General features: G+C 51.6%; 1 protein-coding gene across 1 annotated transcript; it reads left to right on the forward strand.

Annotated features, from left to right (window-relative positions):
- Positions 1-11,395: 11,395 nt before the first annotated feature.
- MPZL1 (myelin protein zero like 1) lies at positions 11,396-45,125 on the forward strand. Its single transcript, XM_038758183.1, has 6 exons — positions 11,396-11,473; positions 31,922-32,088; positions 35,031-35,244; positions 36,642-36,786; positions 39,340-39,445; positions 44,816-45,125. Exons 1-6 carry the CDS (start codon positions 11,401-11,403, stop codon positions 44,915-44,917), a joined length of 807 nt encoding a protein of 268 aa, XP_038614111.1. The 5' UTR covers positions 11,396-11,400; the 3' UTR covers positions 44,918-45,125.
- Positions 45,126-53,327: the final 8,202 nt, after the last annotated feature.

A 53,327-nucleotide genomic window follows, 5' to 3' on the forward strand; every position in this document is an offset into this window, starting at 1 on the left:
ATAGAATAGTAAATACGTAAAAGTAAAATAAATAGAGTAATAAATCTGGACAAATATATACAGGTGCAGTCACAGGCAGCTTGAACACTTCTTCCTCCCGTGGACGCCAGGGCTTTCTGTCCATGGTCACACAGCAGACAAGTGGTTGAGCCGGGAATAAAACCTCTTATTATACGCCAAGTCCTGACGGCTCCTGTCAGGAGTCTCCCAGACTCCCAGAGACTCCCAGAGTCTCCCAGAGTCTCCCAGACTCTCCACCTCCTGCCTTTGTTAGTATGTTTGGTTTTGTTCTCCGTCTCCCCCTTTGAGACTGTGAGCCCACTGTTGGGTCGGGACTGTCTCTATATGTTGCCAACTTGTACTTCCCAACCGCTTAGTACAGTGCTCTGCACACAGTAAGCGCTTAATAAATACGATTGATTGATTGACTGATCTTGAGCTGCCCGCTGAGGTGGCTCAAAGCCATTGGCACAGAGTGGGACAGGTGCCCAGTTTGGGCAGGGAGGATGTGTGGGAGCTCAGAGGGCTTCTCTCCATCGTGGCCACCCATCACCCAGTCTCTCTTTAGTACATCACCTCTGACCCTCAGCTTCCTCCCTGCCCCTGGTCCCCCCTCTGCAGCTATAACCAGGAGAGGCAGGGAACATGGGTGGGAAGAGGCAGTGTGAGCGAACTGGGAGAGACGGCAAGTCTGAGAGAGTAGGGAGGAAAATGTGTCGGGAGCGGTATTGGAACTGGGATAGATGCGACCATTCCTGCGACTCCCAGATTCCCCCCGTTCCACCGCATGTCTATTCTATTTATTTATTTTATTTTGTTAGTATGTTTGGTTTTGTTCTCTGTCTCCCCCTTTTAGACTGTGAGCCCACTGTTGGGTAGGGACTGTCTCTATATGTTGCCAACTTGTACTTCCCAAGTGCTTAGTACAGTGCTCTGCACACAGTAAGCGCTCAATAAATACGATTGATGATGATGATGATGATGTCTTTACAAACGTCTCCATCCTGCTCTCCACCTTGTGATGAAGAAGAGGTGAAACTCAGCTTATCTCGGCACCTTGCGTGAAGGTTTAGGGGTTACCCATAGCTCCAGGGTCCAATGCTGGGTCCCCCTCCCCCACCACCTACCGGGCCATCGCCTCCTCCCACAGGGTAACTTTGACCAAGTGGGGCGAGTTGGTGGATGTGTCTCTGAGTACGAGGTGGTACTGTGCCTCAGTCTCCCCCACGTCAGTCCACCCGGGCTGGGGTGATGACAGCCTCAAATTCACATTTGCCCACCTCAACGGTCACCCCTGCAGGCAGGGGCTTCCGGACCAGAATGCTCCAGGCCAACACTTCTGGTCCGGGAAGGGGAATTCCGTGAGGGACCCATTAACGGGAGGTGCCAGAGACCGAATCTCGGCCAGGAGAAGGGAGCTGACCTCGCAGTTCCACCCTCCCCAAACCACCCCCACCCACCCTCTACCAGATCCAGCCACAGCCAGAGCAGTTCAGCTTTTACCTGCCGACCCCAGAGGAAAAAGCTGGTGAGAAGGGGCAGTCTCTAAGAGGAAACCGTTCTCTCTCTTGAGGAGGGGGCTCTAGCCATGTTTCAGTGGACCGCCCGGAAGGGGTGGAGTTAATTCAGCTCGTCAGGATGCTGAAAGCTTCTGATGTTTCGGGAAAGGGAATTCTTGGGCTGTGTTAGTCCCTGGGGGACTTCCAGGCTGGCTAAGCTGGGGTTTGTGGGTGTGTTGGGGACTCAGGGTGCAGTATATGTGCCGCCATGCAGAACTGCATCCCAGAAAAAGGGCAGACTCCGGGGACGTAATGGTGTCTCTCCTCAGAGGGTGGGTAGAACCTAGGAGCCCTGCTGCTTCTGCAACCTGAGAGCAAGGATGGATCTTGCCTACTGACTTCATTGTACTGTACTTTCCCCAGCGCTTAGTCCAGTCCTCTGACACAGCAAGCGCTCAATAGATACCACTGACTGACTGATTGAACGACCAGGAAGGAGCAGACAAGGTCCTCCCATCCACCCCTAAACACCTCATCGGCAATCAGGGGCAGGACCACGGAGAGGATGAGAACCTTTTATTTCCAGGAGGGAGGTTGAGATGGAACCTGGCGCTTTTCCCCGTCTTTGGAAAGTGGCTCCTGATAGCTTCCCTCCGCATCAAGGGGACGGCTGGTTCAGCCGGGACAGAGACTGGGAGGTGAAAGAGACAAGAGCCATGCGTTCCTGGAAGTGACTCCACACCTGGGGGAAAGGAGAGAGCCAGCCTCAGTTTTCCACTCCATCTGCCCAAGCAGATGACCACCAGGGAGGGAGCCGGGAGTTAGAATAATAATAATAATAATGAGGGTATTTGTTAAGCACTTACTATGTGCCAAGCACTGTTATAAGCACTGGGGGAAATATAAGGTAATCAGGTTGTCCCACCTGGGGCTCACAGTCTTCATCCCCATTTTACAGATGAGGTAACTGAGGCACAGAGAAGTTAAGTGACTTGCCCAAGTCGCAGAGCTGATAAGTGGCGGAGTCGGGATTAGAACCCACGACCTCTGACTCCCAAGCCCGGGCTCTTTCCACTGAGCCACGCCGCTTTTCTAGAAAACCTGGGTTCTAATCCCAGCTCTGCCACGGCCCTGCTGTGCAACTTTGTGGAGATCACAACCTCTCTGGGGTTGAGTTCCCTCATGTGGAGCAGCATGGTCCAGTGGGAAGAGCACAGGCTTGGGAGACAGAGGACCTGGGTTCTAATCCCAGTTTGCTATTCACCTGCTGACTTCTCTGTGACCGTTTCCTCATCTGTAAAATAGGGGCTTAATATCTGTCCTCTCAGACTGTGAACTTCATGCAGGACCCAGACTATGCCTGACCCAATTTCTCTGCATCTACCCCAGAGTTTAGTACAGTGCTTGGCACATAGTACACATTTAACAAATACCACAATCTGTAAACTGGGCATAAGGCACCCGTTTTCTCAACCACATCTACAAAATGGTAAAAAGACACTTGCTCTCCCTACCTGTCCCCATGAGGGGCAAGGACTGTGTCCAACCCGATTACCTCATGCTTGGTACTTATTATATATAAGTATATATATATGTTTGTACATATTTATTACTCTATTTATGTATTTATTTTACTTGTACATATCTATTCTATTTATTTTATCTTGTTAGTATGTTTGGTTTTGTTCTCTGTCTCCCCCTTTTAGACTGTGAGCCCACTGTTGGGTAGGGACTGTCTCTATATGTTGCCAACTTGTACTTCCCAAGCGCTTAGTACAGTGCTCTGCACACAGTAAGCGCTCAATAAATACGATTGATTGATTATTACTATTATCAAGTGCAGTCGAGTCATTTCCGATTCAGAACGACTCTATGATTTTCTCGAGTGTCCCGTCTTCTTAGTACAGTGCTCTGCACACAGTAAGCGCTCAATAAATACGATTGATTGATTGATTGATTCTGCCATAATCCGTAACCTAACGGTTCTTCCGTAATCATCGTTATGGTCTCCGTCCATCTAGCTGCCAATCTGCCTCTTCCACATTTTCCCTGGACTTTCCCTACCATTAGCATCTTCTTCGGTCCTTCCTAGTTACGTGTCCAAAATGTGCTAATCTAAGTCATTTGGTCTTCCAAAGACCACTTTGGTTTAATTGGCTCTAAAACCCATTTGCTTGTTTTTCGGGCTTGGTACTTGGTAGGTTCTTAATAAACGCTTTGGTAAGCCCTTAACGCAGTGCTCTGCACACAGCAAACACTCAGAAAGACCACTGACTGATGATACTAATCGGCCTCGGTTTTATTTATTTATTTTACTTGTACATATCTGTTTTATTTTGTTAGTTTGGTTTTGTTCTCTGTCTCCCCCTTTTAGACTGTGAGCCCGCTGTTGGGTAGGGACGGTCTCTATATGTTGCCAATTTGTACTTCCCAAGCGCTTAGTACAGTGCTCTGCACATAGTAAGCGCTCAATAAATACGATTGATGATGATGATAAAATGGGGATTAAGACTGTGAGCCCCACGTGGGACAACCTGATCATCTTGTAACCTCCCCGGCACTTAGAACAGTGCTTTGCACATAGTAAGCGCTTAATAAATGCCATCGTTATTATATTATAAAGGTACCAGAGAGGGAGAAGTGGGGAAAGGTTGCCCTTGGGTGAGGGGAAGGAAGATGGGGCGCCTCCTGAACGGGGCCTCACCTGGGCCAGTTTCTCCGGCTGTCCCGTCCTCTCGGCCCAAACGGCCAGATTCCGGTTCACCTGCTGCATCAGTCTCTCCGCCTCCTCCAAGTCCTACAGGGGGAAAATGAGTCGTCACTGCCCACGGGAAAGCCGGCCCACCCTTCCTCCCCAAGCATGGAAGCAGCGTGGCTCAGTGGAAAAAGCCCGGGCTTGGGAGCCAGAGGTCCTGGGTTCTAATCCCGGCTCCGCCACTTGACAGCTGTGTGACTTTGGGCAAGTCGCTTCACTTCTCTGGGCCTCAGTTACTTCATCTGGTCCCGGCTCTGCCACATGTCTGCTGTGTGACTTTGGGCACGTCACTTAGCTTCTCTGAGCCTCAGTTACCTCATCTGTAAAATGGGGATTAGGACTGTGAACCCCACGTGGGACAACCTGATCGCTTTGTATCCCCCCCAGCGCTCAGAACAGTGCTTTGCACATAGTAAGCGCTGAACAAAATGCCAACATTATTATTATTAAAATGGGGATTAAGACTGTGAGCCCCACGAGGGACAACCTGATCACCCTTGCCAACATTATTATTATTAAAATGGGGATTAAGACCGTGAGCCCCACGAGGGACAACCTGATCACCCTGTATCCCCCCCAGAGCTTAGAACAGTGCTTTGCACATAGTAAGTGCTTAACAGATGCCATCATCACCATCATCTCCTCACCCTGGGCTTCAAGGCTGTCCATCCCCTCGCCCCCTCCTCCCTCACCTCCCTTCTCTCCTTCTCCAGCCCAGCCCACACCCTCCGCTCCTCCGCCACTAATCTCCTCACCGTACCTCGTTCTCGCCTGTCCCGCCATCGACCCCCGGCCCACGTCCTCCCCCGGGCCCGGAATGCCCTCCCTCTGCCCCTCCGCCAAGCTAGCTCTCTTCCTCCCTTCAAGGCCCTGCTGAGAGCTCACCTCCTCCAGGAGGCCTTCCCAAACTGAGCCCCTTCCTTCCTCTCCCCCTCATCCCCCTCTCCGTCCCCCCCATCTTACCTCCTTCCCTTCCCCACAGCGCCTGTATATATGTATATATGTTTGTACATATTTATTACTCTATTTATTTATTTATTTTACTTGTACATATCTATTCTATTTATTTTATTTTGTTAGCATGTTTGGTTTGGTTTTTTTTTTTCTCTGTCTCCCCCTTTTAGACTGTGAGCCCAATGTTGGGTAGGGACTGTCTCTATATGTTGCCAATTTGTACTTCCCAAGGGCTTAGTACAGTGCTCTGCACATAGTAAGCGCTCAATAAATATGATTGATTGATCATCAGAGACCCCAGACGGCAGGAGCACCTCAAAGGGTGCCCATCAGCACCTCTGCAGCAAACAGAAAGGACTCACCATCGGCTTGAAAGCAGTTAATCCCCTTACCCTCTACCTCACTTCACTCCTCTAATGCCAACCTCCTAACTGCCCCTCCATCTCGTCTCTCTCGCTGCCAACCTCTCACCCATGTCCTGCCTCTGGCCTGGGACGCCCTCCCTCCTCATATTGGACAAACCACCACTCTGCTCCTCCCTTCAAAGCCTTATTGAAAGCACATCTCCTCCAGGAGGCCTTCCCTGACTAAGCCCTCTTTTCCTTTTCTTCCACTCCCTTTTGCGTCGCCCTGGCTTGCTCCCATTATCCATCCCCTTGTTGGGTAGGGACTGTCTCTATCTATTGCCGAATTGTACTTTCCAAGCGCTTAGTACAGTGCTCTGCACACAGTAGGCACTCAGTAAATCATCATCACCATCAATCGTATTGAGTGCTTACTGTGTGCAGAGCACTGTACTAAGCGCTTGGGAAGTACAAGTTGGCAACATATAGAGACAGTCCCTACCCAGCAGTGGGCTCAGTCTAAAAAGGGGAGACAGAGAACAAAACCAAATATACGGACAAAATAAAATAAATAGAATAGATATGTACAAGTAAAATAAATAGAGTAATAGCATTGAATGAATGAATCCCCCTTCCCCAGCCCCACAAAACATCTACCCATATCTGTCATTTATTTATTTCTACTGCCTGTCTCCCCCTCTAGACTATAAGTTCATAATAATAATGATGATGGTGTTTGTTAAGTGCTTACTATGTACTATTCTAAGCGCTTTGTGGGGGGGGGGGAGGGTACAGTATGGCTCAGTGGAAAGAGCACGGGTTTTGGAGCCAGAGGTCAGGGGTTCAAATCCCAGCTCCGCCAATTGTCAGCTGTGTGACTTTGGGCAAGTTGCTTCACTTCTCTGTGCCTCAGTTACCTCATCTGTCAAATGGGGATTAAGACTGTGAGCCCCACGTGGGACAACCTGATTGCCTTGTATCCCCCCCAGCGCTTAGAACAAAGCTTTGCCCATAGTAAGCACTTAACAAATACCATTATTATTATTATTGAAGTAGCATGGCTCAGTGGAAAGAGCATGGGCTTTGGAGTCAGAGGTCATGGGTTCAAATCCCAGCTCCACCACTTATCAGCTGTGTGACTTTGGGCAAGTCACTTAACTTCTCTGGGCCTCAGTGACCTCATCTGTAAAATGGGAATGAAGACTGTGAGCCCCCCTTGGGACAACCTGATCACCTTGTTAACTTCCCCAGCGCTTAAAACAGTGCTTTGCACATAGTAATAATAATAATAATAATGGCATTTGTTAAGCACTTACTATGTGCAAAGCACTGTTCTAAGCGCTGGGGACGGGAAACAAGGTAATGAGGTTGTCCCATGTGGGGCTCCGAGTCTTCACCCCCATTTTACAGATGAGGGAACTGAGGCTCAGAGAAGTGAAGTGACTTACCCAAGGTCACACAGCAGACATGTGGCAGAGCCGGGATTCGAACCTAGGATCTCTGGCTCCAAAGCCCGGGCTCTTTCCACTGAGTCACGATTAGTAAGCGCTTAATGAATCATCATCATCATCATCATCAATCGTATTTATTGAGCGTTTACTATGTGCACAGCACTGTACTAAGCGCTTGGGAAGTCCAAGTTGGCGACATCTAGAGACAGTCCCTACCCAACAGTGGGCTCACAGTCTAAAAGGGGGAGACAGGGAACAAAACCAAACATACTAACAAAATAAAATGAATAGAATAGATATGTACAAGTAAAATAAATAGAGTAATAAATCTGTACAAACATATATACATATATAACAGGTGCTGTGGGGAAGGGAAGGAGGTAAGATGGGGGGATGGAGAGGGGGACGAGGGGGAGAGGAAGGAAGGGGCTCAGTCTGGGAAGGCCTCCTGGAGGAGGTGAGCTCTCAGCAGGGCCTTGAAGGGAGGAAGAGAGCTATTTTCATGAATGCTGTCATGATTACAGGGTGATCAGGTGGTCCGCCGTGGGGCTCCCGGTCTTCACCCCCATTTTACAGATGAGGGAACTGAGGCTCAGAGAAGTGAAGTGTCTTGCCCAAAGTCACACAGCTGCCTTGGATGGTGGGCAAGGGAATGTGTCTGTTAGACTGTAGTCTCCCAAGCGCTCAGTACAGTGCTCGACACACAGGAGGCGCTCAATGAGTAGCACTGGACGGACTGACCCTTGTTATAACGTCCAAAACGCTCTGCTTCTGCAGCTCGAAGGCGGCCGCCGTCAGACGCCCCTCAGCCATTCCGACGTCCCGCCAAAACGGAGGCCACTCAACGCGCATGCGCGCCCGCCCCCCCCGCCAAAACGGAGGCCACTCAACGCGCATGCGCGCTCGCCCCCCCGCCAAAACGGAGTTCACTCGACGCGCATGCGCGCCCGCCCCCCCAAAACGGAGGCCACTCAACGCGCATGCGCACCTGCCCCCCACCCAGGCCGCTGGACGAATCGCACTGCGCCTGCGCGTCACCTGCAGGCCCACAAGTCTGCTGTGCGACCTTGGGCGAGCCGCTCGACTTCTCTGGGCTTCAGTCAATCAATCAATCGTATTTATTGAGCGCTTACTGCGTGCAGAGCACCGTGCTAACCGCTTGGGAAGTACAAGAGAAGCAGCGTGGCTCAGTGGAACGAGCACAGGCTTTGGAGTCAGAGGTCATGGGTTCACATCCCAGCTCTGCCAATTGTCAGCTGTTTGACTTTGGGCAAGTCACTTCACTTCTCTGTGCCTCAGTTCCCTCATCTGTAAAATGGGGATTAAGACTGTGAGCCCCCCGGGGGACAACCTGATCATCTTGTAACCTCCCCAGCGCTTCGAACAGTGCTTTGCACATAGTAAGTGCTTAATAAATGCCATTGTTATTATTATTGTTATTACAAGTTGGCAACATACAGAGACAGTCCCTACCCAACAACGGGCTCACAGTCTAGAAGGGGGAGACAGACAGCAAAACAAAACCTGTAGACAGGTGTCAAAACCGTTGGAATAAATAGAATCCATCATTCATTCCTTCAATCGTATTTATTGAGCGCTTACTGTGTGCAGAGCACTGTAATCAATCAATCAATCAAATTTATTGAGTGCTTACTGTGTGCAGAGCACTGTACTAAGCGCTTAGGAAGTACAAGTTGGCAACATATAGAGACAGTCCCTACCCAACCGTGGGCTCACAGTCTAGAAAGGGGAGACAGAGAACAAAACCAAACAGATTAACAGAATGAAATAAATAGAATAGATATGTACAAGTAATATAAATAGAGTAATAGATATGTACAAACGTATATACATATATACAGGTGCTGTGGGGAGGGGAAGGAGGTAAGGTGGGGGGTTAGGGTTACCACTTCTCAGCTGTGTGACTTTGGGCAAGTCGTTTCACTTCTCTGGGCCTCAGTTCCCTCATCCAAACTAGCTCTCTTCCTCCCTTCAAAGCCCTACTGAGAGCTCATCTCCTCCAGGAGGCCTTCCCAGACCAAGCCCACTTTATCCTCTCCTCCTCCCCACCCATCTCCCCGTCCTACCCCCTTCCCCTCCCCACAGCACTTGTAAATGTTTGTACAGATTTATGACTCTATTTATTTTACTGTACATATTTACTACTCTATTTTGTTAATGATGTGCATACAGCTGTAATTTTACTTATTCTGACGGTTTTGACACCTTTCTACACATTTTGTTTTGTTGTCTGTCTCCCCCTTCTAGACTGCGAGCCCGTTGGTGGGTAGGGACCGTCTCTATATGTTGCCAACTTGAACTTCCCAAGCGCTTAGTACAGTGCTCTGCGCACAGTAAGCACTCAATAAATACGATTGAATGAATGAATCTGTAAAATGGAGATTAAGACTGAGCCCCACGTGGGACAACCTGATCACTTTGTATCCCCCCGAGGGTTTAGAACAGTGCGTTGCACATAGTAAGGGCTTAACAAATGCCATCATTATTATTATAACTATTATCTGCCTGGGCGTTTATTCAATCGTATTTATTGAGCGCTTACTGTGTGCAGAGCACTGGACTAAGCGCTTGGGAAGTACAAATCGGCAACAGATGGAGAGTCCCTACCCAACGACGGGCTCACAGTCTAGAAGAAGTACTGTGTAATTTTATTGTAGCGCTCTGTCCACTGCAGGCACTCAAAATAGCCGCTTGATCGACTGTGAGACGCAGATGGATTTAAATGGAAGGCCCATGACAACCTTACCACGTGCCTGAAAAATCCCGTTGTAAATGAAAGCCCTTATTTATTTGATGAAAGCGGTGACTGAACCCCAATTACCAGAGCGCCGCCCAAATACTAACGGGGAGACTCGTTGACTCTCGGCCCTGCCCATTGAAAAAAAAGGGCAGTTTGACCGACAGCTCCGTTCGTTCATTCATTCAATCGTATTTATTGAGCGCTTCCCGTGTGCAGAGCACTGGACTAAGCGCTTGGCAAGTTGGCAACATCCAGAGACGGTCCCTACCCAACAGTGGGCTCACAGTCTAGAAGAGGGAGACAGAGAACAAAGCCAAACATATTAACAAAATAAAATGAATAGAATAGATATGTACAAGTAAAATAAATAAGTAGAGTAATAAATCTGTACAAACATATATACATATATACAGGTGCTGTGGGGAAGGGAAGGAGGTAAGGCGGGGGGGATGGAGAGGGGGAGGAGGGGGAGAGGAAGGAGGGGGCTGAGTGTGGGAAGGCCTCCTGGAGGAGGTGAGCTCTCAGTAGGGCCTTGAAGGGAGGAAGATCGAGAGGCTAATTTGAGTGCCTGCAGTGGACAGAGCGCTACAATAAAATTGCAACGTACTAAACGCCGGGGTAGAGAGGAAGGGATCAGGCCGGGGACAGTCCCCAGCCCCGCTGGGCCTCGACAGGGGGCGGGCGGTTGAGTAACGGGCAGATGGTCCTGGCCAATCAGAGCGTCGCTTTTCGCCTGGCGGGGAGGGGGGAGGAGGAAAGGGGCGGGGCTCGGAGGCCGGAGGTGTGAGGGGAGGATGATGGACGGCCGTCCGGACCAATCGGATGGCGGGAAGGAGGAGGGTTGGCCAATGAGGCGCGCGCTGGCGGTATGGGGCGGGTGTGAATGGAGGGGCGGGGCCAGGGGCTGGAGGTGTGAGGGGAGGATGATGGACGGCCGTCTGGACCAATAGGATGGGGGAAGGGGGAGGGTTGGCCAATGAGGCGCGCGCTGGCCGTGTCAGGGGGCGGGGGGGTGTGAATGGATGGGCGGGGCCGGGGGCTGGAGGTGTGAGGGGAGGATGATGGACGGCCATCCGGACCAATCGGGTGGCGGGAAAGGGGAGGGTTGGCCAATGAGGCGCACGCTGGCAGTATGGGAGGGGGTGTGAATGGCGGGACGGGGCCGGGGGCTGGAGGTGTGAGGGGTGGATGATGGACGGCCGTCTGAACCAATCGGGTGGCGGGAAGGGGGAGGGTTGACCAATGAGGCGCGCCCTGGCCGTGTCAGGGGGCGTGTGTGTATACGTGTGTGTGTGTGTGTGTGTGTGTGAATGGAGGGGCGGGGCCGGGGGCTGGAGGTGTGAGGGGAGGATGATGGACGACCGTCTGAACCAATCGGGTGGCGGGAAGGGGGAGGGTTGGCCAATGAGGCGCGCTCTGGCTGTATCGGAGGGTACGGGGGTGTGTGTGATGGAGGGGCGGGGCCGGGGGCTGGAGGTGTGAGGGGAGGGTGATGGACGACCGTCAGAACCAATCGGGTGGCGCGAAAGGGGAGGGTTGGCCAATGAGGCGCGCGCTGGTGGTATCAGGGGGCGGGGGGGGTGTGAATGGCGGGGCGGTGAAGGGGCCGGGCCGCTCAGTGGTGGAGTGTGCGGCCATGGCGGTGTCGGCAGCGGCCCGGCGTCGATGGCGGTGGCTTCGAGGCGTCCTGGCGGCGGCGCTGGGGCTCGGTGAGAGCGGGGGACGCCGGCCCGGCCCGGCCCGACCCCCAAGGCCGGACGGGGACGGGGGCGCGGGAGTGAGGGGGGGCGGGGGGGATCAAGCGCGTGCGTGTCCGTGCGTGTGCGCATGCGTGGGGGGGGGGGCCCTCCAGTCAGTCAGTCCACACTATCGACTGAGCGCCCACTGCGCGCAGAGCACTGCGCTAAGCGCCCCTTCAAACAATTTGTTTTGTTGTCTGCCCCCCCACACACACCTTCTAATGATAGTGATCATCCATTCATTCATTCAATCGTGTGATGATGATGATGGTGGTAGCATTTATTAAGCGCTTACTACGTGCAAAGCACTGTTCTGAGCGCTGGGGAGAGTCAGAGGTCATCCATTCATTCAGTCGTATTTATTGGTGATGATGATGATGGCATTTATGAAGCGCTTACTACGTGCAGAGCACTGTTCTAAGCGCTGGGGAGAGTCAGAGGTCATCCATTCATTCATTCAATCGTATTTAGTGATCATTTATTAGGCGCTTACTACGTGCAAAGCACTGTTCTAAGCACAGGGGCAGATAGAAGGCAATCAAGTTGCCCCACGGGGGGCTCACAGACTTAATCCCCATTTTCCAGATGAGGGAACTGAGGCCCAGAGAAGTGAAGTGACTGAGGCCCAGAGAAGTGAAGTGACTTGCCCAAAGTCACCCAGCTGACAAGTGGCGGAGCCGGGATTCGAACCCATGACCTCCGACTCCAAAGCCCGGGCTCTTTCCACTGAGCCACGCTGCTTCTCATTTATTTATTGAGCGCTTACTGTGTGCAGAGCACTGTACTAAGCGCTTGGGAAGTCCAAGTTGGCACCATCTAGAGACGGTCCCTACCCAACAGTGGGCTCACAGTCTAGAAGAATTCCGTTTTTATCTGACTAGCCTCGATTAGGCATGGCACACGGTTGTGGGTTCTAATCCCGGCCTCGCCACATGTCTGCTGGGTGACTTTGGGCAAGTCACTTCACTTCTCTGGGCCTCAGTTCCCTCATCTGTCAAATGGGGACAAAGACTGTGAACCCCACGTGGGGCAACCTGATCACCTTGCATCCCCCCCAGCGCTTAGAACAGTGCTTTGCACATAGTAAGTGCTTAACAAATACCGTCATTATTATTGTTAGAGCTTATTACTTATTATTAGTTATTACTGTTATTATTATTTTTAGAGAAGCAGCATGGCTCAGTGGAAAGAGCACGGGCTTGGGGGTCAGAGGTCAGGGGTTCAAATCCCGGCTCCGCCAATTGTCAGCTGTGTGACTTTGGGCAAGTCACTTCACTTCTCTGTGCCTCAGTTCCCTCATCTGTAAAATGGGGATGAAGACTGTGAGCCCCCTGTGGGACAACCTGATCACCTTGTATCCCCCCAGCGCTTAGAACAGTGCTTTGCACGTAGTAAGCGCTTAATAAATGCCATCATTATTATTATTACTAAGCGCTTGGAAAGATTGTCCCTATCTGTTGCCAAATTGTACTTTCCAAGCGCTTAGTACAGTGCTCTGCATACAGTCAGTGATCAGTTAATACGATTGAATGAATTAATACAATTCGGGTTCTAATCCCACCCCCTCCACTTGTCTGATAGGTGACCTTGGACAAGTCACTTCGCTTTCCTGGGCCTCAGGGACCTCATCTGTAAAATGGGGAGAAGATTGTCATTAGGGGAGGTGGGTTGGGTCGCGGTAGGAGAGTAAACCAGGTGAGGTAGGAGGAGGCAAGGGGATTGAGGAATTTAATTCCTCAATTAATTCCAAGGGTGAGGGGTTTCTGCTTGATGCAGAGGCTGTCGAGGAACGAGAAGATGTAGCCTGAACGTTTATGTTGAAAAATGATCCGGGCAGCAGAGTGAAGTATGGACTGGACGGGACACAGGGAGGTCAGCAAGGAGGCTCATCCAGTAATCAAGGCAAGAGAGAAGTGATTGGATTAACGCGGTAGCAGTTGGGATGGAGAGGAAAGGGCGGATTTTAGCGATGTTGTGAAGGTGGGACCGACAGGCTTTACTGATGGATTGACCGTGTGGGTTGAATGAGAGAGGAGTCAAGGATAACGCCGAGGTTCATTATTTCCCCCTTTTAGACACTGAGCCCACTGTTGGGTAGGGACCGTCTCTATATGTTGCCAACTTGTACTTCCCAAGCGCTCAGTACAGTGCTCTGCACACAGTAAGCGCTCAATAAATATGATTGATAAATACGATTGATGATGAGGTTGTGGGCTTGTGAGACAGGAGGGATAGTGGTGTCGTCTACAGTGATTGGAAAGTCAGGGGGAGGATAGGGTTCTGGAGGGAAGGTCAAGATTTCTATTTTAGACAAGTTAAGTTTGAGGTGACGGCGGGACATCCTAGTAGAGATGGCTTGAAGGCAGGGGGAAATGCGAGACTGCAGAGAGGGAGAGAAATCAGGGCTGGGGAAGTGGATTGCAGAATCATCTGCATAGAGATGGTTTTTGAAGCCATGGGAGCGAATAATAATAATAATGGCATCTATTAAGCAATTACTATGTGCAAAGCACTATTGGCATTTATTAAGCACTTACCATGTGCAAAGCACTGTGCTAAGCGCTGGGGAGGTTACAAGGTGATCAGGTTGCCCCACGTGGGGCTCACAGTCTTAATCCCCATTTTCCAGATGAGGGAACTGAGGCACAGAGAAGTGAAATGACTTGCCCAAAGTCACACAGCTGACAGTTGGCGGAGCTGGGATTTGAACCCATAACCTCTGACTCCAAAGCCCGGGCTCTTTCCACTGAACAACGCTGCTTTTCCCCAAGGGACCCCCACAGTCGGGGGGTGGGAGGCCGAAGCGGAGCCTGTGAAGAAGACAGAGAATGAGCTGCCGGGGAAAAGGGAGGAAAACCAGGAGAGGACAGAGTCAGTGAAGCCAAGGTTGGATAATGTTTCCAGGAGAAGGGGATGGTCCACAGTGTCGAAGACAGCTGAGGGGTCGAGGAGGGTTAGGATGGAGTAGAGGCCACCCAAGTGTGGGGGACTAAAGACCCCTTCTCCCCAAGGCCCCACCTCATTTTGGGGGGGTGCTGAGAACCCTGTTACTGGTGAGCTTTTCCCCAATCAATCAATCAATCGTATTTATTGAGCGCTTACTGTGTGCAAGAGCACTGGACTAAGCTCTTGGGAAGTACAAATTGGCAACATCTAGAGACAGTCCCTACGCAACAGTGGGCTCACAGTCTAAAAGGGGGAGACAGAGAATAAAACCAAACATAGTAACAAAATAAAATAAATAGATTCACCGTTATAAAATCCCCAGCCTTGTGATGGTCTCCAGTGTCCCAGCGGGGTGTTTTGTTGTTTAGGTGTTTCCTCCTTTGCCCCCAGGAAAACGTTTGAGGTGTTCAGTCAGTCGGGGTGGGGGGGTTTGTGTGTGATTTGCCATGCTGGATGGGCACCGGGGCACCTCTCCCCCAAGACATTCACCCCGTTGAGGGCCGTCGCTGCTGGAAAAAATATGTCTGTTGGGGGGCAGGCAGAGGCAAAATCAGATTATTTGCACCCTTTATTCATCCCTCCCATCAGCACCATAGCACATACATGTATATCCGTAATTGAAATTGAGGTTGATGTCTGTCTGGACTTTGTCTCTCTGGTTGTGGGCAGGGAAGGCGCCCGCCAATTTTGTTGTATCGTAATAATAATAATGATGATGGCATTTGTTAAGCGCTTACTATGTGCAAAGCACTGTTCTAAGCGCTGGGGGGATACAAGGTGATCAGGTTGTCCCACCGTCTTAATCCTCATTTTACAGATGAGGTAACTGAGGCTCAGAGAAGTGAAGTGACTTGCCCAAGGTCACACAGCAGACATGTGGCGGAGCGGGGATTCGAACCCATGACCTCTGAGTCCAAAGCTCGTGCCCTTTCCACTGAGCCACGCTGCTTCGGACTCTCCCCAGCGCTTAGTACAGTGCTCTGCCCATAGTAAGCTCCCAATAAGTACCACTGATTAGATTGTGCTCTCCCATGCGCTTAGTATAGTGTTCTGCGGTGGGGCAGGGTGGGACGCCTCCAGGGAAGCTGGGCTGGGATTTTAGACTGTGAGCCCACTGTTGGGTAGGGACTGTCTCTATATGTTGCCAACTTGGACTTCCCAAGCGCTTAGTACAGTGCTCTGCACACAGTAAGCGCTCAATAAATACGATTGATGATGATAATAGCACAATCTTTTCCCTGGATATTCAGCCGTCCGGGAGCTGTGGGTGGGGCCACCAACGGATCCGGCGGAGTCGTTAACTTATGATGGGATAATTAGCTCCCCAGTGGTTTGTCTGTGGTTTCAGGCGTGTTGGGAAATGGAATCAGAGTCCCTGCATCATCTGCAGCAGCATCGTAACAGTGACTCTTTGTTAATAATGATAATTATTGTATGGGTTCAGCGTTTAATGTGTGCCAGGCACTGTACTGTGCGCCGGGGTGATGCAAGCAAATCGGGTTGGACACCGTCCCTGTCCCATGTGGGGCTCGCAAGCATCAATCTCCGTTTTTACAGATGAAGTAACGGAGGCACCGCGAAGTAAAATGACTCGCCCAAGATCACCCAGCAGACAAGTTGTGGAGCTATTAGAACCCATGCCCTTCCGACTCCTAGGCCCGTTTTTTATTCACTAAGGGCATCACTTAACTTCTCTGTGCCTCAGTATTAATAATAATAATAATAATGATGGGCTTTTAGACTGTGAGCCCACTGTTGGGTAGGGACTGTCTCTATATGTTGCCAACTTGGACTTCCCAAGCGCTTTAGTCCAGTGCTCTGCACACAGTAAGCGCTCAATAAATACAATGGATGATGATGCTGATTTATTAAGCACTTACTATGTGCAAAGCACCTTTCTAAATGCTGGGGGGATACAGGGTGATCAGGTTGTCCCATGGGGGGCTCACATTCAATCCCCATCTTACAGATGAGGTAACTGAGGCACAGAGAAGTTAAGTGACTTGCCCAAGGTCACACAGCTGACAATTGGCGGAGCCGGGATTTGAACCCATGACCACGGACTCCAAAGCCTGTGCTCTTTCCACTGAGCCACGCTGCTTCTCCTTAAGACTATGAGTCCCACGTGGGTCAACCTGATTACCTTTGTCTACCCCCAAGGTTAGGCATAGTGCTTGGCACATATTAAGCGCTTAACAAATACTATCATTATTATTACTGTGCCAAACAGTGTAGCTAGCACTGGGGTGATACAAGATAATCAGGTCAGGACACAGTCCCTGGTTTCACTAGGGTGTGCATGCAGGAGGGAAAATAGGTATCGAATCCCTATATTACAGATGAGGAAACTGAGGCCCAGGAAAGTGAAAAGCAAGATCTCAGAGCAAATGAGTGGGCTGGGTTAGAACCCAGAGAAGCAGCGTGGCCCAGTGGAAAGAGCCCGGGCTTTGGAGTCAGAGGTCGTGGGTTCAAATCCCACCTCCGCCATTTCATCAATCGTATTTATGGAGCGCTTACTATGTGCAGAGCACTGTACTAAGCGCTTGGGAAGTACAAATTGGCAACATATAGAGACAGTCCCTACCCAACAGTGGGCTCACAGTCTAAAAGGGGGAGACAGAGAACAAAACCAAACATACTAACAAAATAAAATAAATAGGATACCCACTTGTCAGCTGTGTGACTTTGGGCAAGTCACTTAACTTATCTGGGCCTCAGTTACCTCACCTGTAAAATGGGGGTGAAGACTGTGAGCCCCCTGTGGGATGACCCGATCACCTTGTAACCTCCCCAGCGCTTCGAACAGTGCTTTGCACATAGTAAGCGCTTAATAGATGCCATTATTATTATTATTATTCATTCAGTCGTATTTATTGAGCGCTTACTGTGCGCAAGGACTGTCCCTTGGAAGGGTACAATATAGCAACAGACACATTCCTGCCCACAATGAGCTCACTGTCTAGAGGGAGAGACAGACAGTAAGTCTCTCAGGCCGAAGATTTACTCTGAAGAAAAATGGAAATTGGTCCTGATTATAGAGTAATAGAAATCACTTGTTTTTCAGTGACCCTTGCATCACAATATCGGATTATCGGGTAGAATTTTGTTTCTCTCCATACTGTTAGTTTCTCGTAGGCAGGGAACACGTCTACCTACTCTGTTGTTCCGATCTTTCCCAAGTGCTTCATGAGTGCTCTGCCCGCAGGGCTCAATAATTTATTTAGTGATAATTGTTAATTGAGAAATACAGCCGTATATTGTATAAGCACAGTCAATAGATTGATTCCCAAAATGAACTGGGGCTTGGAAGATATCCCTCGAGGAAGCCTCGAAGTTGCGATTAGGAAGTGAAAATGTCCTAATCATGGTTCTGATTTCACCCCTCTACAAACATTTTGTGGTTAGAGTGATTTCTTAAGAGCAGATTGTACACAATACCAGCCCTGTGGGAGTGTTCCTCTAAAGAGGGAGACAGAACAGGTGACCTGTCGTTCATGGGAATGCCGCACACGGAGTCATATAGCATTCACAGCAGCACATAAAGTGAAAAATGGCAATTCCTGCAGCTTTTTGCCTTGAATGATTTTTTTTTTGCTTTTCATGGGGCCTTCTGGCTGCCATTGAAATGCTGGGGCTATTAGAAGTCTGTGCCTGTGTGTGGGCAGTGATAAGGTTATCATATCATAAGGTTTGTACATATTTGTTACTCTATTTTACTTGTACATATCTATTCTATTTATTTTATTTTGTTAGTATGTTTGGTTTTGTTCTCCGTCTCCCCCTTTTAGACTGTGAGCCCACTGTTGGGTAGGGACTGTCTCTATATGTTGCCAACTTGTACTTCCCAAGCGCTTAGTCCAGTGCTTTGCACACAGTAAGCGCTCAATAAATACGATTGATGATGATGATGATGATAAAACAGGATTCTCTTCCAACTATTGCGGTTCTGGAAGATCACGTGCTGAAACTGGGTTCTGAGAGATGTAAGGGAAACTGTACCCAAACAAGTGGACGTGGAAGACGTTTCTTCCACTTGAATCAATCGTGTTTATCGAGCGCTTACTGTGTGCAGAGCACTGTACTAAGCGCTGGGGAGAATGTAATACAACAGAGTTGGTAATAATAATAATAATAATATTTGTTAAGCGTCTGCTATATGCCAAGCACTGTTCTAAGCACTGAGGTAAATACAGGGTAATCAGTAATAATAATAATAATTATTATAGTATTTGTTAAGCATCTTGCTATATGCCAAGCACTGTTCTAAGCACTGGGGTAATTAGGTTGTCCCACGTGGGGCTCCCAGTCTTAATTTCCTTTTACAGATGAGGTAACTGAGGCACAGAGAAGTTAAATGGCTTGCCTAAGGTCACGCAGCAGGCAAGTGGTGGAGCCAGCATTAGAACCCATGTCCTTTGACTCCCAAGCCCGGGCTCTTTCCACTAAGCCACGCTGCTTCTTCCCGGCCCCCAAAGAGCTCTGTCTAGAGTCTAGATCATCGTACCTGTGATGCCAATTTGCACACATCGTGTGCACCCGAGGCATTCAAAAAAAGTGCTAAAGTGGGGCGTCAACAGTGTTTAATTTTGCGGAGGAAAAAGTTAGCAACAGTGGAAAGCGCCATTGACTAGCATCGAGCGCTTACTGTGTGCAGAGCACTGTACTAAGGGCTTGGAAGAACAGAACAAGTATAGTCCTTGGACTATTTATTTTATTTTGTTAGTATGTTTGGTTTTGTTCTCTGTCTCCCCCTTTGAGACTGTGAGCCCACTGTTGGGTAGGGACTGTCTCTATATGTTGCCAATTTGTACTGCCCAAGCGCTTAGTACAGTGCTCTGCACACAGTAAGCGCTCAATAAATACGATTGTTGTTGTTGTTGGAGAAGTTTCTTCTCATTCATCCATTCCCTCTGAGCTGTTTTGTTTTTAGGCCTGTTTGATCGTCTCCTAACTGCCTCATTTAGGTGAACAAGAGTAAGTCCGGTGACCAGAGATCCTAGGAGGGGTGGAATATCACAAGGAGGAACGTCACGGGCCTTTAGGACTCCATTTTGTGTGGCCAAGCCGCCATTTACTCCGAAGGGTCACATCCCGTATCCTCCTCTCTCCTTTGTTTCGTTTTATCTGCCTTATCAGGAAGTTTGGTTTGTTAAGGTCTTGAGACAGGATGAAGCCAGATCAGGATTTCCAACCTGCTGCTTCAGCAGCTTTTGCCCACCAGATCCTTCTAATGGAGAGAACCAGGCAGGGCCTAATAATTGCCCCAAGTAGAATTTACTGCCATTCGTATTATCATCAATCGTATTTATTGAGCGCTTACTATGTGCAGAGCACTGTATTATGGTATAGCGAGTGATCTGTGCTCTTCGATCACGTGTAGAAACTGTATCGCTTGAAGTTGAGCTATTCTTTAGTAAAGGAAACTCTTCCCGTCAACCACCACTCCCTACTAGGGCTAGAAGAAACTCCAGTAGTGATAAACTTTTCTCTGCCACATCCTTACAAACACAACGCAGGGTCCGTGAAGTTTTCTTCCAACGTCATTCGGTGCCGCGACTTGGATGACAACGCTTGACGGTGGTCCGGAGGAGTCTGTCCTCTCAGTGCCCTCCGTCCCCACCCCCGGGCGCGCAACCGAAAGATGAGGCCTTTTAATAATAATGGCATTAAGCGCTTAATATGTGCCGGCCCTGTACTAAGTGCTGGAGCACTGTACTAAGCGTCAGTCTCTATTGGGGCTCGGAGAGAGACGGACTGTGGCCGTCTGACTAAATGAGCTGATGCCATTCGACCGCTCAGCAGAAGGTGTGTTAGACGCAAGTGAGTCATTTGGTCCATTTAATGACGTAGACAGGATTTGGCATTTTCTGGTGACGAATGCCAGGGATTGTCATTAAGCTTAAGATTGTCATTAAGCGCTTAGTACAGTGCTCTGCACACAGTAAGCGCTCAATAAATACGATTGAGGATGATGATTGGCACGGGGCATCGGACTTTTGGGGTGCCCGGTTAAAGTGTGGCTGAGCTTGGCCCCAATTTTAATACTTATAAATTGCTGCACCAGTCATGGAACTTAGACCAAGTCTGAACACGTGGCAGTCATTCATTCATTCATTCAGTCGTATTTATTGAGTGCTTACTGTGCGCAAAGCGCTGTACTAAGCACTTGGGAGAGTACAATATAACAACAGACACATTCCCAGTCCACAACCAGTGTACAGTCTTGAGGGGGGCACATTGTGAGCGCTTAACAAATACCATTATTATTATTTCGGATTTATTAGCTGGGGAAGTATTTTTGTCATTTCTCTGTGCCTTGTCTACTTTTCCACCTCTGTCCTTTAGATCGGCAAGTAAGCGCTTAACAAATACCTTAATTATTATTAGTATTATTTAGGATTTATTAGTTGGGAAAGTATTTTTGTCATTTCCCTGTGCCTTGTCTATCTCTGTGCTTTAGATAGGCAATCACCTTGGGCAACCTACCATCCGTTTTGGATGGCCGTGGGGGCAAGACCCTCCCGCAAAAACGTGCCAAAACGACTCTGCCTCAGACTTCTTTTTCATTTCTCATTGTGTGTGTCTGTATATATGTATATATGTTTGTACATATTTATTACTCTATTTATTTTACTTGTACATATCTATTCTATTTATTTTATTTTGTTAGTATGTTTGGTTGGTTTTTTTTTTTTCTCTGTCTCCCCCTTTTAGACTGTGAGCCCACTGTTGGGTAGGGACTGTCTCTATATGTTGCCAGTTTGTACTTCGCAAGCGCTTAGTACAGTGCTCTGCACATAGTAAGCGCTCAATAAATATGATTGATTGATTGATTGAAGGAAACTCTTTGCTCAGGATAAAGCCTAAAGCAGTGCTAGGTGTCGGGAAGAAAGGGACCCAGTGAGACCTTGAAGCAAAACAGCGACCAGAATCGCGAGGGAATCGTCCTTCGTATGTGCCCCGCCTGGATTTCAGTGCTCCCGGAGTCTAAGTAATGAAAGCTGTAAAATGGCATCAAATCCAGGGCTCTTCGGCGTTCATTCAGTCGTATTTATTGAGAGCTTACTGTGTGCAGAGCATTGTACTAAGGGCTTGGGAGGATACAATAGAACAAGTAATGCCCACTGTTGGGTAGGGACTGTCTCTATATGTTGCCAATTTGTACTTCCCAAGTACTTAGTACAGTGCTCTGCACACAGTAAGCGCTCAATAAATACGATTGATGATGATGATGATGATGAAGTAATGTACAGTGCAACTATATGTTGAAACTAGCACTTACCACGTTTAAGTTGCGGGCACCAAACCAGCGTCACATGATAGAAAAGTGTTTATCTGAGAGAGTTCCGTGTTGAAACCTGATACATAAGTCCCGTGAATCAATCAATCGTATTTATTAAGCGCTTACTGTGTGCAGAGCACTGTACTAAGCGCTTGGGAAGTCCAAGTTGCCAACATATAGAGACAGTCCCTACCCAACAGTGGGCTCACAGTCGTGAATGAGAGTGTTAGCGGCTCCCGTAGCCTCGACCGAATGATGAGAAGCCCCTGAAGCTGATGTGAGAACGTCCCTGTTCTGTTTTAAACTGAAGGACTGTGTTGGGATTGAGGTCCCCTTCATGTTTGAGGGAATGTATGTGTGGAATGGATGCACAGGATGTTTTGGGAACACCGTAGAGATTTGAGATGATGCCTACTGAAAGATTATGTATATGGATGTGGAATGAGGGTAAGTTGTAAAAGAGTGAAAGGCTGGAAGAGTCATCATTATAATAATAATAATAGTAATAATAATAATAATGGCATTTAAGTGCTTTCTATGTGTAAAGCACTGTTCTAAGCGCTGGGAGGGGGATACAAGGTGATCAGGTTGTCCCACGTGGGGCTCACAGTCTTAATCCCCATTTTACAGATGAGGTGACTGAGGCTCAGAGAAGTTAAGTGACTTGCCCAAGGTCACACAGCAGACGTGGCAGAGCTGGGATTCAAACCTATGACTTCTGACTCCAAAGCCCGGGCTCTTTCCACTGAGCCAGGCTGCTTATAGTTGGGGGAGTGAATATGGAGAAAGGGGGAATCTATACCTAGCCGAAAGGAATGAGAACACGGAATAAGGATTTCAGCATTCGCTCTGGGGGGATGGAAATTGACACCTTGGTTCGTCCTCTGCCACAGGGCAGCCAGACAAAGAGCTGCCCACCTGCCACCCTGGGAATCCTTTATACACATCCAAGGTGACTTTATTCGTATGTCACCGATGCCGTCACCGATCCTTTTTCCAAGGACGGAGGCATACCCGCACGCTAATGCCCCTTCTGAAGTTAAACCCCTCTTCAAGGCGGATGGTTTGCCGTTAGATGATCTTAGGTCACTAATAGAGAAGCAGCGTGGCTCAGTGGAAAGAGCACGGGCTTTGGAGTCCGAGGTCATGGGTTTGAATCCCGGCTCCACCAACTGTCAGCTGTGTGACTTTGGGCGAGCCACTTAACTTCTCTGGGCCTCAGTTACCTCGTCTGTAAAATGGGGATTAAGACTGTGAGCCCCATGCGGGAAAACCTGATCACCTTGTAACCTCCCCAGCGCTTAGAACAGTGCTTTGCACATAGTAAGCGCTTCATAAATGCTGTTGTTATTATTATTAATTAAGTGCATTTGGAATTATCACATTGAGGTCCACCCGCCCAGAGGAACCCGACACACCCCGCAGGTCGGTCTCTACAACCAGGGGATTGGGTGCAAGTCATGGTCCACTCGGGCACCTCAGTGGACGGGGCCATTTCAAACCCGAGTGACCCCAAGGGCCCCAGCGGGAACTTCTGGATCCAAACCTCCCACTGCAAGGAAACCGCTTCCCATCCCGAGATCGGGACGGCGGAAGTGTGTGGAAGGACCCAAACGCCTTCCCGACTAAGCCCTTTCCTCTTCTGCGCCACCTTGACTTTCCCCCTTTATTCATCTCCCCTCTCCCAGCCCCACAGCACTTTGACCATATCTGTAGTTGTATTTATTTGTATCGACTTGGGTCTCACCCTCTAAACTGCAAGCTCGTTGTGGGCAGGGACTGTGTCTGTTATATTGTTCTAGCGTATGCTCCCCAGCGCTTACTACAGTGCTCTGCACACAGTAAGTGCTCAATAAATACAATTGATTGATCGACTGACTACCTGAAACCTGGAACAGTTTGTCTAATTTTGATTTTCTTAGTATTTTCGCTAGAAAATGTAACGGTTAAGCTTCTGTTAAACTTACTGCAATTGAAGTATATTGATTGCAAACTTGTACTTCCCAAGCGTTTAGTACAGTGCTCTGCATGCAGTAAGCACTCCTCTGTAAATACGATTGATTGAATGAATTAATTCATATGACACATACCTTTCATTACTATTACTATTATTATTAATAATAAGGATACCTACATGGAGTCTTCAGTTCATCATCATCATCATCAATCGTATTTATTGAGCACTTACTATGTGCAGAGCACTGTACTAAGCGCTTGGGAAGTACAAATTGGCAACATCTAGAGACAGTCCCTACCCAACAGTGGGCTCACAGTCTAAAAGGGGGAGACAGAGAACAAAACCAAACATACTAACAAAATAAAATAAATAGAATAGATATGTACAAGTAAAATAAATAAATAAATAGAGTAATAAATATGTACGTACATATATACATTCAGTTGTCTGAGTGAATCAGGAATCAGAGGCGTTTCAGCCCTTGGGGAGGGGTGGACCAGCTCCAAGACATTCTCGTTCATTCAGTCGCATTTTTTGAGCGCTTACCATGAGCAGAGCACTGTACTAGGTTCTTCTTCTTTTTCATGCTAGAATGCCACGTAAGGAAGGTGCTTCCCCTGGCTTAAACATGTCAGAGAGTTAATCATATTCACTGAGTGCTTACTATGTGCCGAGCACTGTCCTAAGCACTTGGTAGAGAACGATAGAGCAATAAACAAGACACATTCCCCTCCCACAGTGAGCTGTCGGTCTAGAGAGGGAGATAGACGTTAATAGAAATTTAAAAAATGACGGCTATGGGCATAAGTGGTGTGGGGCTGGGAGCGGGGGGATGAATAAAGGGAGCAAGTCAGGGCGATGCAGGAGGGAGTGGGAGAAGAGGAAAGGAGGGATTAGTCAGGGAAGGCCACTCCCGGCCCCGAAGCAAGCATCTCCTCCGTCCCAGCCCAGACACCCCGCTTCCAGCTGCAAGAGGGATCCCCTTCTGCAAGTCCACCACTCCCTTTTAAAGAAGAATTTTCATCCCTAGAGCCACCTCTTCTGTGTCTCCTGCCCATTTCGATCTCTGCAGAAGATAGTAAAGATCCCCTTCTGCAAGTCCACCACTCCCTTTTAAAGAAGAATTTTCATCGCTAGAGCCACCTCTTCTGTGTCTCCTGCCCACTTCGATCTCTGCAGAAGACGGCAAAAAGCCCCTTTTTCTAGCCCTCTCCGTAGGGGCGGTGATGAGAAGGAAGGGAACCTGGGCCATTTTGGGAGGTCAAGTGACGGGTTCGCCCTAAATCTTTAATTGTGGTTTAAAGCCCATCTCTTCCTGGTGTGCGGCGACTGGGCTTCTCCAGCGGGTTGGGCACGCAGGTTTAGCAACCGACTTGTCAGGGCAGAGAAACCCCGGCCCTGAACTGACGAACTTCGAGGTTCGGCCTTCAAGCGAGGGCATGAGCTCGGAGGCTTCCGAGACCTGAGTTCTGTGCCTGTTTGGTTGCTCTGTTGTCCTCTCCCAAGCGCGTAGTACAGTGCTCTGCACGCAGTAAGCGCTCAATAAATACCATTGATTGACTAGGGAAGGCCCATCCCTCCAGAGGCCTTCTCCCGCTCCCTTCCGCATCGCCCTGACTCATTCCCTTTATTCATTCCGCCCCCCCCCCCCCCAGCCCCACAGCACTTATGTCCATAACCGTCATTTATTTATTTCTTTTAACGTCTCTCTTTCTCTCTAGACTGTAAGCTCATTGTGGGCGGGGACTGTGTCTGTTCTGTTGTTCTGCTGTCCTCTACTACAGGTAGAGGTGGCTCAGTGGAAAGAGCACGGGCTTGGGCGTCAGAGGTCATGGGCTCGAATCCCGGCTCCACCACTTGTCAGCTATGTGACCTTGGGCAAGCCACTTCACTTCTCCGGGCCTCAGTTACCTCGTCTGTCAAATGGGGATTAAGACGGTGAGCCCCACGTGGGACAACCTGATCACCTTGTATCCCCCCAGCGCTTAGAACAGGTGCTTTGCACATTATAAGCGCTTAACAAATACCATCATTATTATTATTATTATTACCAAACACTTAGCACAGTGCCCTGCACACAGTAAGCGCTCAATAAGTACCATCGACTGGCCTGTGCTTCCTCCTTCTCTGCAAGCAACCTCCATCAGTGTAGGTTGAAGTCAGCGTTGTTAGGTAGGGACCGTCTCTAGATGTTGCCAACTTGGACTTCCCAAGCGCTTAGTCCAGTGCTCTGCACACAGCAAGTGCTCAATAAATACGATTGAATGAATGAATGAACAGGAATCTAGTCCTGACCTCCCAGAAAACTGGCTGGTCATTTGAGATTCCTGAAGCCAAGTTGATTTTTTTTTTTAAAAGTCAAGGATTTCCTTTCCTGCTTCCGATAGGAAACAGGAAACTGGAAGGGAAGGGAACTGGAGGTTTTACCTACCTAAGCTCTTCTTAGAGTGCAGCTGTGGTCTTTGGGGATTTGGAATTTGTGGTGATAGGCAAGTGCTACATGAGGGAGGGCTCGCCGTAATTTATTTAGTGTCATGGAATTTATTTCCGTTAAAATATGTCTCCCCCTCTAGACTGTAAGCTAGCTGTGGGCAGGGAATGTGTCTGTTATATTACTACCTTGTACTGTCTCAAGAAGCAGTGTGGCCTAGTGGCTAGAGCCCGGGCCTGAAAGTCAGAAGGCCCTGGGTTCTAATCCTGGCTCCCCCACTTGTCTGCTGTGTGACTTTGGGCAAGTCACTTCACTTCTCTGGGCCTCAGTTACCTCATCTGGAAAATGGGGATTAAGACTGTGAGCCCCATGTGGGGTCAACCTGATTAGCTTGTATCTACTCCAGCACTTACAACAGTGCTTGACACACAGTCAGCACTTAATACCGTTATTATTATCGCTCTTTCAAGTGCTTAGTACAGTGCTCTGCACACAGTAAGCACTCAATAAATACAATTGACTACCCCCTCCTCCCCCTCCCCATCTCCCCGCCTTACCTCCTTCCCTTCCCCACAGCACCTGTATATGTCAATCAATCAATCGTATTTATTGAGCGCTTACTGTGTGCAGCGCACTGTACTAAGCGCTTGGGAAGCACAAGTTGGCAGCGTATAGAGACAGTCCCTACCCAACAGCGGGCTCACAGTCTAAAAGGGGGAGACAGAGAACAAAACCAAACATACTAAGAAAATAAAATAAATAGAATAGAATACATATTTATTACTCTATTTTATTTGTACATATTTATTCTATTTATTTTATTTTGTTAATATGTTTGGTTTTGTTGTCTGTCTCCCCCTTCTAGACTGTGAGCCCGCTGTTGGGTAGGGACTGTCTCTCTATGTTGCCAACTTGGACTTCCCAAGCGCTTAGTCCAGTGCTCTGCACACAGTAAGCGCTCAATAAATACGATTGATTGATTGATTGATTGAATAAATACGATTGAGTGAATGAATGAATAGTGTAGGTGCTGCTGTAAGCTAGTTGTGGGCAGGTAATGTGTCCGTTTATTGATGTATTGTGCTCTCCCAAGCGTGTAGTACAGTGCTCTTCACACGGTAAGTGCTTAATAAATGCGACTGAATGCGTGAGAGGTTGTCCAGGGGAGCTTTTGCAGCAGATTTCAGGGATTTGTGTGTCAAATCCACAAGTTACTGTTGGAAACCCCTTGTGTTTGGTATGTTAATAAGGACCTGATGTAGGGAGAGAGAAATGAGCCATTCCATTTCCTATCCCCGGAGGCAGCCCCATGGCACACTTCTGGGAGAGGTCTCCCTCCCGGTGGCCCCCTGGCTACTTGCCCTCAGGAGCCCCATCTGATCAATCAATCAATCAATTGTATTTATTGAGCGCTTACTGTGTGCAGAGCACTGTACTAAGCGCTTGGGAAGTCCAAGTTGGCAACATATACAGTCCCTACCCAGCAGTGGGCTCACAGTCTAGAAGGGGGAGGCAGAGAACAAAACCAAACATACTAACAAAATAAAATAAATAGAATAGATATGTGCAAGTAAAATAAATAAATAAATAGAGTAATAAATATGTACAAACATATATGCAGGTGCTGTGGGGAAGGGAAGGGGGTAAGATGGGGGGGATGGAGAGGGGGACGAGGGGGAGAGGACAGGGACCAGAAACAGCCAACAGAGACTGATTTGAAAAGCCTGTTCTCCCCTCCCCCCAAGTCACTTGGGTTTTTTTTAATACCATTTATTAAGCACTTACTATGCGCAAAGCGCTGTTCTAAGCGCCAGGGAGGTTACAAGGTGATCAGGTTGTCCCACGTGGGGCTCACAGTCTTCATCCCCATTTTACAGATGAGGTAACCAGAGAAGTTGTGACTTGCCCACAGTCTCACAGCTGACAAGTGGCGGAGTCAGGATTTGAACCCATGACCTCTGACTCCAAAGCCCGGGCTCTTTCCACTGAGCCACGCTGCTTCTCTGCCCTCCCCCCGAAAAGGAGCATCATCATCATCTCAGTTCCAGCCAGCCCGAGAGGAATATGGGACTAGAGGGGAGTGGGTCCCTTATTAATAATAATAATAGCAGTAATAATAAGGATGATGGTATTTGTAAAGCGCTTACTGTGTGTCAGGCACTGTACTAAGCGCCCGGGTAGATACGACCTCATCAGGTTGGACACAGTCCCTGTCCCACATGGGGCTCACAGTCTTAATCTCCATTTTGTAGCTGAGGGAATGGAGGCGCAGAGAAGTGAAGTGACTTGCCCAAAGTCACACAGCACACGAGTGGCAGTGCCAGGATTCATCATCATCATCATCAATCGTATTGAGCGCTTACTGTGTGCAGAGCACTGTACTAAGCGCTTGGGAAGTACAAGTTGGCAACGTATAGAGACTGAGCCCCTTCCTTCCTTTCCCCCTCGCCCCCCCTCCATCCCCCCATCTTACCTCCTTCCCTTCCCCACAGCACCTGTATATATGTATATATGTTTGTACAGATTTATTACTCTATTTATTTATTTTACTTGTACATATCTATCCTATTTATTTTATTTTGTTAGTATGTTTGGTTTTGTTCTCTGTCTCCCCCTTCTAGACTGTGAGCCCACTGTTGGGTAGGGACTGTCTCTATATGTTGCCAATTTGTACTTCCCAAGCGCTTAGTACAGTGCTCTGCACATAGTAAGCGCTCAATAAATACGATTGATGATGATATAGAGACAGTCCCTACCCAACAGTGGGCTCACAGTCTAGAAGGGGGAGACAGAGAACAAAACCAAACATACTAACGAAATAAAATAAATAGAATAGATATGTACAAGTAAAATAAATAAACAGAGTAACAAATATGTACAAACATATATACATATATACAGGTGCAGTGGGGAAGGGAAGGAAGTAAGATGTGGGGGATGGAGAGGGGGGTGAGGATTAGAACCCAGGTCCTCCTGGCTCCCCCGCCCGTGCTCTATCCACTTCACCACGCGATTCGCCCAAAGTCACCCAGCAGAAAAGTGGCAGAGCCGGGATTAGAGCCCAGGTCATCATCATCATCAATCGTATTTATTGAGCGCTTACTGTGTGCAGAGCACTGTACTAAGCGCTTGGGAAGTACAAGTTGGCAACATAGACGGTCCCTACCCAATAGCGGGCTCACATCTAGAAGGGGGAATGCCTTTCGTGGCCTGGGACAAGATTGTAGCCGCCGAGAGCGAAGGTCATTAGATGGCTCCCGTCCAGGCTCCCCGTGGCCCCATCAGGTAAGGCCATTAAGAATCACAAAGGATGGCTTCCCAAAATAAAACAAAATAAAAATAAAAAATAAGTCAACCCCTCACTTTGTCCTAGGACCAGGGCGAAACGCCCCAGGGCTGCTTTCCTTGCCTTCCTGCCCTCCCACACCCTCACCGAAGGGCCACTGTTTGTTTCCCTTCTGAAAGGGGAACTTGTCCCGAATCTTGGCTTGCAAAGAATAATCCATTGTTTCTTAGAATAATAACCCCCCCCCCCCCACCCCCATCAGCAGAAAATCCTGGCTATCTGCTCCCTCGAACCAGTGCCCGGGAGTCCCCGCCTTGTGCCGAGGTGGCCGGAGAAATAGGGCAGAGACTTCATCATGATCATCAATCGTATTTATTGAGCTCTTACTGTGTGCAGAGCACTGTACTAAGCGCTTGGGAAGTACAAATTGGCAATATAGAGAGACAGTCCCTGCCCAACAGCGGGCTCACAGTCTAAAAGGGGGAGACAGAGAACAAAACCAAACATACTAACAAAATAAAATAAATAGAATAGATGTGTACAAGTAAAATAGAGTAATAAATATGTACAAACATATATACAGGCGCTGTGGGGAAGGGAAGGAGGTAAGATGGGGGGATGGAGAGGGGGGCGAGGGGGAGAGGAGGGAAGGGGCTCAGTCTGGGAAGGCCTCCTGGAGGAGGTGAGCTCTCAGTAGGGCCTTGAACTTGCAGGTCTCCTCCAATTCAGTCCCTGAATTTTGAGGCCCAGTGCGGGGAGGGGAGGGCAGCCCTTTTTCCCTTCTGCCCTCAGTCCAAGAACACTATTGATCGGTAACTTTCGGATCCTGCGGTAGCGGCCAGGTCCGATCCACCTAAACCGCCCCCTGAGAGATGTCTTGGCAGTAAAAACGAATGAGCCCGGAAACACCCAACTGTCGTCTGCCAGCTGAGGCAGTGGGAACCGAATTCAGGGGATCGAACGTCCGGCACCCTTTTGCCTAATGGAAAAATCACCCCCACCTCTGTGAACACTCTAGAAAATGTAGGTAGCAGAGAAGGGAGAGCTAGTCCTTTCTCAAGAAGAAATAAATACCATTTTTCTCCTTCCGCCCTTGGAGTGAGAGGCAAACGAAACAACAAGACGTCTCATTTAAAAGTGTTTGTAAATGTGGCGGGCGGAGGGAAGATGGGGAGGGGGAATTCTAGTTGGATTCAGAACCATCTCGTGGTTAATAACGGTGGCATTTATTAAGCGCTTACTCTGTGCTGAGCACTGGGGTGGATATGGTGTAATCCGATCAGGATCCCTGTCCCACACGGGACTCCACGTCTAAGAGGGAGAGGAAGCGGGTATTTTATCCCAGTTCTAATGATGAGGAAACAGGCCCGGAGGAGTAAAGTGACTTACCCGAGATCACACAGCTGGTCACGGGTGGAGCCGGGATCGTGGCTCCCAAGCCAGTGCTCTTTCCACTGGGCCACACTGCTTTACGGGAGGCGAGGAGGGAAAACGGTCAGTCAGTCAATCAGTGATGCTTATTCGGCGCTTATTGTGAGCAGAACACTGTACTAAACAGTTGGTGGACTTATTCCCAGTCCATTAGGAGCTTACAGTACAGCTTAAACGGGTGTCTTTATGTTAGCTCTGCCAGAGATTGGTTCATCGTATGCTCCTACACCCCGTAGACGCTCAGTAGGTACCCTTGATTGACAATTGACTGCACAGTAAGTAGCCATGTGTCAGGCAGCCCCTCTGTATTCCCAGTCTTTGAGCGGGGGTTTTGCTTGTCTTTTTTTATGGTATTTGTGAAGCGCTCACTATGCGCCAAACACTGTGTAAGTGCCGGGATAGGTACAAGTTAAGCAGGTCGGATCCGGTCCCTGTCCCACATGCGGCTCGCGGTCTAATCTGGAGGGAGGACGGGTACTGAATAATCTCCGTTTCACAGATGAGGAAACTGAGGCCCAGAGAAGGAAGCCACGCTGCTTCTCAGATGGAGAAGGGGAATTCTAGTCGGATGCAAGGGCCATCTCGAGGTTAATAGCGATGGCATTTATTAAGCGCTTTCCGTATGCTGAGCGCTGGGGTGGGCACAGTGCAGTCCGATCGGAGTCCCTGCCCCACACGGGACTCCGAGTCTGAGGGAGAGGAAGCGGGCTTTTGATTCCCCAGTCTAACGATGAGGAAACAGAGGCCCGCAGAAGTTAATCAATCAATCAATCAATCGTATTTATTGAGCGCTTACTGTGTGCAGAGCACTGTACCCAGGATCACGCAGCAAGCTAACGGCAGAGCTGGGATTAGAACCCGGATCCTCTGGACGCCCAGGCTCTTTTCCCAGTGGGAAACGGAAGCGGGTCGATTGCCCCAGGGTGAATTCTTTCTTCTTTTTGCTCAATCCGGTCCCGTGTCGGTCCAGGGTGAATGCTTTCTTCTTTTTGCTGAATCCGGTCCCGTGTCGGTTGGAGCCGGGGCAGGTCAGTCCAGCAGGGCCCCGCGGACCTGTCCGTTTTGACCCTCCTTTGTCTCTCCAGGGACCGCCCGGGTGTCGGCCTTGGAGGTGTTCACCCCGGCGGAGGCCTTCGCGGCCAACGGCACGCAAGTGAAGCTCGAGTGCACCTTCAAATCGGAAAACGTGGTCACCAGCTCCACCTCGTTCTCCTGGAGCTTCCTGGCGGAGGGCCAGCCCTACCCCGTGTCGGTAAGGACGTTGCGCCCCAGGGCCAGGCCCCCGCTGCTTCCCCGAGGTGGGCGGGGGGAGACCCTGGCTGGAGGTGGGCCTTGGTAAATATGGCAGAAGGAGGGGGATAATAATAATAGTAATAATAATAATGATGGCGTTTGTTAAGCGCTTAATATGTGCAAAGCACTGTTCTAAGCACTGGGGAGGTTACAAGGTGATCAGGTTGTCCCACGGAGGGCTTCCAGTCTTCATCCCCATTTTCCAGATGAGGTAACTGAGGCCCAGTGAAGTGACTTGCCCAAAGTCACACAGCCGACAGCCGGCAGAGCCGGGATTTGAACCCACGACCTCTGACTCCAAAGCCTGGGCTCTTTCCACCGAGCCACGCTGCTTCTCGGAGAAGGGGAATTCTAGTTGGATGCAAGGGCCTTTTAGACTGTGAGCCCACTGTTGGGCAGGGACTGTCTCTATATGTTGCCAATTTGTACTTCCCAAGCGCTTAGTACAGTGCTCTGCACATAGTAAGCGCTCAATAAATACGATTGATGATGATGATGAAGGGCCATCTCGAGGTTAATAGTGATGGCATTTGTTAAGCGCTTACCTGTGTGCCAAGCGCCGGGGTGGGTACAGCGCAGTCCGATCAGAGTCCCCGCCGCACACGGGACTCCGAGTCTAAGAGGGAGAGGGAGCGGGCTTTTGATCCCCAGTCTAACGATGAGGAAACAGAGGCCCGGAGAAGTTAATCAATCAATCAATCGTATTTATTGAGCGCTTACTGTGTGCAGAGCACTGTACTAAGCACTTGGGAAGTACAAGTTGGCAACATATAGAGATGGTCCCTACCCAACAGTGGGCTCACAGTCTAGAAGGGGGAGACAGAGAACAAAACCAAACATATTAATAAATAAATAGAATCAATCAATCAATCATATTTATTGAGCGCTTACTATGTGCAGAGCACTGTACTAAGCGCTTGGGAAGTACAAATTGGCAACATATAGAGACAGTCTCTACCCAGCAGTGGGCTCACAGTCTAAAAGGGGGAGACAGAGAACAAAACCAAACATACTAACAAAATAAAATAAATAGAATAGATATGTACAAGTAAAATAAATAAATAAATAGAGTAATAGATATGTACAAACATATATCCATATATACAGGTGCTGTGGGGAAGGGAAGGAGGTAAGATGGGGGGGATGGAGAGGGGGACGAGGGGGAGAGGAAGGAAGGGGCTCAGTCTGGGAAGGCCTCATATATGTATGTATATATAGATATGTATATAGATATGTATATATATGTGTATATGTATATATGTGTGTATACACACGTGTATATATACATATATATGTGTATATATATGTATATATACACGTGTGTATACACACATATATATATATACAAGTTAAGTGACTTGCCCAAGATCGCACAGCCAGTCAGGGTGGAGCCGGGATTCGAAGGCGGGTTTTCTGGCTCGCGCGTCCATCTTTCGGACCGGCGCTGGCTGATGTTCTGCGAGGCCGGGGCGGGCGGGCGGGGCCTGGGGAGCCGTGCCCCTGAGCGGAGGGATTGCCGGGAAGGGAAGCCACTGAACCTCCTCGTTTGGGCAGGGGGCAGGGTGGCCCTCTGGGCCGTGGTCCTGGCCCTTTCTCTCTCGAGGGTAGCCCAACTCCGCGCTTCTCAGTGCAGCCAGCTGGCGTGGGCTGCCCCTGCGGCGGGGGTTGGATCCATTAGTGTGGCTCTCCCTCCTCCCACCCGCCCCCACCCCCACCGACTCCCCAGGGCGCAGCTAGTCCGGGAAGCAGAAGAATGGGAGCCAGGGTGACGCGGCGCCTTCTGGACAAAGAGGGCCCGGATAGCTCCCGCTCAAGATTTAGGGGGGAACAGGGAGGGGGCTTCACCCATAGGAAGGGGCAGCCATCCACGAGGGGGGCCCGGCAGTAGCCACAGCCTGAGCGTCTCTGTAAATCTCTAATCTGTGTGGTATCCCTCCCGCCGCCCCCCCTAAAAACCCTGTGGTTTTTAGCCTCAGCCTCGAGTCGTTTCCTCGATCGGGGAAACAGAGCTTAGCCCGTCAAGCCTTCTGAGACTGTTCCGTGCATCCCCTTTGGAAGTTGCCCCCAAACCGGCTACCCTTCCGCCCCCCACTCATCTCGGGGGTACCTGGGAGACCCCGGCGGTGCCCCAGAAGGGAGGACAGAGGTGAGCCCCTCTCTCTGGAGGGGGGCTCTATTTGATTTCCTCATTCCTGCCCCCTCCCCCTGAGCTTGGGAAGGGCTGAAGATGTGGAATCTCCTCCTTCCCCAACCCCCAGCGAGCACGGGAACGTGTGTGTTCCCTTAAGCGCTTGTGGGTAATGGTAAAAAATAATTAAAAAAGGTATTTCTTAAGCACTTACTGTGGCCAGGCACTGTACTAAGCGCCGGAATGGATACAAGCAAATGAGATTGGACACAGTCCCTGTCCTACATGGGGCTCGCAGTCTCAATCTCTGTTTTACAGAGGAGGTAACTGAGGCACAGAGAAGTGAAGTGACTTCCCCGAGGTCACCCAGCAGGCAAGTGCCGTAGGACCTTGGGCAAGTTGCTTCCCGTCTTTGGGCCTCAGTGACCTCATCTGGAAAATGAGGATTAAGACTAGGAGTCCCATGTGAGACATAGACTGAGCCCAACCCCAGTAGCTTAGAACAGTGCTTTGCACATAGTAAGCGCTTAATAAATGCCATTATTATTATTAGTTTGTATCTACCCCAGGTCTAAGTACAGTGCCCGGCACAATAAGGGCCTAACAAATGCTATATAAAAAAAAAGCGGGGTAGGGGCGACCAGTTTTGGGGAGGAGTGGTTCGGTGTTCTCCCTGAAGCTTGGGAGAACCCGCCCCATCTCAGCTGGGGCGAAGCACCGGTTTGTTGAGAATCTTTCTCATTTATTTCTTCTCCCCCGCTGTCTAATTGTAGTTTTTCCACTACTCCCAAGAAAAGGTGTACCTGGGGGATTACCCCCTCTTCGCGGGCAGGGTCACCTGGGCCGGCAACATCAACAAGAACGACCTGTCCATCAGCATAGACAACGTACAGTTCAAGCACAATGGCACCTACATCTGCGATGCCAAGAACCCGCCTGACATCGTGTCCCAGCCGGGCCACATCCGGCTCCTCGTGGTGAAGAAAGGTAAAGGGCTTTTCCCGGGGAGCCGGGGCTTTGGCAACCACCGGTTGCCCTTCGGGACAGAGAACCTCTCCGATCGCGTTCTTTTCCCGCCTGGAGTGATTTGGGGACCGTCTCCTCTGCTAGACTGTAAGCTGATTAGGGCCAGGATAATGATAATAATAATAGTATTTGTTAAGCACCTACAGTGTGCCGAGCACTGATTAAGTGCCGGGAAGATACAAGGTAATCAGGTTGTCCCAGGTGGGGCTCACGGTCTTAATCCCCGTTTTTACAGATGAGGTAACTGAGGCACAGAGAAGTTAAGTGGCTTGCCCCCCAGGTCAAACAGCAGTCAAGTGGAGTAGTTGGGATTAGAATCCCGGTCCTTTGACTCCCAAGCTTGTGCTCTTTCTACTAAGGAGAGAGAGAGATTTGAGTAGAAAAATAAAGAAAAAGTTCCTAGCCCTCTCCCTCCCTGTCTCTCCCCATAGGGGCCAAAACACTTCTACTTTTTTTTAACGGCATTTGTTAATCAATCACTAGTATTTATAGAGTGCTTACTATGTGCAGAGCACTGTTCTAAGTGCTTGGGCGAGTACAAGAAAATAAGCAGATACGTGCCCTGCCCATAGTGAGTCTAGAGGGGAAGGCAGACATTAATTAAGCACTTACTATGCGCCAGGCACTGTTCTGAACTCTGGGGTAGATACAAGGTAATCAGGTTGGACACGGTTCATGTCCCACATGGGACTCCCAATCTTAATCTCCATTTTACAGATGAGGTAACGGAGGCTCAGAGAAGTGAAGTGGTTTGCCCAAGGTCACAGAGCCAGCAAGTGGCAGAGCTGGGGCTAGAACCCAGGTCCTTGGGAGTCTCTGGGCCGGGCTCTATCCACTAGGCTCTGCTGCCTTGTCCGGTCTCGCTTCCCAGTTCAGAGGGCCCCAGCGGTGCTGGGAGAGGCTGGGGGAACTGGTGCCGGGGCCGCTTTCCCCCTCCCGCCCCTCCTGTCCTACGTGAGTCTGGGCACCCCCTTCCCACCCATATCTCGGACCGTAGTACACTGAACGGAGCGGCCAGTTTTTCATTCTGAGCACTGGGGCCAAAAACAGGCAAGAGTCGTGGTTGGGGCCAGGCTTCAGGGAGAGCCCAGACCACAAAGCTGCCATTTTGGATCCCTCTGTCCCCCGACTGGAAACCTGCAGGTTGGGTCCGAAGCCCGTGGGGAGCTGTGAGGGCCGTGGCAACTCTGACCCCGAATCTAGACGGGGGATGCGGAACTGGAGGTCCCCGCCCCCCAGGCTTCCCGGGGAAGGGGAGACCCTGGGCGGCGGGGGCGGCCCAGCCCACCGCCTCCCCTCCCCGGTCTCACGGGGCCGCACGTCTGAAAGGTGCGTCCTGCTCTGTCCCCGCCCTCCAGAGAACCTGCCCGAGAAGCAGAAGAACTTCCCCATCTGGGAGGTGGTGGGCATAGTGACCGCCGTGGTCCTGGGCTTCACGCTGCTCATCGTGATCATCCTGGCCGTCTGCTCCCGCAAGAGGAACAATAAGAGAGATTACACCGGGTAAGAGCCAGGGCCGAAGCGTTCGGACCCAGGAGGGTGGCGGATAACCCCCCGGGGCTTCCGGATTGGGACGTGGCGGCATTGCCCTCGGGATTCCAGAGTGGTCTATTTGTTCGCCCCCCCTTGCCCCCCAGACTGAAATCCCACCATTGGCCTCGGAACTAGTCCTGCTATGCAGCCGTCTGAACTCTCAGCCCAGAGGTGCCTCTGGCTCTCCGGCAATAGCGCGGTTAAATTCTCGTGGGACTTGGGAACGCCGATGGGCCTAAGTCTTGCCGTTTGAGTACCACGAGTTTGGTAGCCTCGGGTCTGCCCCCCTTGGAGTGCTCTCCCCTAACCGGACGCTCTCTCCACTCATCCGACGCCCACCCCCCCTCCCCTTACAGACTGGGGGGAGTTGAACTGCCGATTCTGTGCCTGGGAGATGCCAAGGAGTAGCACGAAAATGGAAGAGAGTAGGATTTCCTCTTTCTGGCTTCTACGGCCTGGGGTGTTTCTTAAGCGCCTTCAACACCCCCAGACCCGAGCTTGAGAGTTAGTGTCTAACGGAAGGATCTCTTCTCCCCTCCCCCCTTCCCATCCTTGTTTCCCCTCCCTCCACACTCCAGCTGAAGCACTAGTGAATGTGGTTGCTCTTTAGAACCCACCCGGTAAGGCCGGTGACCGCGTGTGCCCGCGAGAGTTTGGCGTGGCGAGAGTGACTCTCTTTCCATTAACCGCATGGGTCTGGCACTAATCTCTGCAGGGGGATGGCGGCCAGGTGGGCCCGGGAAGCCCATGCCGAGCTCCTCAGGGCGGGGCGGGCACGGCGGAAGGCCCGGCGCCACCACGGGGGCCGGGGGACGTCGCCTCGGCTGGGGGCGGCCCTCTTGGGTCTCGCCGCGGGGTGGGAGGGCGGGAGGCGAGTTCCCGGCCCCCGGAACCCAACCCTGCATGGCACGGGGGCTGGGGGCGTCTCTGCTGACTTCTGCTCTTTCTCCCCACCGGCCCCACCGGCCCTTCCGCCGTAGCGCGTCGAGATCACATCCCGCCCTGTCCTCCACGTCTTACAGAGCCGCTGAGTAGCCCGGCGGAATGAGGCCGTTACGGGCTCGGGTCTCTTCTACCACTCCCACTAGACTCCATGGTAACTAATCACTGCGGCGCTGGCAGTCCCATGTGTCTCAACCCATCTCCCCCGCCCCCCCTTCCACGCACCCGCTCGCTACTAACCAGCTAGCTCTGAGCTCACCCAACGCAACTGTGGTTTGTGCCCAATTCGCTGCTTTTCAAGGGGCCGGGGCGCCCCAGAGAGCGCACTCGAGGAGACTGGCTTGGATTTGGCCGGGGGCAGCTCCCGAGGAGTGCTGACGACTCATTGGAAGGGACTCGGCGGCGTTCAGAGCCCCGTCGATTGTGGTGTTGCCTTATTTTCACTCCCTGGCCCGTTCTCCTTTGGGAGAAGGTTGGGATCTTCCAGAGGGCATTTTCTGGGGTGAGGGAGACGAGGGGAAATGTGCGCTCCCTTAAATATGATTCCTTGACACTCCTGGGTTGGCCTGTGAGCACCTAAAAGTCTCAGTTACTGAGGAGGAGACCCCTCTATCAGTGAGGCACAGTAACCTCGCCGTCCTCCATTCCCTTTTTCCTGACCTCTGCGAAGCATCGTCCGGCTTTTAAAAGTCAGCGTATGTCCCCCCGCAAACCACTGCGCTCAGGACCTCCGGCGGCTTAGCTTCTGGGGTGGAGCTTTGTGGGTTTTTTTTCCCGTTTTTCATTTGTTTTTTTTTTCCTGAAGTCATTGTCATCGTTCATGGTTTCCTGTTTCCTGTGTGTTGGCCCTGGTACCGGGTGGGAGCGTGGGGGTCGGGCCGCCGGGGTAAAGCAAGATCGAGAAGGGCTGCGGAAAAGAGGACGAGGTGGGCGGGGAAGAAAACGAGATTCTCGGACGTCGCTTCTGAGGCGGGTAGGATGCCTCAGCTGGTCATGGCGGTGGCCCGTCACCGCCGGGCTCCTCGGATGGTTTTAGAGGCCCTGCCCCCTCAATCCGGGAACCGGCAGAGAGGTTTGCGGAAGGCAGGCGCGGGCCGTCGTGGCAGAAAGCCGGAGATTCACCGGGCCCGGCTGAGGCAGGGAAATGGGCCGGGCCTTCTGGGCTCAGGAATCGGAGGGTGTGGGCCAGGTAGAAGGGGCCTGAAGGGTAGGGACTGTCTCTGTATGTTGCCAACTTGTACTTCCCAAGCGCTTAGTACAGTGCTCTGCACACAGTAAGCGCTCAGTAAATACGATTGATTGATTTGAGAGAGAGTGAGAGAGAGAGAGAGAGAGAGAGTGTGTGAGAGTGCGGGCACATGCCTGAGGGCTTTGGGGTGTGTGTTTGTATGGGGTTGTGTGCGTCTGTTTGTGTGTGACTACTGGTCTCACTGTCTGTGATTCCATTGTCCAACTGTTTTTGTTTCACGCACTGTCTGCTGCTTCACTGTGCCATCACTTGTACTTTTTTGTTTCCATTTATTTTAATTTTGGGGCCATCCTCTGAACACACTGTCCACCACACTCTTCCCACCTCGCCAGCTGCAGCACCTCAGAGAGCTTGATGTCACCGGTTAAGCAGGCTCCGCGGAAATCTCCCTCCGACACAGAGGGGCTAGTAAACAGCCTGCCTGCTGGATCGCACCAGGTAACAGGTCTTCGCTTGCAGCTTCGCGCTTGACGCCGTTCTTTCGAGACCCCCCGCCCCGTCCCCCGGCGAGGAGGAGGAGGAGACGGAGCCGCGGGCTGGGCCTCGGGGGGTGCGGCGGCCGAGACGTGGGATTGGGGGGCGCGTTTCGGAGCAAGAGGAGCGGGAAGAACCGACTGGCAGCGGGCGCGTTTCCCAGAATCCCCGTTCACGGTCCGGGAATTCTCGCAGCCCAGCTGGAATCCTGAGGGTTGGCTCGTGCCGGTGGCAGAGGGACCTTTTTCTTTTTTTAAGATCCGCCTCTCCTCGGAGAACGATTTGGAAAATTCCGAATCGCTCTCCAGATGTGCCTGGTCAACTTGCTTGCTGAGTCAATCGTATTTGAGCGCTTGCTGTGTGCAGAGCACTGTACCGAGCTCTCAGGAGAGGGTAGTAGAACAGTAGGACGGACACATTCCCTGCCCACAACAAGCTGCCTGTCTAGAGGGGAAGACGGACATTAATGGAAATCGATGACAGATATGGATGTAAGAGACGTGGAGTCTGGAAGGGTGATGAATAAAGGGAGCAAGTCAGGGTGATGCAGAAGGGAGTGGGAGAGGAGGAAAGGGGGAGTTAGGGAAGGCCTCTTAGAGGAGATGGGCATTCAGTAAGTAGGTTGTTAAAATACCCACTGTGGTGCGGGGGTGGAGCACAATTGGGTATTAAAGACACTCTGAGTTGCCTGAAGGAAATGAACAAGCTGAAAGAGAGAGAAGTCAGAGGAAGATAGGAAATCTGAAGCGGTCTGGGAAGTGGAGAAGAAAGCATCTTGAGCCCTCTGGTAGATGAACTCACTCACACGTGCCCGTCTTTGGGAAGCGATTCCAACTGTTAGGGCATTTGGGGCCTGGGAGAAAAATCTTCCCTAAAAGGCTCACTGGAGCTCTGCCTGAAATCTCGGGAATGTTGGCGGGGGTTCCTAATAGGAAATGTACAGACTTTCCCGTTTATAAAATGGGTCGAAGAGCCCTCTGTAGCCCCTCCTCCGGTACTGGGAGGCCTGCTAATGGAACACTTTGGGGGCCGCAGAGGAAAGGTGAGATGGCATCGTTCCCTTCGTTTCCTTCCGCTGGGTTTACATCTGAGGACCCACCGGGTGTGGAGGGGGTGGAAAAATCCAGGCCAACGCCCCTGCCCCCCAGGGGCATCAAACCCCATCGAGCGTGAAATGGAGAGAGTGGGATCGAGAGCCAGAGCATTTGAATTGCCGCGATTTGGGCGTGAGCGGTAATAATAATTATAATTGTGGTGTTTGGGAAGCGCTTACTGTGTGCCAAGCACTGTACCAAGTTCTGAGGTAGATACAAGATAGTCAGGTCCCCCCCGGGGGCTCACGGTCTAAGTAGGAGGGAAACCAGTGACCGTTCAGGCGGAGGCTGAAGGAGGCCGGAGAAATCTCGGTCCGAGGGCTTGCCCGGGGAATGCGGCCAAGCCCGTGGAGCTGGGGGCTGTTGTCCCCGCAGCCGCCCGAGACTCGCTGAGGTTTGGCAGCGAGCGGGTCCGGGCCTCGTGAGGAGGAGCTGCCTCCTGCCAACTCCGGGAAAATGAAAAGGCTGGAATTGCATGAGACGGCCCAGCTCCGCTTTAAGACAGGTCGTTATCTTTCGGAAAACTTTTCCGCGAGGGGGGGATGGAACCAGAGTTTCCTTCTTCGCCCAAGGTATGAAATGCTTCCTTTAACATCAGCCCCTCTAAACCGGGTCATCCGAAGCAGGCTTGGCTCTCCAGATTGACCCTAGAAGATCAATGCTGTGGTGTTGAATGACACCCACCCCCCCCTCCACCAGCACAAACACACTTAAGGCAGGCAGGAATGAAGTCTATGGTAACGGGAAGTCCCCAGTGGCAGTCCACCTGTCTGATCGTCCCCAAGTCTGGACTCGTAAGGCAGTGGATGGCTCTGTGCCCAGATTGAATATTTACTGTAGTTTGTGGATCGACTGACAGGAAGCCTCCAGCACTCCAAATGGCTTTTGTCTCACACTAAGAAGAAGCAACATAGCCTTGTGGTTAGAGCACAGGCCTGGGGGTTAGAAGGACCTGGGTTCTCATCCCGGCTCCGCCACTTGTCTGCTGGGTTACTTTGGACAAGTCACTTCACTTCTCTGGGCCCTCAGTTCCCTCATCTGTAAAAATGGGGATTAAGACTGGGGGCCCCATGTGGAACAGGGACTGTGTCCAATCCGATGTGCTTGTATCAGAACAGTGCCTGGCACTTAACAAATACTATTATTATTATTATCATTATCATTATTCTCTTGTATCTACCCCATGGATGAGGTAGATACAAGGTAATCAGGTTGGGCGTCATCCCTGTCCCACATGGGGCTCAAGGCCTCAGTCCCCATTTTACAGATGAGGCACAGAAAAGCAAAGGCTGTGTATGCCCAGGGTCATACACAGCAGACAAGTGGTGGAGCCGGGATTAGAACCCAGGTCCTCTGACCCCCAGACTTATGCTCTTTCCGTTAGGCCACGCTGCTTCAGAAAGTTCAACCTGGCTGGAGGGAATAATAATAATAATGATGGCATGTATTAAGCGCTTAATATGTGCAAAGCACTGCTCTAAGCGCTGGGGAGGTTACAAGGAGATCAGGTTGTCCCACGGGGGGGGGCGCTCAGTCTTAATCCCCATTTTACAGATGAGGGAACTGAGGCACAGAGAAGTTAAGTGACTTGCCCAGAGTCACACAGCTGGCAATTGGCAGAACTGGGATTCGAACCCTTGACCTCTGACTCCAAAGCCTGGGGGTCTTTCCACTGAGCAGGCAGGCTCGGGATCAGAGAGGCCCTGCAAGGGACGAGTTATCTGTGCTCACAGCGAGGAAGGCAGCCTAGTCACAGGCTGATTTTTCCAGTCTCCCTCCCATGTGAATGAGCTCTCACCGCCCGTAACGTCTCTTCCAAAAGCCAAAGACAACTGCAGGCGATAGCCCCAAGTGCCACAATATCACACAATATCACACTGACTCCATGGGTCCTCTTCATCCCAAGAAGCCTGAGGGCCTTTATGGAAAGTTATCTTCTCGGGGTGGGGGTGGTCTCGGGGGCCACTGCAGAGGTGTGTAAACTGAGGCAGAGCGCGATGTGAAATGCCCAAGGCCGCTGAGGTGTTAGGGGCAGTTAGAACCCAGGACTCCTCAGTCCTTCTCAGTTGCTCTTAGGATCTTAGTTGCTCCGTGTGTCCTAGGATCTGGACCCGAACTAGGGCACGGCTAAAGCCAGCACCGTCCCCAAAGGTTCATAAAATGCATCAGTTGGAAAATATGAAGGAGCTCCGTTTGGGTTGGAATAGCTCCCGTCAGTGGATCTGTAGTACTGAGGGTTGATGACAGAAGGCTGAAGGGGAGACCAGCGCCGCTAGTGAAGGGGGAGACGGGGAGGGGGCCTAGGGGCTCTCTTGAACAGTCGTCTGAAGTTATCGTCGGGTCTCAAAACGGCCCGGCTGACGGTCGGGTCCCAGCTCCGTGGTCATCATCATCAATCGTATTTATTGAGCGCTTACTGTGTGCAGAGCACTGTACTAAGCGTGGTGGCCGAGAGCGCGGCGGGAGTCTCGAGCAGAGCCTAGGCCCGGGTCAGGGTCCGTAAGCCCGCCGAGGACAGACCAGGTCGGCTCCTCTCCACCTTCTCCGTAAACGTCTGCAGATTCGCTCGGCAGGGCCGAGAAGCCGCCGTTCTGTAAGCCCGGAGCTGCAGGATTCAAGGGGCGGGACGCCGCTCGGAATAACAACTGTGGGATTTGTTAAGCGGGCGGGCGGGCCCCCTCTCCCCGGGCTGCGGGTGGGCACAGCCTGGAACCCCAAGCCAAGGGCAGGATGTAATCATTCATTCATTCATTCAGTCGTATTTATTGAGCGCTTACTGTGTGCAGAGCACTGGACTAAGCGCTTGGGAAGTACAAGTGGTATTTGTTAAGCGCTGACTATATGGAAGCAGTGTGGCTCAGTGGAAAGAGCCCGGGCTTGGGACTCAGAGGTCATGGGTTCTAATCCCGGCTCTGCCGCTTGTCAGCTGTCTGACTTTGGGTAAGTCACTTCTCTGGGCCTCAGTGACCTCTCTCCCCCTCTCCATCCCCCCATCTTACCTCCCTTCCCCACAGCACCTGTATATATGTATATATGTTTGTACAGATTCATTACTCTATTTATTTTACTTGTACATATCTATTCTATTTATTTTATTTTGTTAGTATGTTTGGTTTTATTCTCTGTCTCCCCCTTTTAGACTGTGAGCCCACTGTTGGGTAGGGACTGTCTCTATATGTTGCCAGTTTGTACTTCCCAAGCGCTTAGTACAGTGCTCTGCACACAGTAAGCGCTCAATAAATACGATTGATTGATTGATTAAGTGCTCACCATGTGGAAGACACTGTTCTAAGCCCTAGGGCAGATACAAGATCATCGGGTCCCACGTGGGGCTCACAGCCTATGGAGGAGGGAGAACAGGGATTGAATCCCCATTTTGCAGGTGAGGGAACTGAGGCCCGGAGAAGTGAAGTGACTTGCCCACGGTCACACAGCAAGTGAGCGGTAGAACTGGGATTAGAACCCAGGTCCTCTAACTCCCGGGCCTGTGCTCTTTCCCCTAGGCCACGCTGCTTCTCTAAATGCTGTTTGCGTCGTAGGCGTGGTAGAGTTAGTAGCTGTGGTAGTAATGGGCTTTTTGTGAAGCCCATACTGACTTGTGCTGGGAATAAAGAATAATAAATGGTCCATCCTCTCTTGGATATTCCCACCCGCCAAGCGTTTGAGGTGTAGGTGCCAACTTGGCATTCCGGGTGCAGGGGTGGCCCTGGGAGGGGCTGGGCTTCAAACAGGTAGCAGGCAAGGAGACCCCCATTCTGGGTCTCTCCGAATGCGAGCGACGTGGGCAGCCCCGATCTCGCAGCCGTGACGGGGTGCCTCCAGCCTCGGCCCGAACGGTCCTTCCTTCGTGCTCCGGTGGGTCCCCGGGGGCCTCCCGGCTGACTCTAGCCACCCTCCTGTAGCAATCCCGGTTTGAGAATGGGCAGCCCGTATTGGTCCGGTGGGAGCGGCGCCGGGAACGTTTCATCGACAGGGTCCGTTGCAGCAGGCCGACGGTGGCGACGGGGAGCCCCGAGGGTTTTGCGGGGGTCAGGGGAAGTAAGGGACCGAGGCCGATAGGGACCATCTTGTCGATAAAGCTTTGAGAGCACGATCCCGGCCACTCCCACCAGGTTGGCGGAAACCACCGGGCCTCCCGGGCCCCATCAGAGAGACGCTCCTCTTGGCCTCCCGAGGCGGGCCGCCTTCCCCGGCCCTCGGCCCTCCCGCCCCTCTAACCGGCATCTCCTTCCACCCCCAGGGCCCAGTCATATACGCGCAGCTAGACCACTCCGGAGGCCAGCACAGCAACAAGATCAACAAGTCAGAGTCGGTGGTGTACGCCGACATCCGGAAAAATTGAGAGAGCCTCCCTCCCCCGACCCCCTCCCCCACCGGACCCCCCGAGCCCAGGTTCCGGCCGAAATCATTCGAAGAAAAGGGGACCCGGAAAACCACCCCGCGGCCTCAGAGACAGAAGCCGGGACCCGGCACGGGGAAGCTCCCCGTGGGCCAGAGGGGGATCTATCTGTGTGTATGAATTGTATTTATAAATGTTCTATTTAACCGAAGCGCCGTTTAGAGGCCGTGGCTGCATGTTGAGTGGTGAGCATTCCGGTTGTAAATTGTCTGGTCCGTGTGCGTCGGTCAGGCCGGTCGCGTGGCTCTTCCGGCCGGGGCGCGGGTGGGTCCGTCTTCCCGGAGGGGCCGGGCGGATCGCGAGCTCCCCGGACAGACGTGGCCCTTGTCTTCTCGAGGGCTCAAGCGGCTTTGGCGGCGGAGAAGGCCGGTGTTGGGTCAGGTCCTCCCGCGACGGAGACAAACCCCGGCCCGTTTCCTCGGAAGGCCGGAGCCCCGTCCGTCCCGGCCGCCCCTCGGCAGACACCGGGGTTTTTTTCCTGAGCACTTCAGGCTCCCGTTGGGGCTGTTCAGAGGCTGGAATGGGGGCGGTGGGCACAGAGAGGGCGAGAAGGTCAAGCCAGGGGGCCACAGGAGGCATGACGGTACCTGGAGAGCTTAGGCCTCGTGCCACATCTTGGGAGCGTGGGCTCTGAGACGCCTGACCTGCCCTCTGGGCCCCCTCCTCTCAGCCAGTCCCCTGCCTCACCTGGCAAGCATCCTGGTATTGACAGGAAGCGGCCCCTGGGAGCAGGAATGTCGATTCCCTGGCCTCGGGGTCCCTCCCGTCGGCCTGACTCCTGTCCAGGTCCACGAGGGACTTGGAGGGGATCACCGTGGGGATCACCCTGGCTTTCGGAGGGCAGAGACGTGCCCCACTCAGAGCCCCGAGCCTCGCGGGCCCTGGCAGGGCGCCCGGCCGGGCAGGACCCCGGGCCCTCCCGGGATCTTTTTTTTTTTTTTTTTTTTCCCATGTCCGTTGTACTCTGGAGAATATTTTAATACATCTTTTTCCACCGCAGCTTTGTGCCTTGTGGTTATTTTGCAGCCGAGAGAGAGGACCCGGGCGGGCCGGGCCCAGCCGACTCTTCTCCCCGTGGCCGCCTCTCCTCCGGCGAGGTGTGGTGCGGGCGGGAGCCGCGACCCGGCTGCCCCACTCAGACCTGTGGGCGGTGGCATCGAGGCCGGCCCTCCTCCAGCGCTTGGTAGCCCTGTGGCTCCCAGACGGGCTCCTCACCCGCAGCGCGTGGCCCCGCTGCCTCCTCCCTTCCGTCCCACCCTCTCCTGACACACGCTCCAGCCCCCTCTCCCCTCCAAACACAGCCCCGGGCCCAACCAGCTCTCAGGGGGCTTCGGGCAAGGAGCGGGGCCGCAGTGAGGGACCAGCCAAGACCCAATCCTCAGCCCTCCCAAACCTTCCCGTTGCTTCCCATCATTCATCCACGGCCGGCCGGGGCAGAACGACCTGACCCTGGGGTCTGAGGGTGGGGACAGCGGGAGACCGGAATCGAGGCCACCTGCGGGGCGGGGGGGACGGGGGGAACCTGGCAGAAGAAACGAGACCTCTCCGTTAGGAGGAGGAGGAGGAGGAAGCCCCGGGGACCCGCCGCTTCCAACATCCTGTTTCCTCTCAACACAGGAAACACGGAACTTACTATTGTGTCTCCTCGGCAGCGGCGGCTGATGGGTTGAGCACAGGCCGCGACCTGGGACCGCAAGTCGGGGCTTATCAATCAATCAATCAATCGTATTTATTGAGCGCTTACTATGTGCAGAGCACTGTACTAAGCGCTTGGGAAGTACAAATTGGCAACACATAGAGACAGTCCCTACCCAACAGTGGGCTCACAGTCTAAAAGGGGGAGAACAGTCTAAAAGGGGGAGATATGATGGGGGAGATATCTTATAGATATGATGAAGCAGTTGGGGGCGGGCCGAGCCTCAGTTTCCCCAAATCGCCACCCTCAGCACTGTCCCCGCCGGCGGGCTTAACTTGTTAATATGCTTTGTTTTGTTGTATGTCTCCCCCTTCTAGACTGTAAGCCTGTTGTTGGGTAGGGACCGCCTCTATATGTTGGACTTCCCAAGCGCTTAGTACGGGCTCTGCACACAGTAAGCGCTCAATAAATATGACTGAATGAACGCGGAGGGGGTTGGGTCCCCGGGGACGAGGTGGGAGCCGGGGAGTTGTGGCTTCAGCGTTTGGGATTGGGGTTTTGGTCCTGGGAAGCCGGTCCCTCTTCAGGAATGGGAGAGGGTGAACTCTAAATTCTCATCAATGTGGACCTAAATTGCCTCATTTTGGCCGGGGTGATTGTCGATGGCATTTTTTCACTTTGTGCTGTGTGCAGGGTTCTACATTGTGTGTTTGGGAAAGTACAACAGCACAAGACCCTGTTGAGAGGGAGCTGATCCTCTAAGTGCAGGGGTGTGTGTGGCGGGGTGGAGGTTGACAAGAATATTTACGAATAGATTAACCAGAGACAGTGGTTAATGGCTGATAGAGACACGTGGAGAAAGGGGTGGTAGTAGAAGTAATGGTATTACGCCATTTAGAAGCATTTTTGCCTAATAGAAAGAGCCCAGGCCTGGGATTCAGAGCACCTGGGGTCTAATCCCAGCTCCAACTTCTCTGGGCCTCAGTTTCCTGATCTGGAAAATTGGGATTCAGTATCTGTTCTCCTTCTGCCTTGGAGTGTGAGCCCCATGCAGAAGGGGACTGTGTCAGACCTGATGCTCTTGTATAATGATGGCATTTATTAAGCGCTTACTATGCGCAAAGCACTGTTCTAAGCACTGGGGAGGTTACAAGGTGATCAGGTTGGCCCACGGGGGGCTCACAGTCTTCATCCCCATTTTCCAGATGAGGGAACTGAGGCACAGAGAAGTTTAGTGACTTGCCCAAAGTCGCCCAGCTGACAATTGGCGGAGCTGGGATTTGAACCCGTGACCTCTGACTCCAAAACCCGGGCTCTTTCCACTGAGCCACGCTGCTTCCCCTCAAAGAGGCAAGAGGCCGCAAATAATAATAATAATTTTGGTATTTGTTAAGCGCTTACTATGTGCAAAGCACTGTTGTAAGCGCTGGGGAGGATACAAGGTGATTAGGTTGTCCCATGTGGGGCTCACAATCTTAATCCCCATTTTACAGATGAGGTAACTGAGGCACAGAGAAGTTAAGTGACTTGCCCAAAGTCACACAGCTGACAAGCGGCAGAGCTGGGATTTGAACCCATGACCTTTGACTCCAAAGCCCGGGCTCTTTCCACTGAGTCACACTGTCTGGCCCTTGTATTTCCCCTTGTATCTACCCCAGGTCTAATCGCAAGAGCCCGGCCTTGGGAGTCGGTTCTAATCCCGGCTCTGCCACTCGTCTGCTGTGTGACCTTGGGTAAGTCACTTCACTCCTCTGCCTCAGTGACCTCATCTGTAAAGTGGGGATTAAGGCTGTGAGCCCCATGTGGGACAGGGATTGTGTCCAACCCGATTGCCTTGTATCTACCCCAGCGCTTACAACAGTGCTTCACACACAGTAAGTGCTTAACAATACAGAAGCAGCGTGGCTCAGTGGAAAGAGCCCGGGCTTTGGAGTCAGAGGTCATGGGTTCAAATCCCGGCTCCACCAACTGTCAGCTGGGTGACTTTGGGCAAGTCACTTCACTTCTCTGTGCCTCAGTTCCCTCATCTGTAAAATGGGGATGAAGACTGTGAGCCCCCTGTGGGACAACCTGATCACCTTGTAACCTCCCCAGCGCTTAGAACAGTGCTTTGCACATAGTAAGCGCTTAATAAATGCCATTTAAAAAAAATACTGTAATTATTATTAGCAGTGCTTGGCACAGAGTAAAAACTTATCAAGTACCACTGTTATTAGTAGTAGTTGTAATATTAATCGCTTTCCACCTATACCAGTGGGAGGGGAAGAACAGAGAAGAGGTACAAGTCGAGAATCTGTTTTTCCCAGAACTAGTTCGGAGGGGAAGGAAGTTAAGCTTGACCGGCCAGTGTGTGGATGAGGGGTCAGTCTCCTTCCTGGAGCTCACCCTTTTCCCATTATTCAGGTCACGTAATACAATACTGAGGTCATACGACGCTCAGGTGTTGTAATGAGGTGGTGATTTCATCCGCCGTGGTGGTGGGTGTCATGGGCTGCCCACCTCCCAGGGACTTCCTGAACTGGCCGTCCCCACAGCTGGTGGAAGGGCTTCAGCCCCGGACGTGGGTCCCCCACCCGGGCCTGAGCCGTTTGGTTGTGTTTTCTGCCTCCCGTGGGGCTGGAGCTGGGACTTCATAATAATAATAATAATGGCATTTGTTAAGTGCTTACTATGTGCAAAGCACTGTTCTAAGCGCTGGGGAGGTTACAAGGTGATGGGGTTGTCCCCCGGGGGGCTCACAGTTTTAAGCCCCGTCTTCCAGATGAGGGAACTGAGGCACAGAGAAGTGAAGTGACTTGCGCAAAGTCACCCAGCTGACCGGGATTTGAACCCATGACCTCTGGACTCCAAAGCCCTTGATCTTTTCCACTGAGCCACGTTGCTTCTGTACTACTAAGAAAAATGGGCAGCCTCATAATCCCAGGGATAGTACCACTACTACTACTAAGAATAATAATAACGGTACTTTTTAAAGTGTGTACTATGTGCCCAGCGATAATAATAATTAAGCACTTACTATGTGCCCAGCACCGTCCTAAACACTATAGAGTGTACATATTTGTACATATTTATTACTCTATTTATTTTACTTGTACATATCTATTTATTTTATTTTGTTAATATGTTTGGTTTTGTTCTCTGTCCCCCCCCTTCTAGACTGTGAGCCCACTGTTGGGTAGGGATCGTCTCTAGATGTTGCCAGCTTGGACTTCCCAAGCGCTTAGTCCAGTGCTCTGCACACAGTAAGCGCTCAGTAAATACGATTGATTGATAGAGTGGATACAAGTCAATGGGATCGGACACGGTCTCTGTCCTCCTCAGGGCTCCCAGCCTTAATCCCCGTTTTCCAGATGAGGGAACCGAGGCCCAGAGAAGTGAAGTGGCCGTGGTATTTCATCATCAATCGTATTTATTGAGCGCTTACTATGTGCAGAGCACTGTACTAAGCGCTTGGGAAGTACTCAACAGTGGGCTCACAGTCTAAAAATTTTTGTTGAGTGCTTACTATGTGCCAGGCAGTGTACTAAGCGCTGGGGTAGATACAAGATAATCGGGTTGGACGCAGTCCCTGTCCCACGTAGGGCTCACAGTCTTCGTCCCCCTTTTCCAGATGAGGTGACCGAAGCCCAGAGTATTGAAGTGACTTGCCCAAAGTCACACAGCAGACAAATAGTGTAGCTGGGATTAGAAGCCAGGTCCTGATGACCCTCTCCGTTAGTCCGCACCGCTTCTCCCGACTCCTGCCGCTCTGGTCCCAGGGCAGGGTTGGCTCCAAAAGTCCCCAGGATTCGGGGCCGGCACGGGTCGGTGGCTTGGACCCTCAGTGGCCAAACTGGGTGGCCCGGCAGAGGCCGTTTGGGTTACCGGTCGCTCCCACCCTTGGCGTCCTGCCTCGGTTTCGCTGGCCCGGGGCCAGAGCGGGTCCTGGGGGGCTGATGGTTTGGGCCGGGGGCTGGCCACCTCGTCATCGTCGTGGCCGGTCCTGCTGTGGGAATGAGCTCACGGCAGGCTGAAGGCAGATGGGCCGGACCCCTTTGCGGCCTCTTGCCATCTGGCCCGCCGGCCCTCTTATCCCCTCCCCCGGCCAGGGGCAGCCTCCCACCCTTCCACTGTAAGAGGAGGGAGAGGTAGGCTGGGGATGGGACGGGAGCCCACCTTCTGCGGGAGACAGCTGCCGCCCATCTGCGTCCGCCCAAGGCGCCGCGGCCCCCCAGGAAACCGGGCCCCGGGAGGGGGCAGATGCCCCGACCATCCGCGGTCACGCCAAGGGGGAAGAAGGCTAAAAGGCGGTCTTCCGTCCATCTGGAGGGCCGGGCAGGGCTGGCAGATGGGGGGTCCGCTCTGGTCAGGCGGACCCAGGCCGCCGGGCCTGGTGGGTGGGGCAGCGGCGGCCCGTGTTGCCCTCGGTTGGCAGGAGGAGGCCTGGCCGGTGCTCGCTCCAGTGGGGTCTGGGAGCGGGGGGAGCTCAGCTGGCTGGCCTGTACCCCAAAGTGGGACCCCACCCCGCCTGCAGCAACCTCAGTCAGAGGCCTGGGGCCCTGTCTCCCAAGTCGCGTGGTGAGGCGGAGCTCGGGCTTCCCGGGCACGGGAGCCCGACGGATCCGGCCTGGGCCCCGCCGGTGGAAGGAATCCCTCCCCTAACCCAGGGGGCTCCTTGGCGGGCCCCCTCTGAAACGCTGCAGCAGTGGCCCTCTGCTCTGAAGGCAACCCCACCCTCCCAACTTCTCTTTTTCCTCCTCTCCCGGTTCCGACCCTTGGAATCCTTCTTCCCCTTGATTTTCCTCAATGGCCGGGCCATCCTTTCTCTCTTCCTCCCGCCCCCACAGCCTCTCATCCATCCCCTCTTCACTTCCCTGGGCCTCGGGGCCTGGGCTAGAATTGGTCTCGGACATCCCCGCCGCAGTCGGGCCCTGCACCCCTTCTTAAGAGGGCAGGTCGGGGTGGGGTGGTAGGACCTCCAACTGCTCCTTAAAACAGTTTTAAAACAACCCAGAGGACAGAGGAGAAATGTCTCTCGGGGTGTCCCCAGCGGCTTCTGACCCGATAATAAATAATAGCGGTTGTGGTATTTGTCAAGCGCTTACTATGTGCCAGGCACGGTACTAAGTGCTGGGGTCGATTCGAGCCAGTTGAGTTGGACACGGTCCCTGTCCTGTGTGGGGCTCACAGTCTCGATCCCCATTTGGAGCTCGGGCTTTGGAGTCAGAGGTCATGGGTTCAAATTCCGGCTCCACCAATTGTCAGCTGTGTGACTTCGGGCAAGTCCAACTTGCGCTTCTCAAGCGCTTAGTACGGGGCTCTGCACACAGTAAGTGCTCAATAAATACGATTGAATAAGTGAATGAAAGTCACTTCAATCAATCAATCAATCGTAATGAGCGCTTACTGTGTGCAGAGCACTGTACTAAGCGCTTGGGAAGTACAAGTTGGCAACTTCACTTCTCTGGGCCTCAGTTACCGCATCTGTAAAATGGGGATTAAGACTATGAGCCACCCCCATGGGACAACCTGATCACCTTGTAACCTCCCCAGCGCTTAGTACAGTGCTTTGCACATAGTAAGCGCTTAATAAATGCCATTATTATTATTTGGCAGCTGAGGTAACTGAGGAACAGAGAAGCGTCTTAAAACTGGGTTGTCAGTTTAGGGGGACCGGGGACCCCCCCACCCCGTGCTCAGCAGTCCCTCCTGGTACCCACTTCCAGCGCTAGAGATGGGTCCCCTCTGCTGGCATCTGTGTCCTCCCTCCAGCCCCCTGCCCTTTTGCTCCCAAGGGGTATTTGATAATAATAATTATGGTGTTCGTTAAGCGCTGATTATGTGCCAGGCCCTGTACTAAGCGCTGGGATGGATATTTGTGGCGTTCTCAGTGTATCTCGTGACTTTGGGTTACGGGGGCGCTGCAAACTGGCACCCCTTGGCACAGGCCCCTGCCTCATCCTGCCCCCTGACCTGGCCTTGTTAAAACCCACCTCCATGGCTCAGTGGAAAGAGCACAGGCTTTGGAGTCAGAGGTCATGGGTTCGAATCCCGGCTCTGCCAGATGTCAGCTGTGTGACTTTGGGCAAGTCACTTCACTTCTCTGGGCCTCAGTTACCTCATCTGTAAAATGGGGATTAAGACTGTGAGCCCCACGTGGGACAACCTGATCACCTTGTAACCTCCCCAGCGCTTAGAACAGTGCTTTGCACATAGTAAGCGCTTAATAAATGCCATCGTTATTATTATTATTATCCCTGCCCTGGGGAGAGCGGGCATGCCCACCACTGCCGCCCCCTGCTGGCGGGATGCTGCCACTGCAGCAGCCAGAGATGAGATAATAGTGATAATAATAATAATAATAATAACTTTTGTTAAGCGCTTACTATGTGCCAAGCACTATTCTAAGCGCTGGGGGGAAACAAGGTAATCAGGTTGTCCCACGTAGGGCTCACAGTCTTCATCCCCATTTTCCAGATGAAGTAACTGAGGCCCAGAGAAGTTAAGTGCTTAGAACAGTACTTTGCACATAATGATAATAATAATAATAATGGTATTTGCTAAGTGCTTACTAGGTGCAAGGCACTGTTCTAAGCACTGGGGAGGTTACAAGGTGATCAGGTTGTCCCACGAGGGACTCACAGTCTTCATCCCCCTTTTACAGATGAGGGAACTGAGGCTCAGAGAAGTGAAGTGGCTTGCCCAAAGTCACATAGTAAGCGCTTAATAAATGCCATC

Source organism: Tachyglossus aculeatus, chromosome 16 (assembly GCF_015852505.1).
Source record: "Tachyglossus aculeatus isolate mTacAcu1 chromosome 16, mTacAcu1.pri, whole genome shotgun sequence".
NCBI lineage: Eukaryota > Metazoa > Chordata > Mammalia > Monotremata > Tachyglossidae > Tachyglossus > Tachyglossus aculeatus.

What these genes read in the sequence shown, in the direction of transcription:
- MPZL1 (XM_038758183.1), top strand. Translation starts at nt 11,401, where the DNA reads ATGGCGGTGTCGGCAGCGGCCCGGCGTCGATGGCGGTGGCTTCGAGGC. An exon ending in GCTCCTCGTGGTGAAGAAAG is followed by an intron (nt 35,245 to 36,641) that starts GTAAAGGGCTTT and finishes CCCGCCCTCCAG; the next exon opens with AGAACCTGCCCGAGAAGCAG. An exon ending in TGCCTGCTGGATCGCACCAG is followed by an intron (nt 39,446 to 44,815) that starts GTAACAGGTCTT and finishes TTCCACCCCCAG; the next exon opens with GGCCCAGTCATATACGCGCA.